This window comes from Nyctereutes procyonoides, unplaced genomic scaffold (assembly GCF_905146905.1).
Source record: "Nyctereutes procyonoides isolate TBG_1078 unplaced genomic scaffold, NYPRO_anot_genome, whole genome shotgun sequence".
In the NCBI taxonomy this organism is placed as follows: Eukaryota; Metazoa; Chordata; class Mammalia; order Carnivora; family Canidae; genus Nyctereutes; species Nyctereutes procyonoides.
This window is the reverse complement of record NW_026575159.1, coordinates 9,601,805-9,673,893: the sequence shown is the minus strand read 5'-3', so window position 1 is coordinate 9,673,893 and position 72,089 is coordinate 9,601,805. Positions and strand designations below refer to the sequence as shown.

The 72,089-nt window shown below is 35.3% G+C and overlaps 2 pseudogenes; both read right to left on the bottom strand.

The window, feature by feature from the left end:
- Positions 1–3,623: 3,623 nt before the first annotated feature.
- LOC129502583 (peptidyl-prolyl cis-trans isomerase A-like) lies at positions 3,624–3,985 on the bottom strand (annotated as a pseudogene).
- Positions 3,986–19,264: 15,279 nt separating this feature from the next.
- Positions 19,265–71,581, bottom strand: LOC129502384 (elongation factor 1-alpha 1-like; annotated as a pseudogene).
- Positions 71,582–72,089: the final 508 nt, after the last annotated feature.

Sequence of the window (72,089 nt, the reverse complement as noted above, 5' to 3'; positions counted from 1 at the left end):
TCTTTTAGCATCTTATAACCTTGACACATAAATTCTCTTTTCCTCAGTGGTTCAAATTAGTGGATAAATGGCAAGCTACTCGAAATTGTAATGAGACATTACTATTTATAAAATGTTAATGTACATTAAATGCTAAATAAGAATCAATAGTATGTGGCTATTATCCATGTAACTGAAGGATATGGGATATGAAGTGAATATTAAACTTTTAAATTAGCACATATACATATATACACATATGTACTTAAGATAAATGCCTTAGAAACAAAAACTTTGTTAGTTTTTTTGTTGTTCCCAAAACCTTGTGATTTACATAGGGCACATATATATATATATATCTTACATAGGGCACATGGCAAGGAGAATCTTATTAATGTTAGAAGAGTGGGTCAGTATAAGTGTTTCTGAAGAAGTGGGATATGAATTATAATCTGAATTGTGAATAGAACTTAATCAAGATAAAAATATTTAAGGAAGGAAAAAAAGAGTATTTGTAGAGATCTTGAGAGGAATGCCTGGGTGGCTCAGTGGTTGAGCGTCTGCCTTTGGTTCAGGGCGTGATCCTGGAGTTCCGGGATTGAGGCCCTCATCAGGCTCCTGCGGGGAGTCTGCTTCTCCCTCTGCCAATTTCTCTGCCTTCTCTCTGTGTCTCTCATGAATAAATAAATAAAATCTTTTTAAAAAGAAAAAAAAGAAGAGATCTTGAGAGGAGAGGTACATTTAAAAACATGAGAGACAGCCAGTGTAGCTTGGATAGAGATTATGCAAGATGATGTTGGAGAAGACTTCTAGGGGGTTTTATAAATACAGAATGACAAAATAAAGGGAATGTGAAATTTTTGTGTATTTATTTAATCATTCATTTAACATCTGCAGGACAGTTACTATGTTTTGTATTGTGACAGTAATAAATAAATAAAGCATGGTCCATTACTTCAAAGAAATCATGAACCTAGTTGAAAAGGCACAAACAGCATGGATATGAGCAAGAAAGTCACTCTAAAGGACAAGTATTACATCAGCCTCATTGGTAAAGATCTTTATATACCATTTCCAATGTAAGCACAAATTTGATTGAAGTATATTCAGAGATGCAACTTCTAGAATGGTGGAGTAAGGATCTCTCAAAATCTGCTCCCTATAAAAATAATCAACCTTGCACGTACCATCAAATTCACCTTTTTCTGAAATCTTAAAATTAATGGAAAGCTTCAAGAAATGCAATGAGTATTTATTTTTAAAAAGAGAGAAAAAGCAAAATCTCTGCAAGAACAAGTCTTTTACCTTGCCCTGGCCATATCTCCCCCACCCCCAGCTCTGTGGTAACCTTGAAAGCCAACATTCTCCACAACCACAGAAACTAGGAAAACCAGGAACCTGGTAGCCATTGGAGGAGGCAGGACAGATATATTTGAGGGTCACCAAAAGCATCATCCCAGAGAATTATCACTATTTGAATTGTCTGAAAATTTCCTGGAATCTCAATTGTTCGGGTTTGTTTATATTAAGCCTGATTGAGAACTTTCTCTGTATGAATAGCCTTACCTACAGAGCATTTGTAAAAAATAATCAGCAACAACTGTTTAAGATCCCAGCTGCCTGAGGTGGCATTATCAACTGGAGTTAACAAAGGCTAAAAAAAAGAAATTCCAAGAGGAAAAAAATTGAGGAATCAAATGGTCATAGAGACCTTTGAAAACTCTTACATAGGGATCCCTAGGTGGAGCAGCGGTTTGGCGCCTGCCTTTGGCCCAGGGCGTGATCCTGGAGACCCGGGATCGAGTCCCACGTCAGGCTCCCGGTGCATGGAGCCTGCTTCTCCCTCTGCCTGTGTCTCTGCCTCTCTCTCTCTCTCTCTCTCTCTCTCTCTCTCTCTCTCACTGTATGACTATCATAAATAAATAAAAAAAATTAAAAAAAAAAGAAAACTCTTACATATATCTGGAAACCTAGAAGGACATGAACATATCCATGAAAGATTTAAAAAGTCCCTAACTCTTACCTCTGGCTGATTTTGAGGCTCTGTACAAGCAGAAGATGACGCCTAAGGCAGCCTGTAGAATGTTAAAGTTTAAAGGAACAAACACTCTGCGCCCTTCAGCAAAGGTTGGGAAACTTATGAGTTCAAAGAATATAAGAATATATCAGTGAACTTATTCGATGACCAAGATAATCAAGCATGGAATCCAGTGCCCACATAGGACAGAGAATTTAGACTTTGCAGAATTAGTTCAGGAAAGTCACTAACAAGCCAACAAACAGCAGCAACGATAAATCCTGATGGGTGGGAAGGACTCTGGTTTCCAGAGCTGCCAATATGTATTATTTAAAGCTTGAACATAGGTCAGTTGAGATGGTCTTCAACCGAGGATCCAAAAGAAGAAAAAAAGGATATATACATGAAGCCTTACAGACTTGCAGGACACTATCAAGCATAAAAATATGTATACATGAAGAGGAAGAAGAAGAAGAAGAAGAAGAAGAAGAAGAAGAAGAAGAAGAAGAAGAAGAAGAAAAAGAAGAAGAAGGAGGAGGAGGAGGAGGAGAAGAAGAGGAGGAGGAGGAGGGAGAATGAGGAGAAGGAGGATGAGGAGGGAGAGGAGAGGGAGGAGGGAGAAGAGGGGCAAGAGGGGGGGAGAAAGAGGAAGAAGAAGAGGAGGGAGAGAAACAGGAGCAATATTTGAAGACATCACGGCCAAAGTTTGCTAGATTTGATGAAAAATATTAGTCTGCATATTCATGAAGCTAAAAAACTCCAAGCAGGAAAGCTCAAAGAAATTCACACCAAGACATACAGTCAAATTATCTAAAGCCAAAGACAGAAGGAGAATTTTGCAACCAAAAAGAAAGAAGCAATTCACAAAATCTGTGTAACTTTTTCCATTTTCAATGAGAGATTTTATATGTTTCTCTAAAAATATGTCAAGTGGTATAAAGTTCCTTGAAATTCTCATTAAAGTACTAGACACAAAGGATTTGAAGACCAATAATTTAGGATACAAGCAAGTCATGATTAATTTTGCTTGAGTGGGAAAAGAAAACAACTGTGTGAAGGATATTTTTAATCATTATTAATTGAAAAGTAATATATGAATACAGTAAAATAATATATGAAATGTTTCCATCTTACCTCAGATTCAAGTACTATTAATGCTTTCTTTAGTATTCTACATTAAAAAAATGTAGATACGTACTTAAAAAAATATTTACATGGGGCACCTGAGAGGTTCAATCAATTAAATATCTGCCTTCAGCTCAGGTCATGGTCTCAGGGGCCTGGGATTGAGGCTTGCTTCTTGCTCCACTGGTCGGGAGGGGGGGGTCTGCTTCTCGCTTTCCCTCTGTTCCCCCTCCCCTCTTGCTTCTGCTCTCTTTCTCTCAAATTAAACGATTAAATAAATATTAGCATAATTTACATTTTTGTCCAGTTTTTTGTTTCATAATCATAAACAACTCTGCAATCCAGTTAAACTTGGAGGAGAGCAAGGAAAATATGGAAATCATAGAACTGCAGCCAGAGCATAAGATTACAGGCTATTTTCAGCAGATGGAGGTGGAGGGGTGCTCTCCTGAGCTACAGAAGGAATGGTCTGGTAGTTAAGATAAAACACAAGTCAAATTTATTAGATTTTTCCACAGTCAGCAATGGTGATCTATTTGCTGGTCTTGCCATTTTTGGACCCAAAGTGCTCCATGGCTTCCACAATATTCATACTCTCTTTCACCTTGCCAAAGACCACATGTTTGCCACCCAACCACTCAGGCTTGGCGGTGCAGATGAAAAAATGGGAACCACTTGTGTTAGGTCCAGGATTTGCCATGGACAATATGCCAGGACCCATATGCTTCAGGATGAAATTCTCATCATCAAATTTCTCTCCACAGATGGACTTGCTGCAGTGCCATTATGGCTTGTGAAGTCACCACTCTGGCACATAAATCCTGGAATAATCCTGTAAAAGCAGGAACCTTTGTAACCAATCCCTTCTCCCCAGTGCACAAAACCCAAACATTTTCTGTTGTCTGAGGAACATTGTCTGCAAATAGCTCAAAGGAGATGCGGCTCAAGGACTCTCCATCTATCAGGATGTGGAGGAACATGGTGGGGGCAGGTATCTGCAAGCCATAATTTGCTTTAAAAAAAAAAGATTTCATTTATTATTCATGCGAGACACAGAAAGAGAGAGAGAGAGAGGCAGAGACACAGGCAGAGGGAGAAGCAGGCTCCATGCAGGGAGCCTGACGTGGGACTCGATCCTGGGACTCCAGGATCACGCCCTGGGCTGAAGGCAGGCACTAAACCGATGAGCCACCCGGGCTGCCCCCATAATTTGCTTTTTATGACATAATCTGCTTATTTCCCTTATCATTACTTATATACGTTCCTGCCTCTAATTCTTTACAATTCCATAATGTTTTATCGTAATATGCCAAACTACTTAGATGGTTTTCAGTATTTGACTATGAAAATTAGATTTAACATTAACCTTCAAGGTAGTAGTTTTCTAGATGGACTTCATGTAAAAGGCATCAAAGACAGAAGAAACAATCATGTGTGAGACAGAAAAATGTGAAACAATGAAGTGCATTGCAAAGAGTGAATGTAGAATGCTGCACCTGACTCCCCACACGTTGGACGTGGTAGTACAACATGAGGATGTGCTGAGAGGCAGCCCTTCTGGTTAAACTATATGTGTTACTTTCCTCTTAAAGATATACACAAGAGCCAACAAATCAGGTGACAAGCAAGCCAAATTCCTCCCATCTTTCTAAAACATAGGTTCTGTAAACAAAACATTTTAATAAGCTTATTTTGGGTACTTATAAAGTCTGCAAAAGTTTGTGCAAATAAAAAAATAGTATCCTCTAGAAATCATGCAAATTGAAAGCATCTTTGTACCAGCGTTGATATATTTTAAGTAATCACAAATTAATGAATGTGGTCCTTGTTATAAGACTACAACAGATTATTGTCTAAAATATTTTGTAATTGTACAGGTAATGTTAAAACTACTTATCTTAGAAATAAACTGAGTATCAAAAAGAGGAAACCAAAATTTTATTGGAACTCTAAGGGCATGGAATTACTCACCAAAATAGCAATAAAAAATTTTAGAACAACAAATACATGTAAATTAAGAACTGTTAGAACTGGGTAATATACACCATTGAATGCTAGATTTTGTGGCTAGAATTATATACATATAATTGAGCTACATCAAGCACTTTGAGAAGTCACTGAAAATGCTCCCTTCCTCAGATGTTAGATACAAACACAACAGTAGCAGCATTGCCAGACAACATCATGGCAGGAACCTTATTTTAAAATCTTCATACTACCACAAACATCTTGCTAAAATATGTATTAGAGCAGCTTCTACAAGCCCATCTGTATACTAATGTAGGATTGGAGAATTTCTTCTTTGCCTACACAAACTGAAGTGAGTGGCAGGATGCTTCTCCCTGCCCCCACACAACACTCCAGTCCTTGTAGTTCCCAGGGGACCATAGCATCATGAAATTTTAAACCATAGGAATATGAATCCTAAAACCCTCCTATGACAGATAAAGAAATGATTCTTAAGAAGATTAGGCTACTCACCTAAGGGTCATAGAGTGAGTTGACATCAAATTTGAGGCTACGATCCAAGACCCATCCACAATTGAGACCTCTGGAAAACAGTAATTCTGTTACTTTTATTAAAAATTACATAGACCACATGGATTTCCCAATACATCTAAAATGTGGATAAATAAATACTTGTATACTCCGAATACATCAGTATTTAATCTTAGACACTGGATGCTTTAAGCTGCATAGATAGTAGCTTCTTCGAGCAGTAGATACATAAATAAACAGCCTAGAAGGAATCCTCCACCTGCTTTTCAGAAAATGAGTATTTATGTATTTTAAGGGAAGGGAGGGCAGGAATTAACTCAACTGTATGTGGTACTAGGATTGTTCAAATAACGAAAAACCAGTTTGTGAGTCACAGCTCTAAACTCCTGAGTAATCTTCCCCCAGAGTGTATGGGGGGCAGGGGAACTAGAACATCACACAATAAACAAGTGGTCCCTTTAGATTAATGTACTCAAAGGAAATGAGTACAAACAGGGACCACTCTCTAAAGCGATGAGGGATGAGGAGTTCTGCATGTGTGGCTGGAGGGAAGTAGGTAAGGGTCATAGTAACAGGGAAGAGGCAGTGTGTACTGGTGTTCTCAAAATACTAAGGTATTGAAGACTCAGAACTACAGGGATGATGCAGATGCAGTAAGAAGACATTTTACAAAGCATGGAGCAGGAGCTCCCTACCTGTAAGGGATGGAGAAGGCCAGTACTTCTCTGGTGCATCTTTCCTCGCAGAAGAACGTCATGGGTGGATAGCTGCATATGTCTGGGAAAGAGGGGAGAGCAGGAGGGACATAGTAGATTTTCCTGGTAATCACTGTGCCACTGTGGAGACTGTACCTTTGAGACAATCAACTGATTTTGTCTGAGGACAAGTCCCAACACAGAAATTCAAAATCTCTCATGTTTCATAATATCCTAGCATAGCTACGTTCTATGATGAAAAGAAAATCATGCACAGAATTTAATAAGAAAATTTGACTTGAAATAATATCTAGTTTCTCAAGGCACAAGACAGACCTGTATTTCTTATTGACATAGAAAATTGCCATTTTCTCTAAATCAGATGAGAGAATATTTAATCAAAGGTCATCTGTGTTTTTTTTTTTTTATTTTACTTATGATAGTCACAGAGAGAGAGAGAGAGAGAGGCAGAGACACAGGCAGAGGGAGAAGCAGGCTCCATGCACCGGGAGCCCGATGTGGGATTCGATCCTGGGTCTCCAGGATCGCGGCCCGGGCCAAAGGCAAGCGCCAAACCGCTGCGCCACCCAGGGATCCCTCATCTGTGTTTTATAAAGAATTTCTATATTATTTAATGGCAACTCTCATAGAAGATGTAAAAAACTGTTCTTATAGACAGTTATAATGCCATGGGCATTAACTACATATATAATTAATCTTATATTTATTTTTTCTGTATTCTATAAATTTGATATACTTCCATTTATGAGCAGTGGTGATAGATGAAATTAATTTTTATGACTATAAAAAGTTGTCTATTTCCTCTAGGCTAATGAACCCCAGGATCCCCTGATGCCTTAAATAATATATATATATTTTTTCAGAGAAATATATACACAATCAGATAAGTGCATACGATGCTAAAGAAAGTACAAAAATGGATAAAAAGGATGCAGGCCCTATAAATTCAGATAAGCATTTTAATATATTATCATGGGGAAAACTAATGGGAAGTTAACTATTTTTTTCTGATATTAGTCTCTTATGGCTACAACATGCTGCCAGCACCACCTCCTTTTTCTAGGGGAAGGAACTTCCCAGGGCAAGTTAGAATACTACATTATACACAATCTGATATTTGGTTCTCTCCTGTGTAGCATCTTGTCTTCTGTTTGAATTCTAGGTCAAGGCAGACTTGTTAAAGGATTTCTTTAACCCTGAATCAGAAGGAATCAATAATAAAGTTGCTGTACTTTTTGAAGGTATTAAATACACACAGCACATTAGTCTTTTAGGCTTTTCTAGGAGGCAGAAATCACAGTAAAATTGACAATTGCAATTTTCCAGCTAAGTTAAATTCCAAAAACATGTTGTTGTTTTTTTTTTTTTCAAAATAAAAAGAATTGTATTCTTAATTTTCAGAAGCAAACTGTTACAACTCAGATTTTAAGGGGGCACAGTACGTAGCAAAACTTGCTTATGAATATTGTCCTGAAATTACTTTGAAAAACAGTAAAGCAAGTCAAACTTAGGGTCAAACAGTAGAGCAAATCAAACTTGACCACTTGTTAGGAAAATGTTTTATAGCAAAATAGTTTATCTGTAATTTCCTGATAATGAAGAGATTCTTATTAATATATCTGACTTTTTTTTTTAAGATTTTCAATTTATTTATTTATTTATTTGTGAGAGACACAGAGAGAGGAGGCAAAGACATAGGCAGAGGGAGAAGCAGGCTCCCTGTGGGGAGCCTAATGCAGGACTTGACCCCAGGACACAGGATCATGGGGGTGATCTGAAGGCAGATGCCCAACCACTGAGCCACCCAGGTGCCGTCTAATATATCTGATTGAAAAAAAAAAATCTTCCATTTCCTCTCAACTTTTGTCAAAGTTGAGTAAATAGATGTAATAGCCAAAGGCATAAGTAATAATAGGAAGGAATGACTCAAGAGTAAAATCAGTCCCTGAGGGGAAATGCTTTTCCCTTCAACCATCCGCATTCCCACTATTAATTCTGATGTGTTGTTTCCATATAGGAAACAAATGCACTGGTCAGAAACCTTTCCTCTAACAAGAAGAATTAGAAATGAACATTTTGAGAAAGTATTTCACAGAGGATATGTTTTTGTATGAAGAAAATGCCATCCAGAGATGAATGTTCGAGATGTTGTCAAATGTTTGAGATAAAAGTGTCAAACCCATTTTCCACGGTAACAATTCTTCAAACGAAGGCTAAAGAAAGTTAGCCGATAAAATGAGGGGCTGAACAAAATTATGTCTACTGTTGTAACCAGCTATTAGCAAATAGCTTAATTAAAGAAGCCTGGTTAAGATTCTTTTTAAGCAGATTTTCTATATGATCATAGAGGGCTGGTTACATGAATGAGCTTTGAAATCAGACAGACTGAAATTTGTTTTCCAGCCCAATCACCTACTAGCTTTATGGCTTGATCAGATTAATAGCCTTTTATTTTGCTGAAGTTACTTTTGAACCCTTTCAAATATAAAATTGAGAGGTCATTAATGCAGAGGTTTTGTTCAGAAACCCCTGTGTCTTGGCGATCTGTCTTGGTTTATTTTTAGATGCTCCTACTAGAACATGATGTAAGAGGTGAGGAAGACATAGAGAGGAATTGTTCTTCCTGAAATGGGATGTAAGAAATTAATAGCAGGTGCTCTGGCATATGAACAAACAGCCCCTGGAGGCTCAGTGTGAAACAGCCTTTTTACAAAAAGACTAACTTACCCGTTATTGAATTCCTCCTAGGGAGTTAACAAATTTTCACTCCACAGGTTTTCTCTTGTTCATGTTGCTGTTATTTTCTTATCTATTTTTAATTTATTTTCTTATGATAAAATTGAGAGAATTGAGCGTCCCCTCGCTCAGTAGTAGCTCCTGTAGTGAAGTGAAAAGCTTTCTGCAGCCCTAAACATCAAATGCTCTCTCACTATGACATTGTTTATTACTAGATAAAAGTTTGCAGATTATCTCTCCCTAACACAACACAGAGGACCACTGCTTTTCCTTATCCCATCCCATTCTTATTCTATGACCATACAAATTGCATCCTTTTTAAATGGAAATATTGAAGTATACGTTAACATCCCCCAGTCATTTTGCAAGTAGTCAGCTTCCTAACTCTATTGTATCTTAAAAGCATAGTTATCAGATGCTATTTATTAAAGGCAGCTATCCTTCAACTTCATGAGCAATTATTACGTAGGACAAATAACATGTTGAAACACATTCTTAGCATTTCTGTGGAGGTTTCTCAATGGAGACATGTACTTATATTTCCTCCTATGCCTTAACTGCTGCTGCTAGGGATGTTGCCAGAATTCTAGAGAAAAATAAACATAATGTTTCAATTATTATCATTAATGTTTCAATTGGTTAATGTTGCAATTATATGCCACCAATTGAAATGTTGCTAATCACCATGGTTTATGGATTCTTTTTATAAAAAAGTAGGAGCACAATGTAATACATTTTTCATTATTCAAGATCATACTCCAAGTGCAGTAGCCAATCCAAATAGAAGCAATTTTTGAATTTGGGGAGGAGCTTAAATCTTAGCAATTTTATTTGTCTAATCAAGAGCAATTATTCAGTTCTTTGCTTTAAGGAATTCAGGCACTTTTATTTTAAAAAAAGGAAATAAGGAAAAAAGAAAAAAGAAAGAAAGAAGAAAGAAAAAGAAAGAAAGAAAGGAAAAGAAGAAAGACAGAAAGAAGAAAGAAAGAAAGAAAGAAAGAAAGAAGAAAGAAAGAAAGAAAGAAAGAAAGAAAGAAAGAAAGAAAGAAAGAAGAAAGAAAGAAAGAAAGAGTTTCGTTTTCTGATCCTATTTCATAGACTGGATTTTTTTAACCACTTCAGTGTTTCTTCATTTTGTTGTATTTGTTCAGCCTGAACAAAATACACATGAATGAGTATGAAACTTTCAGAAATTGAGAAAATTACATTGAAATATTGTTTTTGAAACATAATTTTGATAAAATACGGCTAGTGAGTCATTCTAAATTAGATGTCCATATGGCAAGGAGGGACTTCAGTATGGGAAGCTTTATTTTAATAAGAGATAATTAACAATGCTGCCAGGACAACTCTGTTTAGATGGCTGGTTTTATAATTTACTTCTTTATTTGATATTTTAATCTGAATTTTCTGTTATAAAATATGTTAAATAATATAATTATATCATTCTAATCAAAGGTGGTTTTATTTTTTTTATTTTTTATTTTTTATGATAGTCACACAGAGAGAGAGAGAGTGAGAGGCAGAGACACAGGCAGAGGGAGAAGCAGGCTCCACGCACCGGGAGCCCGACGTGGGATTCGATCCCGGGTCTCCAGGATCGCGCCCTGGGCCAAAGGCAGGCGCTAAACCGCTGCGCCACCCAGGGATCCCTCAAAGGTGGTTTTAAAGCAGTCTTTGCAAATCTTTTTTTAGTCTAAAACAATGTCACTACAAAATTGTATTGACACCTGGGTGGCTCAGCGGTTGATTGTCTGCTTTTGGCTGAGGGCATGATCTTGGGGTCCAGAGTCGAGTCCCACGTTGGGCTCCTTGCAGGAAGGATGCTTCTCCCTCTGCCTGTGTCTCTGCCTCTCTCTCTGTGTGTCTGTATCTCTCATGAATTAAAAAAAAAAAATCTTGGGGATCCCTGGATGGCTCAGAGGTTTAGCGCCGCCTTAGGCCCAGGGCGTGGTCCTGGAGTCTCGCGTAGGGCCCCCTGCATGGGGCCTGCTTCTCTCTCTGCCTGTGTCCCTGCCTCTCTGTGTGTGTGTCTCTCATGAATAAATAAAATAAAATCTTAAAAAAAAAAAAAAAAACCTTAGGAACTATTATAGAAATTTCAGAGTAATTTTATGTTTACAGAATCTAAAAAATCTACACTTGTATTTTGTATATCCTTTTCATTATTATTTTTTCTAGCAATTCATTTTGTTAAATTTTACTAAAATATTGCTCCATGATAGATAGATGATGGTGGAAATAAACTTGGTCTCTTTCCACAAACAGTTTAAGAAATTCTGTTCCAGAAGATCTTTGAAATTTGAGCCAAAGTGGGCTTAATTTCATTATCTTTTTTTGTTGCCTGCTCTTCTGAGTTTATAAGAAAATACCCGAACAGGCCCAGTTCGTCTGGAAGGTAACAGAATCCCGTGCTCTCTGCCTTCAAGCAGGTTACCACCAAAAATGAGATTAAAAAGCCCAAATCCTAGAGCAGAATAAGCAGTTCCCAGATTCCAAGCCCCTGGATCACCCTTAGGCAACAACAAAGTGTGAATTTCCGTAATGCTGATAGCTGCTTGTAGAGGTCCCTGCGCAGTCTGCAGACTTGTGTTGAAAGTGAAATGCAAAACTGACACATGCAGTGTGATGCCAAGGCAGCTGCAGAAGCAGAGACAGACCTCTGGGAGCTCAGGCTTTGCACCTCCTGCCCGGCGGCCCCCCATTGTTGATGCTGATACAATGTTTCTTATATCTCTCTCTGAACTTTATCACATAGACATTCCCAGGCAACTGATCTGGCAAAAACCTAAAGGAAAGTATTTTATCAGGAGGTTTTGTTGGAGGACAGTCATTTCCCTAATTTACTGAAAAAAGCTTCTAAGGATCAGAAGTAACTCAGAATCCATATTTTGGGACTGAGTTACCCTAGCCACCTTAAGGAGATTGAAGAATATTAGTGATTAACAAATAAACGAAGAAATGTCCAGAGCAAGGGGGCAGGTATTTGGGAGAAGCGGTGGTCAAAGGGACCAGAACCTGGAAAACCCCCACAGAATAAAATTGTTACAAAGTCTTTTATTTAGTTTCTGTTTCCAGTCTCATTTCCCCCTTCAATCTGTTTACTGCAACACGAGTTTCACATCTAAAAATCTAACCTGAGGGATGCCTGGGTGTCTCAGGGGTTGAGCATTTGCCTTTGGTTCCTGATGCTCGTGATCCCAGGGTTCGCGGGATTGAGTCCCACATCAGGCTTCCCATAGGGAGCCTGCTTCTCCCTCTGCCTAGGTCTCTGCCTCTGTGTGTGAGTGTCTCTCCAGACTAAATAAACAAAATCTTTAAAAAAATAAAAAATAAAAATCTAACCTGATCGTATGTGACTCCTTCTTTCAATGACTATACTATAGCTTATTTATTCATTTATCATTTATTTATTTATTTATTCGTTCATTTATGTGAGAGAGAATGGGGGGAGGAGCAGAGAGAGAGAGGAACAAGCAGACTCTGCTGCAGTGGGAGCCCTAAGTGGGCTCCATCTCAGGACCCTGAGATCATGACCTGAGTGGAAATCAAGAGTCAGGTGCTTAATTGACTGAACCACCAAGTGCCCCCAGTAACTTACAGCTTTTAGAATAAAAGCCTCTTTGACCTGAGGCATAAGTTAATCAGTTTCCTGCCAACCCCCTTCTGTTCCCCCCCACCCACCCAAAAACACCTATCTTCACCTCCTCTTCCATTTCTCACCATTTGCACACATTTGCATTGAACTTTCAGATCTAAAGTAAACCATGTCTTCTTAGTGGCTGGTCTTAGTAGCCTAACAATGTTTATTTTTCTCTCACGGGCATGTCCATCGTGGGTAGGCTGAGGTCATTTCATGTACTCTATGTTTTGGAATTTAGGCTTGAGAAGTGGCTTTTCTCTAGGACACTGTGGGGTTTGTGATAGAAGAAAAAAAAAAGAAAGGCGAGATTGTAGTGGCTTATAAAACTTCTGCTTGTCACTTTCATCTACATTTTATTGCAGAAACAAGTCACATAGCCAAGGCTAATGGGTAAAGGAGGGGGTCTCAGGAAAGGGCCAGTTGAGGAGACAAAGGCCATTTGTAAACAATATTACAGTCTGTCATACCATCCTTCAAGATTTAATGCTCTACCAAAACACCGTCTGCTTACCACTATCATACCCCCTGGGTCTGTAATCAAAACATCTGTGTCTGTTTCTTTCCTATTAGCCTGGAGATGATTACAAATCTGTACTATGTACTTTGATAATTGTCATATATTTGGCACTCAAAATATGTGTGCATGGAAAGATGGAAAAAAGAAGGGAGGAAGGTTGGAGGAAGGAAGAAAAACAGGTTAGGACTAGAAATAGCTGTATTATTCTCATGGCATCGAATCCATTTAATAGAAAAGAAAAACTTGCACAAGTCAATAATTTATTGATTATTTGGGCTATCAGAACATATAAATATCTGAAAATAGATATTTGATTCAAATGGCAAAATTATGATGTTTTCATTATGTAATTTATAAGAAGCTTAACTCCCTTTGAGGTGTAATGTATTCTTTTATCTTTTATTTTTCCTTTTCTTTTTTTTTCTTTCTCTCTTCTCTTGTTCTCTTTACAAGAAAATTATTCCTGTGAGTGCCTCCATAAGCTATTTGCATCTTTTCCAACTGCTTCAGTTTATCAACAATCTCCTGTCCTATTGACTCCTCCTTTAATTTGTGTCTGATGGTTATCAGTTTTATCATTAATTGATCCCTTATTACCCAAAACACTCTTTCTAATACTTCTCTGTATGGAACTTTCAGTCTCTAGTATTAAGACAATTAGCAGAAAATTTTGCATTTTACTTTCTGAAATTCTGTGGCTATTTCAATGAATTTCTTCATTTTTTCCCTCTTCATTTCTGAACCTGAAATTGCTTACTATGTCCAAGCTTTCTTTTTCATCTCCTGTTTCAAAGACACATCTTTTTGCTTTGAAAGCTTACTTCTCCACTAGGTCAATTGACGAAACAATTCTTCCTCTACTACGTCCTGTCACCAATCACTTTATTTTCTATCTTTAATGTTATCCTTTCTATTCTTTGATCTACAAACATATACACACTTCTCCACTTAAATAACAAACAAACCAAGCTGTCTCAAACTGTGCATCCTTCAAAACTAAACTTTTCTTTCATCTAATATATTGTGAAAACAAGATATATGTGAATCTCCTGCAATCTGAAATATCCACCTATTTATATGGTTCTTCTCTCAACAACTAGGTAATTTTTTTCTATTCTTTTTAGCCTACTAGCCAAATCATCAAATTTATTAATAATTAAGTGGCTTTATTTCAATCTTTAACCTCCTTAAATGTTAGAGCATGACACTAAATTTCTTCTTATCCTCCATATGTAAAATTTCATATCATGCGAATAATTATATAATAATTGTAAATCATATATATTATTTTTAAGACTTTAAAGAATCCTTAAAAATATAAGAATTGGAAAACTGACTTGGCATCTCCTTTATGTTTCAGTAGTGATCCTCTATTGACAGCTTTTTTCTCCAATAAGAATATTTAATATAAATATGAATACCTCAGTATATGCCTATAATTCCTGCACTTCTATGTTAGTTCATGTAATGGTAAAAGTTAATAGAGCTTATAATATAAATATCATCATTCTAGTATTCCAAGAGTAACTTATTAAACATAATGGAATGTTTTAATTTTTATTTCTCATGTATTAAGGAAAAATAAGTAGTAAATATGTGAATAAATAAATTCAAGCATATTTAAGTCATGCTTATTTCAAATTTCATTTCTTCATTTGAATTAAGATTTAGTACTAAGTAGTTAGTGAGCTTGTTTTGAGCCTTTAGTTTTGCTTAGCATCTTCTAAATACTCCTTTTTTTTCTGTGCATATAACTACATACATGTAAAGCTTGCTACATACGTAGATAGAGGAAAAGATAGACTGGAAAATAGAGATTATTAACAGATACATAGAATTGGAATGATGATTGAGTGAATAAATGAATGGATTTACAATTAATGATGGACATTTGTTGATACATATCCATATCCCATACTTTCTCATTACAACAACACCAAGGTTTTAATTTGGAGAACTAAGTCATACTGTCTATGTTTCAGAAAGCTATTAGGATGTCATTCCATCCTAAATTCCATGGGATACTCTTGGTTGGATTAAGCTAATCATAGTAATTCTATTATTGCTGTTGCTTTTGATATTTATCAGGGTGATTATTCTAGAATTGGCCAGGTTTAAAACTAAGATAAACCAACACATGGTGTTCCTCTGACCTTAGTGATCGGTTTGGGAGACCTAAATTAGTTCAATTGGAGGGAAGCCCATATCTTCTCTTAAATAATTATAAACTTGATATGATGCTCTCATTTTAAATGTAAATACATAAATAAATGCATACATGTAGCCCAAATAGATAGCCATCTGACAACCCCGAGGAAAAACAAGCTGAGGATAAAGCGACATGACAAGGAAGAGAGAATTGAAAGAATTACAAACAAATGGATATGCACCCTTAAAGATCAATCTGTGAATTAGGCAGAGTACTCTGCTCTAGACTTTTCAGCTTGTGAGCCAATAAAGTCCCTTTATTATTCAAATGAAGTGAATTTTCTTTATTGGCTCTGATCCATATTCTAAGTAACATATAGATAGGTCAATAGAGAGAGAAGAGACAGAGCAAGAGAGAGCATACAAGCATCACAATACAGGATAAAGAAATAAGAGGATGGGGGATGCCTGGGTGGCTCAGTGGTTGAGCATCTGCCTTCGGCTCAGGGCATGATCCTGGAGTACAGGGATGGAGTCCCACATCCGTTTCCCTGCATGGAGCCTGCTTCTCCTCACTCTGCCTGTCTCTGCCTCTCTCTCTGTGTCTCTCATGAATAAATAAATAAAATCTTAAAAAAAAAAGAATTAGATGTATTTGCTCTTAGAATAATGGGATAGCTTACTAAAATTAATACTTATCTGTGTGATCTATGAAAAAATCCGTCTGATTTACTCATTGCTAAAACACTTCAGTTTTCTAAATTTTATAGCCAAGCATTTTATATATGACCATCTTGATCATCAAATCAGTTCATGTGGGTGACAGTTGGTGATCAATCTTCTAATGCAATGTTCAAAATATACAATGACCATATGCTAGTTGATCTGGTTGAGTTGCATATAAATGCTTGCATTTATTCTAATACTTTAATATTTATGAAGCAAAAAACATTTTTTTTATTTTGCAATCTCTAAAAGAAGAGCAAAAGGAATTGTTTAGCTTTTAGAGTGTGAACTAATACAAGTCTCCTAATGCAGTGTGAAGCCAGCAAAGTTTCATCTATTGGAGCATTTTACAAAACAAAATTAAATATCTAAAATTTTCCAAACAAAATCTGAATGTATCTTTTATTTTTTTCTCCCAATATTATAATGGCATTATTTATGATGTAATAAAAAGAACTATGTAGATCCAGAAGTATAGGGCTTGAATTCTAGCTCTGCCGTTTAACCACTGGTAAGTTGAAACAAGCTAATAAATCTTGGTAAATTCCATATAGAATCTATGTAAGTTCTAAATAAATGAGAATTATTATTGTTAACCAGTATTAAAACTGACATATATTGAATGTTGATATACATGTGTGCGTGTGTGTGTGTGTGCACCTGTATATGTGTATCTTTGTGAAAGACTTATTGTTAACCAGCAATGAGTCCTGGTATGTGTGTGTACATATATAATAAAAAAGTACATATTATATAAAGCAAGTTAAATTGACAAATACACCTTTCATTGATTACATAAATTTGATTTGATTTAATAACTATCTTGCCAAAGTTTTTAGTTTGAAACTTTTGGGACTTGTGATTTCATTTCTACAAGTGACATTCCTAAAGTCGGCCATCCACCTTGCAACTGGATTCATTGGTAAAAAGTAAAACTTTATGAGACAGAAAAAGAAAATCACTGGACTTGAGTGAAATATTTAGTTTAGTCCTGGCTTAATTCACACACGGCCTATGTTATGCTAGTCAAACTGTGTAACCTTATGGAGATTCATTTATCTTACCTATAAAAGAAGGATAATAAAACCTAATTTAGAGATGTTTGCAATAAGTTATATTGCCTATGTTTTAGAAGCACTTTTGAATTTCAAAGGCAGCACATAAAAGATTATTACCAGGAGCTAAGTACATCTGTGATGGAAGAGCAACTGGCATATTCTAGCTAGTCGTGGTACATATTAGTTTAAATTGAGATAGTATATATATATATATATATATATATATATATATATATATATAGTATAGTATATTTTCTTTTCTTTTCTTTTCTTTTTTTCTTTTCTTTCTTTTCTTTTCTTTTTTATATAGAGAGAATCTCTTTCATTCCTTACCTATTTTCCTTCTCCAGTCTTCTCTTTAGCTCTCTGGTCCTATTCTCACTAAAGTGGTCTCCTAAATTGTAAATCTTAACCTATCCTTCACCTGCTCCTCATTAGCTCCTATTGTCCAAAAAAAGTACAAGCTCTTTTCTCACATGGTTTGTGAGGAGCTTCATAATCATGTCTCACTTATCTCTCCAGTCTTTGTCTTCTGTTGCTCCCCAGCCATTGTTGAACAAAATTACTTCAGTTTACTTCCTCTCATATCCTGGGATACTGCCATGCTGCTTTGTATTGCTCATTGGACCATAATTCAGCTGACCTGCTCCATTCATCATGAAGGTCACTCAGCCTGCGTACTTCATACTGGCAGCCTTTCCTGACAACTCAAAATTTAGCTTAGGAATTTTTCTTCCATGAACAGCTTATCCCGCTGTGTTATCATTTGATGCCTGTAATCCCCAACAACCCATGAGCTTCATGAACATAAGGACCATACAGATCTGTTCACATATCACCTAGAGTGGTGCCTAGAGCATACACATCAGATTCTCCAAAGCACATTTGGTGAAATCATGACCTTTACAGTTTTAATATATTTAATGTGACTACCTAAACCTTCTTGGAGAAAGTGTTGTATGTTAGCCAAATAATATCACACTCTCTTTTCTTCACTTATGTTGAGTTGAAACTCACACTGAATGAATTTCTTATAGCTCAGAAGAAATGTTGTGACTTGAGTCCTAGCAAGGCTGCCTCCTGACTCTGATAGGAGTTGGCTTCTAATACCTACATCTTTGGTTTCCAAAACAAAGTTGTTATCTTGCAGCAAAACTTACGAGGAGGTAAGAACTGAGTTGGGCATGTTTCCTGAAATTCGGTTGGAGAAGCACATGTGAAAGGAATCTTCCCTGGAAATTCCTCTGAGCTTCTGCTTCTGAACCATGGTGATATTTTATTTAGGAGTTCTGACTAGACAGGCTATTTAGTGACAAAAGAGTGTTAGGAACAAGTCATGAAGGCTCCATTTGCTATGTATCTATGTGGGGGAACCTGAGAGCATTAAGTGTTCTAGAAAAAGAATAGGAAACAAACAAGGTACTAACTAGAATGAGGTATTAAGCTGCTATTACCTAAAACAGCATTTAACAAAAAAAAATCTCATTTTTTTCTCATTAATCTTTTGTTTTAATGGGTCTCAAAATCCTGTAACATATTCTTGGTCAAATTGTTTCTATGAAAAAGTACTGATTTTAAAAGATAATAACTCAAAACTACCACACACACCCACAAAAACCAACGGTCCACAAAACCTCCTCCTTTCCTTCTGAGGTTTTGTGATGCATCATTATAGTTAATCAGTCTTTTATTCTTAAATTTAAAAGGCCAGTTGACACAAACAGTCCTGAGACCACTCTCTCAACACTGACTAAGACTGGGATGGCAGGAATTGGGGATAATATTTATTTAGCCCTCTGAGCTTTCTGAGCAGACTTAGTGACCTTGCCAGCTCCATCTGCCTTTTTGTCTATTGCTCTGATGACAATCACAGCAAATGCCTGTCTCGTGTCATGAACAGCAAAATGGCCCAGAGGAGAGAAGCTCTCAACACACATAAGCTTGCTAGGACCTGTATCAACAATGGCAGCAGCATCACCAGATTTTAAGTACTTAGGGCCACCTTCCAGCCTTTTCCCAGAATGACAATCAATCTTTTCCTTCAACTCAGCAAACTTGCAAGCAATGTGAGCTGTGTGACAGTCAAGCACAGGTGCATATTCAGCACTGATTTGGATGGTTCAGGATAATCACCTGAGCCATCAAGCCAGCTACTTCCATTGTTGGGTCATTTTTGCTGTCACCAGCCACATTGCCATGACAAATATCTTTGACAGCTATGTTCTTGACATTGAAGCTCATATCGCCTTCAGGAAGAACTTCATTCAAAGCTTCATGGTGCATTTTGAGAGATTTTTCTTCAGTTGTAACATTGACTGGAACAAAGGTGACCATCATGCCAAGTTTGAAAACCCTAGTCTTTACCGGGCCCATAGGAATAGTACCAGTACCACAAATTTTGTAGATGCCATGGAGGGGCAAACACAAGGGCTTGTCAGTTGGATGCAGTAGTGGCATAATGCAATCCAGACCTTCAAGCAGTGTGGCTCCACTGGCACTGCCATCTTTGTAAGTAGTTACCTTGAACCAAGTCATGTTTGCACTTGGCTCCACTATGTTGTCACCATTCCAATCAGAAATTGGCACAAATGCTACTGTGCTGGAGTTGTAGCCAATTTTTTTTAATGTAGGTGCTGACTCTTCCTTAACAATTTCCTCCTATCTCTTCTGTCTGTAGAGTGGCTCGGTGGAATCCATTCTGTTAACACTGACAATCAGTTGTTTCATACCCAGAGTGCAAGACAGATGGACATGCTCATTGGTCTGCCTATTCTTGAAAATACCTTCTTCAAATTCATCAACACCAGCAAGTAACAATCAGGACAACACGACCAGCCTGAGATGTGCCTGTAATCATATTTTTGATAAAGTCTCTGTGTCCTGGGGCATCAGTCTCTGTGTCCATGGGTCACATAATACTTGCTGGCTTCAAATTTCCACAGGGAGATATCAGTGGTGACACCACATTCACATTCAGCTTTCAGTTTATCCAAGACTCGGGCATCCTTGAAGGAGCCCTTGCTCATCTGAGCAGCCTCCTTCTCAAATTTGTTGATAGTTCCTATGTTGATCCCTCCTCATTTGTAGATCAGATGATCAGTAGTGATAGACTTGCCTGAATCTATGTGTCAATGACAAAACTGTTGATATGAGTCTTTTCTTTTCCCATTTTGGTTAATGTTTAGTGGTGGTTTTCATGATACCTGGGTTTTGGCAACAAACCTGTTGTGAAAAAACTCATTTTATTATTTTAAAAAATGTAAATAGATCCCTGTGAAACATGCATAAATAACAATTACATTCTGTTCACATTTATGAAATTTGAACCAGATTTTTCTTTCCCTAAAAAGAAAAGCATGTTTATTATGTATGTCACTTTATTTTTAATATCTTTCACAGAGATTGGTTGAAGACCAGAAGAAATCCTAAGAAGAGGTTTTAGGGGTGTCGGGGTGGCTCAGTCAGTTAAGCATCCAACTCTTGGTTTTGGCTCAGGTCATGATCTCACAGGTGATGGGATGGAGACCCGCGTCAAGCCCCACACTCAGCCAGGAGTTGGCTTGAAGATTCTCTCCCTCTGCCTCTCCCTCTATTCACACAGACACTCTCTCATTCTCTCTCTCTCTCTCTCTCAAATAAATAGATAAATCATCATAAGAAGAGCTTTTAGGAAATAGGTTATTAAAAGAAAAGATTAGTGATCTAGCATGGACATATTCTCTGTTAAAATTAAATTTTGCATTTAAAAATGTTGAAAAATCTTCAGGATTGGTAGGCCACACCAAAAAAAAAAAAAAAAAAAAAGAGACCAGAAGAATAGAAAAATCAGAAGTATTAATCAGAGCTACTCTGAATCTATGAAAGAAATGCAGTTTGGTTCAGATAATAGAGAAGAAAAATGTCTCAAATTGATTTTTATCCACCCCCCACCTCCGCCTCAGTCCTCTGAACTTTGATACTTAATTCTGAAAGGATGGCCTGGCAATTGTTCTGTATACTGGATACAGTACTATTGATGGAGTATCTTTTTCCCTCATCCCCCCCACCCCCTTAAGAAATACATTCCCACAACATGCACAAGGAAAATAATTTACCCTCTCCCCATTTCTTCCTGTGCTCTCCAGGTGGTATAGTCTATATAGTACAGTGCCTGATAGTAACACAAGTCACAGAATGAAAGGCTAGTGTTTTTGTCATTTTTTTCCCTATCTTCTTTGCTACAGACTATAGAAGACTAACTTTGCTAAAAATAATACTTAGCCCAATGATCTCATTACATACTGGTAACAGAAGGTAACTCTGTGGCCAGCCTGTGCAAAGTGAGTCTTAAAATATATACATCCTCTGAGTGATATGTATTTTGAGTAACTGCAATTGTATTGCTTCGGGCAAAGAATTTGCAGACCTAAGACAGACTAACAGTCAGAATGTGATGAACAATTAACTTTTGTATTAAATTAAAACTACTTTCTTTTAATTTCAGTTGATCATTAAGGCATAAAAGATAAAGAAGAAATAGCTGAAGGGTGTATGACAGAAAAAAAAATCTTCACTGTTTCAAATTTACTAGTAATTAAGACAGCTGTGTGAATAATGAAACATGCACAAGTCAATTTTCCCTACCATCATCTACTCAGTGAATGTTGACCTGGGTTTATAAAAAAATCATAAATTCACACAAGGAGGTTTGAATATTTTTTATTAACTTAAGGAAAATATCGTAAGTTCTTGCTTCTATCATATTTGTTAATTTCAGACAAGTTAAGCGATACCATATTTTTGTAAGAAGAAAAGTAAAGTTGCTCAAGTCCACCAATTACTATTTGAAAGTTTGGATCTCATTATATACAAACTTATTCAAAATTATATTCTATATAAATGCAGTAAAATTAAAAATGGGATAATGATATATGTACTATAGTCTCAAATACAAATACAACAAATACAAATACAACATGAGCATTTGCACATTAAAAACAGTGAGTCTCAAGTCATGAATTTAAGGTTTTACAATATTCCATATTGTGAATCCTTATTATTGAAACTTTTAATTACTGTAAATGTTTTATTATTCTAAATAATACTGTTTTTAAGTATCCTTACTCATAAATCTATGATTATTGCTTTTGAATGCATTCCTAAAGTACACATAATTAAACTATATATTACTTAAATTAAATATAAACTTAAAATCATATACATTTCAAAAATTACACCTACAACTGTAACTGAACCAATATGACTTCACTCCTTGGTTAGTCACAGATACACTAGGTGAGTTGTCACACAAAGTAAACTTTATTTGCAGCAAATAAGGATATCACTGGAAATAACTTCAAAGCCATGACTCCCTGAGCAAAGGTAAATGGGTTCCTTTTATTTAGAATTAGGATGAATATTTAGATAGGGAGACCTTGTCATTGTATGTAAGGCGGGCATAAGGCTACACATACACACACACCTTAAGAAAACATGCCTGTTCATACATTGCATGTTTTGTAGATGAGGCTTGTACTCCTCCTTGGCAAAAATTTTAGTATTATAATGAGGTAAAGGTAGTTGTCAGTCATTCTAGAGGTCACTTCATGGTCCATCTGCAAGGTCGTGAATTAGGGGAATCCTCAAAGTGGTATAGGTGATCTGGGCCAGTGGAGGGTCTTGTTAGGGCAGTTGCTACCACTAAGGGGTGGTTTCTGTTTCCACTTGTCTGAATTAAGAGATAAGCTGAAAAGAAGAACTTAAGGAAAAATGTGGGACAGGGCAGCCCAGGTGGCTCAACGGTTTACTGCTGCCTTTAGCCCAGTGTGTGGTCCTGGAGTCCCGGGATTGAGTCACACTTTGGGCTCCCTGCATGGAGCCTGCTTCTTCCTTTGCCTGTGTCTCTGCCTCTTTCTCTCTCTCTCTCTCTCTCTGTGTGTGTCTCTCATGAATAAATAAATAAAATCTTAAAAAAAATGTGGAACAAAGGTCAGTGACTATAAGCAGGTGGGCAGTAGAGGTCAGGCTTTTGGGGTCTAACTGGTGACAAAACTATATATATTTAAAACGGTATATATAATATTATATATAAAAATGATATATAAGAATTTATATCTGAAAAAGGAAGAGAAAGAATTTATGATTGCAAGCTTTCTAAAGCAAATGTTCTAAGAAAAGAGAAGGTGAGGCCTATAATCAGGAAGAAATCTGTCCAGAATTTAGTCAGGCTGAGGAGAACATTAAGGCCATCTTGGAATATAAATAAACAAATCAATAAATCAAGACTTTGCTGATACAACTTATATTTTCATGTACTGTGTCACCATCATCACTAGCTCAGTTACTTTCTTCCATCCCTCACACTTCAAACTTTAGGAATTTTAGTATTATAATTTGAGAACTAAGTTTATTTTTTCTCATGCAATACATATTTGTAATATACATCATCTGCTCTATCATCACATTTATATGATAAAACGGCCATCTTTCTGGCTTCAAATATGAAATTTTAAAAATCTGTATGTAACTGATAACTAATGGATACATCTTTATGAACTCTTTGATGTAATTCTTTTTTAAAAAATTGTATTTATTTATTCATAAGAGACATAGACAGAGGGAGAAGTAGGCTCCTCACAGGGAGCGCAATGAGAGACTCAGTCCCTGAACCAGGGATCATTCCCTGAGCCCAAGACAGATGCTCAACTTCTGAGCCACCCAGGCATCCCTGATGTAACTTCTTATAAAGAATTGAAGATAAATATTTTGTGTGAAGTAGAAATGTAAGCCCCTTTAGGGAAATTAAGCAACAGACCTGTTTTTATCAGATTGCATAACAAATAGCAGCCCTTAGGTAGCTCAATATAAGGTACAGATTAGTTTTCATGCAAGAAAGATTGACAACAAATATGAAATTAATACAAACGCATTTACATGACATTAATATGACTGAATCTAAATTCATTTAGAGTGGCTGGTATCCAGAAGTTACTGTTCTTCATACTGTAGTTACGGTTCTCATCAAAGAAAAGTTGCCAAGTACTTTGTGTAAATTCCTACAAATTCATGTTTCTGGGTACATATTTCTGCTATCGTCTCTGACCTCAGATGAGCTAATTAATCTTTACTCTTGCCTTAGCCTTTTCATCCATTAAATGTGCCCAGAGGGAGATTTTTCAGGCTAAAACATAGTAGTTCCATCAAAGTGTCACATTTCAAGCCAGAAGAAGGATACAAAGTAACAGTGGTGCCCAACAGTTCTTGCTTTTAGGGCCACTTTTATTTCTAACAACTGCACTGCACAACCAATTGCAAAGTACAGTTGCCTTTGGGAATCTCTAGAGAATGTAAGTGTTAATGCCAACTCTTCAGCATTTTTGGAGCATGATGTGAACAAAATAAATCGTAATTTCGTAATTATTGTTGTAATGCAACATTAAATAGGCATGCTCAAACAAGTTGTCATTTGTGGGTGGAGCATGGGGACTACTATGGAAAATACCCCTTGGAGGGGTGCAAACACATAAATAAGGAAGAACAGTCCTAAAGCAAGATGGATGCAATTCTCTGCTTAAAAAAGAAAGAAAAGAGAAAGAGAAGAAAATATACAGAGGAAAGAAATACTGGCATGCATAAAAATCAAGTTATTTGTTAGACTATACCCTCTAATTCTATGAGATGTGACTGCCAGATTTCAAATGATCTTATTGAGACAAACACATAGATGAGGACACTTTACAGAACTGTGATGATCAACAGGATAGCTGTTAACTCCTTATGTCCACTTTGCACTTGAACTATGGCTAATCTGAATTTAAATGTGGTGTAAGTATGAAATACACACTAAATTCAAAGCTTTGAAAACAAAGTAAAAAGTCTGCCCTTGTCTGTTGGGCTGTTAGAATACTATAGACTTGGGTGACTTCTAAACAACAGAAATTGCTTTCTCACAATTCTCACAGGCTGGGAAATTGAAGATAAGGCACTGATAGAGTGTTTGGTGAGAGCTTCAATCCTGTTCATAGACTGTCTTCTTGCTCTGTCCTCACACTGCAGCAGGGGTGAGGGAAAGTTTTAGGGTCTCCATTATAGAGGCCCTAATTCTATTCATGAGTGCTTCATCTTTATGACTCAATCACGTCCCAAAGGTCCTACCTCCAAATATCATTACATAGGTTTCAGTATATAAATTTTGGGAGAACACAAATGTTCAATCTGTAGCAAGATCTTATTCATAATTTTTTATATTGATTACATATTGCAATGCTATTTTAGGTATACTGGTTTAAAATACTATTAAAATTTATTTTGTGTATTCCATTTCTTATATGGCTGTTGGGAAATTTAAAAAGATATGTGTAGTTCTCATTGCTTTTATACTGTGTAGTGGTGTTATCAAAAGCAGAGGTAACTGTGGGTGCTACCCAGAGGGCGTTTCTTTAGAGAGATGTTGAAGAAAAGGACTGTGAAGGTGAAGGTGTCACAGAAGGCAAGAGATCCCTTCTCCCTCTCCACACATTGGTGAAAGTCATCCATGGGCTGAAATATCATGGCTATGAAAAGGCCAGCTCCAATATTACTCCTACTAGTTTAAATTTCTGTTGAGATAAAAAAATTGAGATATAATTGACATGTAACATTGTGTAAGATTAAAATTAGAGCATATTGATTTGGATACGTTTATAAATTGCAATATGATTACTACCTAGTATTAGCTAGCTTCTGTATCAAGTCATATAATTATCATTTCTTTTTCATGGTAAGAACATTTAAGATTTAGTCTCATAGCTACTTTGAAATATATAATATAGTATTTTTGATTACAATCATTATGCTGTGCATTAGATCTCTAGAACTCCTTCACCTTATGACTGCAAGTTTGAATCCTTTGATCAACAGTTCTCCAATTGCCCCACCCCCCAGCCCCTGATATGTACAACTTGATTCTATTTCCATGAGTTTGGCTTTTTTAGATGCCACACATAAGAGAGAGCATGCAGTATGTGTCCGTCTGATTTGTCTCACTCAGCATAATGCCTTCAAGTTCTTCCCATGTTCTTGCAAATGTCAGGATTTTCTTCTTTCTTAGGGCTGGCTGGCTGGAACATTCAGTCTTCATTCTTACGTCTCATTAACCTTTCCTCCTCATACCTGATAGTTTTCTTAAAAGTGAAACTCTAAGCATATTATCTCTTTCCAAAACGTATCTCAATATTTCTTCATTGTCTACCAGATAACTTCCGAAATTCCTGGTTTTATATTCAGTCTTCTCTGACCTGGTCTCAGTTGTCTTTCCACATATTTATATGTTATATTACTTTTCTACATTGATCAGTTATTAATTTTAAATCAGTTCACATTATCTCTTCAAGAATCATCACCAATTTCTGACTAACCAGTTAAATAATGGTCAGAAAACAAAATTCATGTCCCACCCTGTGAAATCAACGAATGTGACATTGCAGGATCTTTGTAAAACATGTATTTAAGTGAAGAATATTGGTTTAAAATTATTCTGGGTGGACCCTATAACCAGTGGCAATGTCCTTATAAAAGCCAGAAGAAGAGGAGGTAGCTATAGATAAGGTCACATAAGGACAAAGGCAGAGATTACATTTTCACAGCCACAAGCCAAGAACACCTGGAACCACCAGAAGTTGGAAGAGGCAAGGAAGGATGCTTCCTTAGGGCCTTCAGAAAGAGTGTGGACCAGTCCAAGACATTGGACTTCTGGCCTCTGCAACCATGAAGGAGTAAATTTCTGTTGTTTTAAGCAACCAAATTTGTAGACATTTGTTATAGCAGCCATAAAAACCTCAAACACTGATCAAATTTTCAAATTCTATTCATCTTGTAGTGGTTTATTCTCACCCTCAAAAAGTAACATTACCTCCCCCCATAGTATTTTTTTACACATTTCGTATCTATCACTTTCTGTTGTATCTAGTAAGTACTCAGTAATCTATTTTACATCCTAGTGTGCATTGAGGAAAGTGATAATACTTTACAGACATCTCTATTCCTATCGTACCTATCTACCATAGTGTCTCAAATATGGTACAAAAAATTCTAATAAATATTGTGCAGATCATTGCTTTGATTTTTCTAAGTCTTTTGTGGTTCAACAGGAGGTTCTATTGGGTTTTTACTTTCATACTAAGGATATCTTTGAAATGCAGCTTTGAAATACACATAAATAATCATCTTCCAGATGCAGTACTTTGAAAATTTCATTTGAGGGACACCTGGGAGGCTCAGTAAGTGAAGTGTCTGCCTTGGGCTCAGGTCATGATCCTGGGGTCTGAGATAAAGCCCCAGGTAGAGCTCTTTGTTCTGTGGGGAGTCTGCTTCCTCCTCTCCCTCTGCCTGCCAGTCCCCCTGCTTATGCTCTCTTTCTCCCGTCAAATGAATAAATAACATCTTTAAAAATTCATTTGATAGTTTATTTTTTTAAATATATTTTTTTGTTTTTTCCATTTAATTTTTTCATCATAAGTGTAGTTATTATTATTATTATTTTAAATCTTGGTTCTTTACAGTACAATAATGATTTCAAACCCAGTAAGGGCTTTGAATTAAAACACCGTATTTTGAAATGTAATCATGAGTTATATACACAATCTATCTGAAATATGATTTGTTGAAATAATCCTTTTCTTAAGGATTTAAAATTTAAAATTTATCTTGTACAATTTAAGTGAAGTATATTTTGTAAGACTAAAGGAAAGTTGTGGGGTGTATTTTCTCTTAATAATATGCTGTTAGCTTTTTACAAAGTGCGTAAGTAAGATTTCTCTTTTATGATTGTGGGGAGAATAATTACTAAAGGGAGATTGGTGACAGTATAATCATATAATGTATCAGAAGACATCTTAAAAAACAGTTGTTTATACAATGGCTGATTTCCGCAATAAAAAATAACAAAATGAAAAATAGGACTGAGTTTTACCTTATTTCAAAAAATAAATGTCCACATATTTGAATGTAATTTCTACAATTTCAGATTATATAGCTTAAAATGATATCATTATAGAAGTGCGAACTGTCATTCTCCATTAACATAGTTTGATATTTTTCCCAAATAAAGTGTTTTGATCTTATCCTCAAACTAAATATATTTTCTTAGAAAGTCTCTGCACAATTTTCCCACCTCAGTGAATTAAATATTATTCAAGAAGAACTAGCACTAGAGTATAAAAAAAGATAGAAATCAAATTATCAGCCATTTTATCTTTATTCAATTAACATTTTATTGAATATCTGGCATACAGTAGGGTCCTTTGTAAATACTGACTAAATAAATTGATCTTGCATATGGTAGTTTCTTTTCTTTACAGTTGACTTTAATTTTAGTAGAAAAGGTTTATTTTTTTTTTTAAAGATAATTTTAAGAACTTTTTGTAAAATAAATCTGCAAGGACATTAGTCTTATACTAAGTACCTTCCATGACAATGTCTGAGTGACTAAATATCTTTAAATATAATTCAGTAGCACAAATATGTTATTGCTCATTATATTTATTGATACTCTTGCCTCTTCTCTCACAAAGGAAGTTTGCTTTCTTGTTTTCTGGTTCCCTCTCCTCCCACTCAAAGAGGACTATCACCTCATTATTGCATCCTAACTCACCTACTTAGCTGTTCCCCATTTTTAACACAATTTCTCTGTCTTTATATAGGTTGAAGTCAATTCTGTATTCATACTCCTTCCTTGACTTAACATTTTATTTTAGTTACCACCTTTTGTCACAGTCTATTCCATTTTTGAGATGGATTTCTATTCCTTTCATGGTTTCTACAGATAATTACTTTTGAGCAATTACCTTGATATGTTGTTAAGTTTCCTCTCTCTTTTTCTCTCTCTATCAGGTTTGTGGATTGAGTTTTACTAGCTCTTTTTTCATGATGGCATAACCTCTCAAAACTCCTCATTTTCTTCAGGAAGACCAACTCCAGCTCCTTCTAAATATGTGGCTTACTGCCTCAACTCTTCTTGAATAACAATCAAAACCTCAGACCTGATGCTCCAGCCTGGTCTGGTTGTCCTCCCACTCTGTTTCAAATTTGCTGTCTGCATTTTCATCCTCTATTCTCATGAGATATCTATTCATTTATCTATTGTGGACCTTCTACAGCTTGGCTCTTCTTCCTTGGTTTACTATTATAGTAATGTACATTCTGTACTTGCTTCTAAAGAAAGGAAGAAAAGGTGAATAAAAGATGAATTTTTGAGACCTTAGATACCTCCCAATGTCCTTATTCAATATGAAAGCTTGGTGGAAGATTTATCTTGGGATAGAATATTAGATTGGACATTTACCCAAAAATATTTAAGGTTTTTCTCCATTTTCTTCTACTTCAGAGGTGTCTACAAAAGATTGTTCTATCATTCTTATTTATGAACTTTTTAAAAAGGATTTTATTTATTTATTCATGATATATGCACAGAGAGAAGTAGGCACATAGGCAGAGGGAGAAGCAGGCTCCCCACTGGGAGCCTGATGTGGTACTTGATCCCAGGACTCCAGGATCATGGCCTGAGCTGAAAGCAGACAACCACTGTGCCACCCAGCCACCCCTTATTTGTGAACTTTGGTTCTACTTGTCTCTCTTTCCTTCTGTGTAAGCTGTAAAATTGTTTCTTTATCCACAATATTTTGAATATTTTGTTCTTGGTATGAGGGTTTTTTAACATACTGGGATGATTATTGATGGGTTGATCCTTTCAATTTGAAAATAATGATTTTTGGTTATGGTAACTTATTTGTATTATTTATTTCATTACATAGTTTAAGAAACTACTTTGTTGCAGGGTGGATACTTGGAGCCCAAGAGAGAATAAAAATAGAAAATCTGTGCCTCTAAGTAGTTTATATTCTAATGGAAATAGATTTATTTTAAGAATGTTAAAAGATGATCAATGACGAAGGAAAAAATAGGACGGCAAAAGGAAAATTGGAAGTCTCAGGTTACAGAGGCAATTTTCAATTTTAAATAGGCTGGTTAGGATGGGCTCTCCTGGGAAGGAGAAATTTGAAAAAAAAAAAGAGAGATGAAACTAAATGAAGGAAATAGTTCTTTGATTATGTGGCTGTAGTTTTCCAGGGGAAAGGGACAGTCACCACAAAGATCCCATATAGCAACGTGCTACATCGTTCAGAAGAGTAAGCATGGATGGATAATGATTAAGAGAAAAATCAAAGGTAAGTAATCAAACAAGCAGAATGTAGGAGATGCAGTCAGAGGTGAAATAATGAAAGGTAAATTTTATAAGGGATTAACGATAGGCAATAATAATATAGTTAATTGCATAAATTAAGACCCTTTTAAGAATGAAATTTCCTTGAGCAAACTTAAGACAAATGTTTACCATAATTGTACATAATTTTAATACATTTCATGTTACTTTGAGTGAAGTGGGGAGATATTCCTTTTTGTGTGTGTATGTGTGTGTGCGCACACACACAGGTGAGTGACATGATCTGAATTATTTTTTAGAGGGGTGACCATTGTTACTGTGTTGAGCCCAGATGGTAGAAAAACCAGGGTGAGAACAAGGAGACAAATTTGAAGTCTTCTGTCGTAATCTGGGTGAGAAAAGATGGTGCCTCTGAACAGGGTGATGGCAGTGAAGGTGTTGAAAAGTAATTGGATTCTGAATACATTTTAAAGGTGTAAGTGCAAGTTATCCTGCTAGATAGGAAGGCAATCCTAGGCAGGGAACTGGAATTCTTTTTCTTCCATTTGAGTTCAAGGAAGCATAGAAAGAACAAGAGAGGCCACCTGGGGGGCTCTGATGGTTAAGCATCTGCCTTTGGTTCAGGTCATGATCCCAGGGTCCTGGGGTAGAGTCCTCCATCTGCTCCCTACTCAGTGGGGAGTCTACTTCACCCTCTGTCTCTCACCCCTGCTCATGTTCTCTGTCTGATGTTCACATTCTCTCTTTCAAATAAATAAAGTAAAAAAAAAAAAAGAAAGAACAAGAGAGTTAAGAATGTATTCAAGGAAACTATAATGATTGATTGTTGGGCTGGATAAATAGGGAAGAAAGACATCAAGGGGGAAAGGCTCATTGAAAAGTGAAAGTATGCTGGAGTAAGATCCTAAAGGGTCCTAGGGATTTGTCAGAGATGGACTAACAAATTGAGGAAGCAAGCTAAAAAATAAAGGTGTTTTTGCTGTTTTTTAAAAAATGGGAAAGGAAAAAAATGAGGAGTTGACATTCCTGGTACTGACAAGTTCCAGGAGGACATGGCATTTGAAAGTGAATGGTTGAGATTGAATCATTAAAGAGAAGTTAAGTAACTGAGAGCTAGAATTTCAGAATCCTCTCATCTATATTGAAATAACCAGTCATTAAAATATGAATGATGCTGGAGATAATTATAAAGAGCCAGGCACTAAATGAGTTTAGAAGTAAAAGAGAATGGCCTGAAAACTGGTGAATGAACACAAATGTGTTGTATTAGTAAGTAACATAATTTGATCACATGATAGTCAGTGCTGGGCTTTTATGGAGAAGAGAATACACATAGACTAGAATCAGCATTGAGACCAGTTGTCTTGAAGCCATTTATCAAACTTGATAAATTTAAGTAACACTGTTCATGGTCTTGCGGAGCTTGAGAAACCAAAGATAAAGGAAAGATCAGCTCATGGAGGGGAGGTTAATGGATGGGTCTATATCAGGATAAGCTTTATAGCATCATAACAAAAACAAAAATGAGCTAATAATAAATCCATCACCCATTACTACAGCTGAACACACCTCTATTCATTTCTCCTTCACTATTGCTGAGCAAAGGGAGAAAAAAAAAATCCCCTGAGCATTTGTAAATTATCAAGCCTAGAGATGCCTGGGTGGCTCAGTGGTTGAGTGTCTGCCATAGGCTCAGGGCATGATCCTGGGGTCCTGCATCAGGGTCTCCAGAGGGAGCCTGCTCCTCCCTCTGCCTATGTCTCTGCCTTTCTATCTGAGTCTGTCATGAATACAAAATAAATTAATGCGTACATACATACATACATTATCAAGCCTATTTGAAGGCAAAACTCATAAGACTTGCATGGTTTAATGAAAAAAAAAAGACAAGTTTTTTTTTGTTTTTTTGTTTTTTTTTTTTAGAACAAAACATTTTTGTCTCAGGTGGCTCCTGTCTGGTGGTAAAGTGAAGAACTTCACTGAAACAAAAGCAAAATTCTCTCTGAAGGAATCATTTATATTCCAGATCTTAATTTTCTATAGAAAAAAAAATCCATGGAAAATTGGCAACCAAAAAAACCAAAATTTTTTGAACCCACAAAAAAGACCAAATTGCTTGAAAGCCAAATGATTAAAAAGGTTAAAACCCAACAAATGACAACAAAGTTCTATCCTCAAAACGATCATATATTGGAACCACCAGAGGAAGAAAACGAATGAAAAATTATTATTATGTTTTATGTATTTATTTATTTATTTATTTTTATTATTATGTTTTATAGAACAATCAAGGTATTTGAATATTTGTGTGGAGACAAAGCAAATTGCCATAAAAAAACCCAAAAAACTTCAACAATAAGATTTAAAATTACAATTTGAAAATGAAGAATGAGATATCTGTAAGAGAGAAGCACAGAAGAGGGAGTATGTGGCTAGGAGACAACCAGCAAATCAACCTCAAGTCTCTTTTATTTCTTTTTATTTTTTCAGTATGTAACTTTAAAACATCTCCAATGATTTCGTTTCCTGAAAGTCAATCTTCTATTGCATTTAGATTATTTTATCTCATAACTTATAACATGCATCTTTTAAAAAAGAGATGAGTAGATTTCTTCCTAAAATATGAAATGTAAGGTATTTACCATATTATATTCAAACTTCAGTAACTAGTTTGGATAATATTCTTTCACCTTCTAATAGAATCTATTTTATAAAGTAAATATTCTTTCTGTTGTTGTAATACTATATGGCTTGTTTCCTTATTTATTTGAGTATAGTTGACACAGCATGTTATTTAGTTGCACATGTACAATGCAGTGATTTGAAATGTACCACTAAAAAAATGCTAGAACTCATACAGGGATTCAGCAAATTCACAGGATATAAAAGCAATGTGCAGAAGTCTGTTGCATTTCTATACACCAATAACAAAGTGGCAGAAAAAGAAATCAAGGAATTTGGCACCTGGGTGGCTCAGTTGGTTGTCTGCCTTCTGTTCGGTCCTGGGGTCCTGGGATCCAGCCCCATGTTGGGCTCAATGCTCAGCAAGGAGTCTGCTTCTCTCTCTCCCTCTGCTGCTCCCCCTGCTTGTATTCTCCTGTTCTCTCTCAAATAAATAAATAAAATCCTTTTAAAAATTAAGGAATCAATCTCATTTGCCAATAAGATACCTAGGAATAAATCTGACTAAAGAAATAAAAGATCTATATTCTGAAAACTATAAACACTTTTGAAAGAAATACCTAGGAATAAATCTAACTAAATAAGTAAAAGATCTATATTCTGAAAACTATAAACACTTTTGAAAGAAATTAAAGAAATGAGAAAGCATTCCATGCTCATGGATTGAAAGAACAAACATTGTTAAAATGCCCATACTACACAAAGCAATCTACACATTTAATGCAATTCCTATTAAAATACCACCAGAGTTTTTCACAGAGCTAGAACAAATAATATTAAAATTTGTAAGGAAACACAAAAGACCCCAAATAGCCAAAGCAATTTTGAAAAAGAAAAACAAAACTTGAGGCATCACGATTCCGGATTTCAAGCTATATTACAAAGCTATAATCATCAAGACTGGTATGGTACTGGCACAAAAACAGACACATAGCTCAATGGACAGAATAGATAATCCAGAAATGGACCTATGGCTATATGGTCAACTAATCTTTGACAAAGCAGGAAACAATAGCCAATGGAAAAAGGACAGTCTCTTCAACAAAGGTGTTGGGAAAACTAGACAGCAATGTGCAGAAGACTGAAATTAGACAACTTTCTTAACACCATACACAAAAATAAATTCGAGATGGATGAAAGACCTTAAGGTGATACAGGAAACCATCAAAATCCTAGAGCAGAATATAGACAGAAACCTCTTTGACCTTGGCTGTAGCAACTTCTTACAGACATGTCACACAGGCAACGGAAACAAGAAAAATGATATTGGGATTTGATCAAGATAAAAAGCTTCTGCACAGCAAAGGAAACAATCAACAAAACTAAAAGGCAGCCTATGACTTATCTATACGTTATGCTCTGCTCACCACTGGTGTAGCTACCATCCATCTGTCACAGGCAATGCTATTACACTATCATTTACTACATTCCTTATGCCTTTTACTCCCATGACTTATTCACTCCATAACTGAAAGCCTATATCTCCCACCCTCCTTCACCCACTTTGCCCATCCTCCCACCCTGTCCCTCTGGCAGCCATCAGTTTGTTCCCTGTATTCTGCTTTTTATTTATTCATTTGTTTTGTTTTTTTAGATTCCACATATGAGTGAAATCATGATATGTGTCTTACTCAGTCTGATTTATTTCAGTTAGCCTAATACCCTCTAGATTCATCTGTATTGTCACAAATGGCACAACCTCATCCTTTTTATGGTTGTATAATATTTCATTATATCACATTCTTTATATATATCCCATTTTCCTTACCCATTCATCTATCAGTGGACACAGGTTTCTCTCATATCCTTGCTGTTGTAAATAATACTGCAATAAGTATAAGGGCACATGTATCGTATCTTTTTTATTTTGTTTTCTTTGGGTAAATAGGCAGCAGTGAATGTACTGGGGCATATGTTATTTCTATTTTTAATTTTTTGAGGAATCTCTATATTGTTTTCCACTCTGGCTATACCAATTTACATTCCCACCAATAATGTATGTAGGTTCTATTTTTTCCCCATCTGTTTTAACACTTGTTACTTTTTCTTTAGTTTAGCTATTCTGACAAGTGAAAGGTGGAGTAAGCATATTTAGGTTGCTATTTCAACACACTGTGATAGGTTTTGTCATTAAGTGTGAATGGTCACCTGAATAGAATCATGGTATATTAGAGTTTTTAGTCACTAGAAATTATCTAGTCTAATCCATTATTCTATTATTAAGCATACCAATAAAAACATGAAGAAAAAAACATAGTTATGTAATTTTGAACCAATAGTAACTTCATTATGGATATTAGTTGTTTAGGTTAAATATTCTTTTTTTTAATATTTTATTTATTTATTCATGAGAGACAGAGAGAGAGAGAGGCAGAGACACAGGCAGAGGGAGAAGCAGGCTCCATGCAGGAAGCCCGACGTGGGACTCGATCCTGGGTCTCCAGGATCACGCCCTGAGCCAAAGGCAGGCACCAAACCGCTGAGCCACTCAGGGATCCCTAGGTTAAATATTCTTAATTGCTATAAAAAACAGAATTTTGAATTCAAAGTATGCCAATTCAACTTCTAACATAATTGTTTACCATCTTTGTGACCTTATGTAAGTTAATTAATATTTATGAGCATTAGTCTCTTCATATGAAAAATGACAACACTGCTAGCTACTATGGGATTTGTAATTAGGAGAATATAAAATATATGAAAGCCATAAATATTATTCAAAGCTCATAAATATGACTTTTACCATTAGTACTATTACTAACCAAAATTAAAGCAAAATAGTTAAATTTGTAAGCATTCATAAAATGAGTTTCCTTAAAACTCTGAATCATTATGTGAATTGAGAAATGAATTTCAGCATTTCCTTTTTTATTTCATTTCTGAGAAGGTTGAAGCATATAGCTATGAACTCCAGGAATTAATTTTCAAAAGTCAGCATAGACACAAATAAGAACACATGATATAATTAAAAAGAAAGCATCATGCTGCTACATCAGAAGCAGAGTATGAAAAAAGAAGTAGGAATGTCATTTCATAGTGGGAAACAGGAGGAAACAAGTTAAACTTATTTTAAGAAAAAAAAAAGACATGTTGAAATAGCATTCAGCCTTCAAAGTCAGTGAAGGTTAAAAATATTTATGTTACTATTGATACAGCAGAGAGAAGTCACCACAAGGCATCCATAGGCTTTAGTGACAATATTTTCCATAGTTCACATTTGAAAAACATACATTTCTTAATACCTAGAATTTAAATTTCTGTGCAATAATTAATAGGAATCAAAATAACCAGAGTAATTTTATGACAACTCAAGATTGTTATCACTACCTTTGAAGTTGTAGCATCAGTAGTAAATACTCATATAAACAATATTTATATCATTTTATATGCATTTGTAGATAAATACATAGATACATTAATTAGCTTTTGTTGTATAAGAAATCATCCCCAAATGCAGTGGCTTAAAACAACAGTCTAGTATCTCACAGTTTCTGTTGCTCAAGAATTCAGCCACATCTTGGCTAGGTTCTCTGGTTCCCAGTCTTTTGCAAGACTGCAATCAAGGTAATGGTCAAGAACGTGATCTTAATTGAAGGCTCAACAGGCCGGATGGCTTGGAGGCAGGGAAGACTGCTTCCCAGCTCAGTCATTAATATTAACAGGATTTATTTCCTTAGGGTTAGTTGAAGTGAGGGACTCAGTTACTCATTGGCTGTTGGCCAGGGGCCTGGCTCAGCTACTTGCCACGTGAGTGTCTCTACAGAGTACTTCACATTATGAAAGCTGGCTTCCATCAAAGCAAGTGAGAAAGCAAGAGAAGGTGAACAAGGAAGAAGCCAAGGTCTTCCTGTTGCCTAATCTTTGGGCTTTTCGCTATATTCTATCTGTTAGAAGTAAGTTACTAGGTTCAGCCCACACTAAGGAGTATGCATGATGTATAATATTAAAATACTAGAAAGTGAGGGTCATTGGGAGCCATCTTAGCAGCGACTGCCGCAGGGCTCCGGGGTGGCTCAGTGGGTTGAGCATTAGACTTCAGCACAGGTCCTAATCTTGACGTTATAGGATCAAGTGTAGGGCTCCATGCTCAGTGCAAGTGGACTTCAGATTCTTTCTCCCCCTCTTCCTCTGCCCCTTTCCACTCACTCTCTCTCCTAAATAAATAAGATCTTTAAAAAAAAAAAAAAAGAAACTAACTGGCACAACAGATCAAATTTAAATATATAAATATTTATATTATAATATTAATTGTGTATACTTATACACATAATCATCCTATATACATTATTTACATATATATTTGTATACAAATAGATATTTACATAAAATATAAAATGCATATACACAATACATATATAATAAATATAGAATGTACATATTTATATATAAATGCACATATACAAGAATATACAAATAGAAATATATGTTTACATTAAATATTTAGTAAACAATACATTTTTAAATTTAGATTTATTCATTCTAAATTAATCCTTTTGGTTGCACTTAAAATGTTCAGAGTATAGATAACTTCAAATATTGCTAGAGAGTTCTTGAAAATGTATAGTTTCAAATTTCACCTTTGATCAAGACTATCATTTATAGAATTTATAGCGCAAATGAAGAATAGTGCTCTTTTCAGTAATGGTGGCAAGCGTAACTCAATTTTGGTTGGCTGTAGATCTTTAAAACATTTATTTGCAGTTATTTATGTTTTCCTGAAAAGACTATTTTCACTTTTTTCAAATATTTTTGCCAAAATCTTTTAAGACATTAATTTCTTTACATTTTCTCCAAGGATTATTTTCACTTTGTGAAGCTAGTGACAGACTAAGTGACAGCTAATTAATGATAATTAGTTAATTTCTAAATAACTACATGCAAGACTTTGTTTCTTATAAATATGAAAGTAGGAAAAATCAGTAACTAGTTAAATTATTATCAAAGGCAATATAGAGAGAAAAATATTAATAAAACGAGTATATTGGCTATCTTGCAGGAAAAAAAAAAGCCCTAAGATAAACACTAATGTGATTAATAGATTTCAAAAAAAAATCTTACATTTTAATATTGAAAATAGCTTGCTGCCAGAAAAATGTTGAATTATCTCATACTCCTCTGGGGGAGTTCTAGTAGCAACGGTATTATATGTTCTTCTAGTAATGGAATTCACATTTTCTGGCTCATGGCTAATGCTACCTATAATAATAGCAACTTTCCAATGAATAGCTTGCTACATTTACAGAGGCACTTTGGAAGAGCTAGCTAGGGAGCCTCATAGTGAGTTCATTTGCAGAAATTCTCTTTTGGGTTCTGATTAGTCAACTATTAAATAAAGTAATTATTCAAAACCTGAGGTGAAATTCAAAATGCTGTATTTAAACAAGCACTGTTGCACTGTCAGTCATCAGGGAGAACAGAGCTGACTCTTAAGTATAACCAGAAATACTCTTTAAATGACAACGTTGAATAAGAGAACAGACTATAGCAGTTATAGGTGTTCTACAAATTACCTTCCCATCAATGGCTGCGTGGGCATACTAACTTTTGTATTGTAATTCATAGGGAAATGTACTGTGGTAGAGAAGGAAGTTCATAAAAAATAAATGCAATTTAAAGATAGAGATAAAACTGGATAAATGTGAAAAAATGTCTGCTAGCCCTGTTTTCTATAATTTATGATCTATACAACACATACTAGAAAGTAACTTCAAATTAATTTCACTTAGGATATGGAACTTCAGAAGCACAGAATAGAGTTCTTTAACAATGAGGGTCTCTCTCTTTGTTTCTGAATAAGGCCACTAAGGTCTTTTTCATTTATTATCATTTATTTACTAAAATGTTTAGAGCTGTGAGTCATCATCACAACTAAATCCAGAGTTAACAGCACTATTCTTTTTAGCCCTTGATTTTCCATTTTTGATCAGATTTCCACATGTTATTTTGCTACTGTATGGATTACAAAGATGTAAGATAAATGGCACTTGATATAAAAAGTGTACAAAGTATAATAATACAAAAAATATGCAATAATAATTCTGTAATGAAAAACTTGTTTATTTTCTGTCATTTGCAATCCTGGGAGGCCTCTTTATAATATGGGGCAAAGACTTTTAGCCTATGTCTACAAACTAATAGTTCTACTTCTATAAATCCCATTTTACCTAGACCTTCTATCATGTATTTTCTTCTTTTAAAAAAATATTTTTTCCATTTCTCTTATTATATTATATCCTTGCCTTCAACTGAATTCCCTTCTACTTAAAACTAACCAAATTAACAGCTTCCTCAATATTACACATTCTTTTATAGGTGAGATTTCTGACATGGTAGCCTACACATGTTATAGCTTACACTCCCTTACCTCTCATTTATCTGTTTTACCTACTGAAATTTGGTGTCAATCTTCCCTGCTCTGGGAACTCCTGTGGAAATTCCCCAGTTTCTCAAATGGGCTTGCTTCTCAAAGGGATTACATATTTATTCTGAGCAAAGTTCTACTGTCTATTCCCCTTTTGCTCTTGGTGTGCCCTGGTCCCTCAATGATTATAATTGGTGACAGGAGTTGGAAGAGCAGGAAAACAAAAGCACATCTCTTCAGGAAGCAGGACAATGCAACTGGAGAATAATGGTGGTGGTAGCTGCTCAGGATTCTAATTCTAATTCTAATTGGCTTTATATATCCAATGTAGATGCAGAGTAGAGGGCCATTTCTTTCTGACTTACTTCCCATTATGGGTTGAATTTTGTGTCTCAAAAAAATGCTGAATTCTAACCATCAGTTCCTGTAAATGTCACTTTATTTGGAAACAGGTATTTACAGTTGACCAAGTTCAGCTGAGGTTGTTAGGGCAGCCCTAATCCAGTACAGATATGTCCTTATGAGTGTGGGACAGGCAGGGCTAGGCAGGGAGAGATAGGTTAGGGGTTATGGAATCAGACTCACCGAAATCCCAACGGTGCTCTGATATAAAAATCAGAGATAAGAAATGAGACCAGACCAACTGGTCTTGGGTATTAGGGAGTATCTTTCTTTGATGGCTACAATGTAATTACAGAAACTCACCAGACCGAGAGAGAAGTAGTCATTCATCCAAGACTGCACAAGAATCTCAAGGCCACAAACTTCCCAATCAGTTCTCAATAAAAGACTGCCACTACACCCCCCCACCCGTGGCAACCCTGTCGGGACCCCTCTCACTTCTGAGTACTTTTTTTTATATCCTTGCTTAATAAACTTCTATCACTTTGCTCACTTTCCTTTGTCCAGGGATTCATCCTTCAACTCCATGAGACAAGAACCTAGCTCTCAGGACACCTGGGTGGCTCAGTGACTGAGCATCTCCCTTCTGCTCAAGGTGTGATCCCAGGGTCTGGCATCAAGTCCTGCATCGGGTTCCTTGTGGGGAGCTTGATTCTCCCTCTGCCTATGGCTCTCTCTCTCTCTCTTTCTATCATGAATAAATAAATAAAATCTTAAACACACACACACACACAAAACCTAGCTCTCCCTCATCACTTATAGAAAGGTAAAATTTGTACAAGGAGAATATCATATGAAGTTGAAGGTAGACCAGAATGATGCACCCTTTGCCATGAAATGCCAAAGATTGTCCAAAACAACCAAAAACTAAGTCATGGAACAGATTCTCCCTCATAGCTTCTCAGGTGCCAATCCACTAATATCTTGACCTTGGACTTGCCTGCAGAGCTGTGGGTTGATACATTTCTATTGTTTAAGCCACCCAATTCATGATATTTAGTAATAGCAACTCTAACTAACTGTGAAAATAAAGGAAACCTCATTAAATATGGAGCTAGAGGAGCGCCTAGGTGGCTTAATCGGTTCAGCATCTGCCTTAGCTTCAGCTCATGATCCAGCCCCTCCAGCTTCCATCTCAGCTGTATTAAAACAAGTCTATCTGCTCTGTCCTCCAGAATCGCCTATGGTTCACTGTAGTTCACTTTTCCAGAATTATAATTCTCCGCTCTTCCTGAATAAAATCATTTTTCTAGTAAAATAGCTGGCGCTTTTGTGTTTTTAAAGTCAACATAATATGCTCAAGTTGGTCATGTATTCTGTTTCAGCAAATGAAGTGTTAACAGGTCATCATATTCAGCTTTGGTCGATTTTATTAGACATGCACTTGTAGGAAAATTCCTTTTTTTTTAAAAGGATATATTTTGCTTCCAATGATGAAAAAGTTCCTATAATTATAAACATTTATGAATTTTTTAAAATAAGAAATTAGAAGAGAAAAGAAAAAGAAATTAGAAGAGACTTTATCAGGTGCTCCAGAATGTTACCATTTTAGATCACAAAACTAAAAATATCAGATGTTTGAATAGCATTTATTGCTGTAATTTATTGTTGTAAAAACAGATGTTCTCTGTAAAAACTTGAAACAAAATGAAGATGTGGATGTCACAGCGAGAAGCATTGTGCCCCAGCTCTTGTCAGTGATGCAATAAAGAATTAGAGATCAGTGCCCCAAGTGAAAACAGAAGATAGTACGCTTAAGGCAACAGGACACTCTCTAGGGAAGAGTGGGCAGGTTCCCCCAGGTGGAACCTGCTGCTAGGTTATTTTGGAATTGAATTTTTATTAGGTCTTTCTAGGCTGGGAGGAGCTGTCATGTCCAGTAGGTTGGTCTTTAATGAAGGCTGCCTCCATCACTTGGGGGACTCCTCCCGTAGGTTGAAAGGGGGAGGTTTTGACCAGCTTGGTACCAGGCTGGTCACAGGAGCCTTTTCTCTTTGCTGGGTTGGGGAGGGTGACAGTAACTGCACTGTGAATGCATTATAATGACTTATAGGTAGAGAGGAGGGCCATGCCCTGTGCCTGTGGCTCTTGGTCTGTTAGCCCCAGGATCTCAGAAACCACAAGGTCAGTATGTCGTGCCCTTGGGCTTCTAAAATATAACCTATTTATCACCATCCTTGTCTCCAAGTCGTGTCTAACTGCCTACTCTATCATGCTCCCCCACCAAGGACTTGGGACTCTGAAATCTTTCAGGTGAGGGGATGAAGGCTCCTCGGGGTTCCTTCCTTACATCTAGCTTCTACTTAACATACATATGAAAACACAATAAAAAATGTCTCATGATATCAGTTCTGAGAGATAAATACTATTCCCATCCAGCCATTTTTTTTCTATTTTTAGGTATACTTCTATAATCTTATTTGGAATATATTATCAATATTTCTACATGTTGTTAAATAACAATAGCAAAAACGTTAGCCAATATAAACAATATTAATTGAGCACCCATTCTCTGCCAGAATATTATGGATTCAGCCTATACTTTGACTGACATAAGCATTATATTTGTTTTCATTTTTAGCTCTTACACTGAAAACTTAGAGATTTTAATTATATAAACATTTTTATGCTTATTTGAATATTTCTTTTGTGTAAATTCCTGGGTCTTTATAAAACCATTTAAAATGCTTTTGGCAAATATTACAAAGCTGCACTTCAACAATATTATGTGAAATTGCAGTGCATTTAGAAAATTATGAGTGTTCATTTGGCCCAACTCTATGAATACTGGATATTATATTAAAAAAACAAAGCATAAAACAAAATTTGCAATTTGACAGTTATATTGTTAGTTGAATCTAACTGTTAATTTACATTTTTTAAACATTAAATAAATTTATGGAGGTAATTAATATTTGCTTTTTTAAAGGAGCGTTTGCAGTATACATTGAGCTATTTCTTTCTGAGATTGTTCCTAATGAAGGGTCATATCCTGGTTATATTTATATTATATAAACTACCAGTTCCTTTGCTTCAATTGATTAGATAAAATTCAGCTACTAGACCCAACTGAAGCCATCAAATTGTCTTCCTCAGTGATTTAGAATTGGAAAACCATTGAATTCAGTCCCCATTGGTATTTTTAACTAGAGACAACTATAAAGTTGGGTTTGAGCACCCATCTCTGGATATGTTCATGATGAAGTAGATGATGGAGTGTTAATATGTAACATATTGGGGATCCCTGGGTCGCTCAGTGGTTTAGCTCCACCTTCAGCCCAGGGCCTGATCCTAAAGACCTGGGATCAAGTCCCATGTCGGGCTCCCTGCATGGAGCCTGGTTCTCCCTCTGCCTGTCTCTGCCTCTCTCTCTCTCTCTCTGTGTCTCTCATAAAAATGTATTTAAAAAATATGTAACATATTCAAAATGTGCTACATCTGCATTGTTCAGATGGCTTCTATCTACGAGTGGCTCTTGATTATTTGAAATTGACTAGTGTGACTAAGGAATTGAATAATTTCATTTCAATTAATTTAAGCTTAAATAAGTAAGCACATTACTGAAAACTATTTATTATATTATATTATATTAATTATACAGTACAGCTATAGACAGAAAAGGATGAAGCTTGTGTGTTGAGAAAAGAGAAATGAAAAAGTCTGTGGCATTGGAGAAATGGAGGGAATAATGCATAATCTCTGAGAGCTTTTGAGCTTCAAGGTTTTTTGCTCCAGCTCCAGAGCTGTACATTTCTTGCTCTGAATTCAGTGATACCAAAAGATGGCATTATAAATAATATCCCAGGGTTTTCTCAGGTTATTCTTCCATTCATGTTTTCTATTTGACTCAAATTGTGAAACACATTTTCCTAGAAGGTTGTTTATCTCACTGGGAATTTAACAATTGTAAGAATTCACTATTTTCTTAAAAAACATTTTCTTCATATGATAGAATATCTCTATTTTCTTGGTAAGAATAATCCAAATTCCTTAATTATTTTTTTGTTTGTTAGCTGAACAATTTCTACTTTTTAGGTCTTTCGTTGCCCTCTTTTTATTATTGTAATTTGAACAATGTCTTAATGACATATAAAGAAATAATTCTTATAAACACAGGCCAGGTGTTCTCTATCAAAAATATTCTACCTAAATTTTGAAAAAACAAAATATTTCAAACTTACTTAAACTCTTTCAGGATATATAGAAACCTTATCAAATCACAATTCATGTTTACATTATAATACTTATCCTTGATACCAAAACTAGGGGAAAAGTATGAGAAAAAAATTATAGGCCCATCTCATTCTTAGATGCATAAAAATCTTAAGCAAAATAGTAGCAGATCTCAGGAAAGTATAAAGAATATAGCATGATATAATTGGGTTAATCTCAGGTGAACAAAACAAGATTTATTGAAAAAAAATTTTTTTATATTGTTAAATAATGAGAGATATATGTTAAAACAACAGAGAGGAGTGTTTTTACAGGACAACACTGTCAATAGTCCTAAAATTGATGAAAACAATATAATGTAATTATAATGAAAAACCTCCAAAAATCCTCATAGCAGTGGATGAAATTTGATTACTTTATATAAAATTTCTACATCAACAAAAGGCCAAATAGAGCAAAGATACTCTTGAAAAATAATTATAAGCTTATAGGACATATTCTATCAATTGTCAAGAATTATTATAAAGCGGGATCCCTGGGTGGCGCAGCGGTTTAGCGCCTGCCTTTGGCCCAGGGCGCGATCCTGGAGACCCAGGATCGAGTCCCACGTCGGGCTCCCGGTGCATGGAGCCTGCTTCTTCTCCCTCTGCCTGTGTCTCTGCCTCTCTCTCTCTCTCACTGTGTGTCTATCATAAATAAAATAAAATAAAAATTAAAAAAAATAAAAAAGAAATTTATTTTAAAAAAAGAATTATTATAAAGCTATGTCATTCAAGCCCACATAATACTGGTGTTAAAAAGTTGAATTGGCTGTAGGAACAGATTAGAGAGTCCAGATGTAGTCCCATACATATCAAAACTGTAATTCTGAGATAGGTGATATTCCAGACCCCAGAGGAAAGAGACACTGGTCAATGTATGATGCAGAGAAAAGGGTTTATCCATATAGGGAAAGAAGTCTTACCACTCACACACTCTACTCAGTTATAGCAATGTGAAAGATCAAGCTTTAAAAACTCACAGGAAATTATAAACAAATATTTTTATGACCTTAGCATAAGAAGGGATATTATGAACAAGATAAATTTGACTACATTGAAATGAAGAACTTTGGTTTATTCATCTGTACTGTGAAAATGTCAAAAGGGCAAGTCACAAGGTGGGAGAAATGTTTGCAACACAAATGATTGACAAAGAATTTGTATTCGTGCTGAGGATACTAAATGCTTCTACAAATTAGCAATCATAATAGCAACAAAACAATAGAAAAACGAACAAAGGCACACAAAGGAAACTTGTTTCTTTACTCATTCACTACATATTTACTTAGTACCAATATATACTTAACAGAGTCATGAATATATTGTATGTTGTTACAGAAAAAGCACAGAGATGCTTTGTCCTCCTGAAACATATATTCTAGTGGCAGCAGACAAAAATAAATGAAATAAATAACATATATAGTATGTTAGAAATAATAAGCGCAATGGAGAAAATAAAGCAGAAAAGATAAGGGAAGATAAGGTAAGGTAAAAGGGTAAGGATTATGGGTTGGGAGAGAAATTAAAGTTAAGACCAAGACCAATATTATTTTATGCCACCAGAATGGAAAAAACTGGTTCACAATTACAAATGTTGTGGGAATATGAATGAACACCAATTCTTGCTTGTAGAATTCTAAATTCTAGAACAATCTTGGAAAGCAATCCACTTACCCAGTATTTCATTTTCTAACCTGATAAGAAAACCTTGTATATTTGCTCAAGGAGATATATACTAGAGGATGTTCACAATAGTGCATTTACAGTATCAAAAATTGGAAGCAAGCAATCCAAGTGGCCTCCCAGTTAGTTATACAATGAAATGTTGTATAGCAGAGAAAATAAATGAACTAAAACTCTGGGAAAGATAGGTTTTATATATATAACGTTGCAAAATAATTGTGTTGCTGGAGACTATATTTAGAATGGTACCATTTTTAAATACTTATAAAGGGGTAAACATTTATTTTGTTTGTGGAAATATAAATATGGGATTAAGGAATACAAAAATACAAGAAATGATGAACACAAATTTCTTAATAATGACAACCTCTAGGGAGATGGTAGGGGAAAAAAATGGAGGAGGAGCCAGTCAAAATAAGCACTTGTCACTACTCTTCCAGTTCCAGTGTTGAGTACTGTAGGGCCCCAGAGCAGACTGCCCCAAGATGGGCCGCTTTGGCATAAATATTATTTTGAGTTATAAGTAATCAAAACCCAGTCAATGCAGGAAGAAGTTGTTGCCTGCCTCATAACTGCCTAAATTTACCTTGGAAAGGAGAGCCTGTAACAGGAAGAGAACTACTAACTAGAGACTTCTCTTTACCTAGGGAACTTATTGCATAAGTAAGCAACCTTGTTTTCCCAAACACCTCCTTGGGTTTTCTTGCCAGTGGTCTTTCTCCCCTTTGTATCCTCAGATCCCTACCCATCTCCTTAGCTCATATAAGTCTCATGTTGCTTCATTGTCTTTGGAATTTCATGCCTATGTGGATTCCCCCTAGGTATGCCTATTAAATTTTATTTTCTCCTGTTAATCTTTCTCATGTTAATCTGATTCTAGGTCCAGACAGAAAGACTACAGGGCAGAGGAAGGTTTTCCCCACCTCACCCAACAGTACTTTGTGCTAAGTATTGTAAAGTTTATATATATATATATATATATATATATATATATATATATATATATACACACATATACATATTATCTATCAAATATTGTTAAGTAGATCCTTTACATATAAGTAATAAGACAAGCATAACAAAATTTATATAAAGGAAAATGACCCTCTGTGATTGTCTCATAGTAATTTAGATTCAGATTTAACATTTTATTATAAAGCATGATATATTAGTTTCCTGTGATTTTTATAAAACATTACCACAACCTTCATGGCTTAAACTAATAGAAATTTATTCTCACAATGCTGGAGGCTAGATGTCCTAAATCTGTCAGGGCCTCACACTCTCTGGGGGGGGTTGGGGGAGAATCTATTTCTGGCCTCTTCCAGCTTCTGGTTGGTGCAGTATTCTTGGGTCTTCCTTGGCATTTGGCTGCATCCAATCTCTGTCTTGGTCTTCAGACTGCTTTCTGCCCTCTCTTCTATCCATCTCCAGTCTCCCTCTGTCTCTTAGAAGGACATTTGTCACGGGATTTAGAGCCCACCCTGATAATCCAGGATAATGTCTTCATTTCAAAATCCTTAATCACATCTGCTAAGACCCTTTCTCTAAATGAGATTAACGATCACAGATCCAGGGATTTGTTTGCGTATCTTTTGGGGGAACATTCTTCATCTGACCAGAAATAATTATGAAATTCAATGGTTATTATTTGATTACTAAGTCAGTTAACAAATTGAGATTAAGGCTTTTACAATTCATTAAAGTACATTCCTTAAATGTATTATATAACTTAGGCAATTTAATAAGTGTCTAACTGTGTGAGGGTCCACACTTCTCTGAAATCCTGCACACCCATTTCATAAATCATAGAGCTTAAAAGTATCTCCAGAAGTCCCTGTCTTTCCTTGCCTCTAGGCACAGCCACATTTAAACTAACACAGAAAGAGAGGTGTCTGTTCTGTTCTTAAAGATCTCCAGCGAAAGAGATTATATATCCTCTTCCAGCAACACATTTTGGCATTTCAAGCATTGAATATTTAAAATCTAACTTTTACATTCTGGAGGCATGGAAAATAGGAAACCTTTACAACTTGCACATTTACTGAGAAGTTCCAATGATTGTTGCAGAAGACTGCAAATATGAGACAAGTAAGAAAAACTAGAACAATGAGCAGATTGCATTTTTATATTACCACTGATATTACGAAAATCAAATACAGTTTGATGGAGGTATAAATTTTGACTTTGCTTTTTCTAGTCTGTTGAGAAGAAAAAAAGTTTTCCCTTAAAGAAAAAAACTTTAGCCTGAAGTGATTGAAAATATATGAAGAAAGGCTTTCCATTTCCTTTCAGTCCCACAATTTTCTAATACCAAGTCACACTGAGACAGAGAAGAAAGCATGACACTGGGTTGGGGAGAGGGGGATCAAAAATAAATATGGAAATGAAGACTAAACACAAAATGATCTGGGTTTCTACCTCTTAAACAGAAAAGTTGATAATTTCACTTGATAAGATATGATGGACATAGATAAGTTCCAAATCTCTGTTATTTTACAAAAGAGATTTAATACAGATGAAGTAGCAAAGGAAGCTTTGCTCATGAATTATTTTGAACATCTCCTGTACATTCTCAGATACATTTTTCCTGACAGCATTTCCACTGATACATAGTTGAAGTAACATTCCATGTTTTATAGAGGCAAGGAGAGCATCTAATTCATATCTTTAGAAATCAGTAATTTGGCAAGTAACTGCATTGCTATGTCATTCTAGAAATTATGCAGGATGTGGTGTGGGTATTCTGTGATCAGAAAAAAAGTGAGGAGGATCCCTGGGTGGCTCAGTGGTTTGGCGCCTGCCTTTGGCCCAGGGCGCGATCCTGGAGACCCGGGATCGAATCCCACGTCAGGCTCCCGGCATGGAGCCTGCTTCTCCCTCCTCCTGTGTCTCTGCCTCTCTCTCTCTCTATGTCTATCATAAACAAATAAATAAATCTTTTAAAAAAAGAAAATAAAAAGAAAAAAAGTGAAAGTGACAGTTTAGATGGATCTGGGCCACCACCTAAGTGAGGTATAAGTGAAAAACAGCTCTCCTACATATTCATACGACTGAGATTCCAATATCTACTGTGTAAATAAGGTAATATCATCTACTTCTCTGTAAAGCAAGGACCTAAGGGTTGATTCTTAAAAGTTTCCCTGAGGGGTGCCTGGGTAGTTCAGTTGGGTCCTGAGATTGAGCTCTGCATCGGGTTCTGTGCTCAACATGGAGTCTGTTGGAAATTCTCTCCCTCTTCTTCTGCACCTGCCCCTACTGGTTCTCTCTCTCTCTCTCTCTCTCTCTCTCTCTCCCTCTCTGTCTCTCTAAAAATAAAAATCAATAAAATCTTTAAAAAAAAAAAAGTGTCCCTCAGATTTTCTTTTGGGAAAGAATTGCTTTAATACCAAGTTCTTGATTAGTATTATAAATTATCTAGTATTTTACATATACATCTTGCTTACAATCACTGTGTTGAATGCAACAATTCTTGTTTTTTTTAAATGATAGTAGTTAGGCAATGTGCCTAATTTTTGGTGATATCGCTTAATCACTGCACTTTAAAGAATGGTTTATAGGTGACATGCATAATATCCCCTAGGAATTGTTAAGCATCTGATGCATTTAGGATTTAGTCAAATGTAAGTATGAAGTCTGAGATAATAAATTACCAAATGGAGAAATGATGTCAAACAAAGGGACTGCTGCAATCTAGCAGCTGCTAGAAAAGACTGATCTGCAGTAAAGGAATCAGGAATGGATAGAGCATTTTAAAATGTGGGCATTCTGATAAAGGTCACATTTTATTTTGATCTCCTTGAATGTATTTCAAGATGAATAATATCTCAAGAGGGTTGAGTGGTATGTGGTTTTTAGGAAACAGTGTCTTCCCTGATTCATAATTGTTAGATGATTACAAGTGTTCTTTCTTCAACTTTGAATTTATAAGAGCAACTGACAATTCACTCTTTGTGAGAGGTTTTGTCTTTTCTACTTATCTCTAGGGATTTCATGAACTTGTGTTTGCCAGAACTGGGAAATTTTCTTCAATCAGGTAATAGTGAATAATATCTTGTAGATTAGTATGGATGTGGAGGGGTAGGGAAGAAGAGTGAGGAGGGTAAGAAAGTGAACAATGGAATAGCTTTTTTATGATAATAACCCTAGGAAAATTGTACATTTCTACTTTAATGTTAGACATAGATTAAAATGTTTTGAATTGCAAACATAAACAAAATGCAGTCAATTCTTCAGTTGCAAAGTCTTTGCTTTAAAAGTTCTTCTGTAAATTTTGAGTTTAGGATAAAAGAGTATATTAAATTATGACAAAAATTTCCAGCAACATAGAAAAACTTATTTTAAGTGAAGGAAAATTGTTATTACTTAATAAAGACTCTGAAAATAGAATGTAGTCCAGGACAAATCTTTAGCCACAGTTCACAGTTTAACATCTTTCTTTTTAAAATCTTAATCTTGAGAAGCCAAAGATTAGTCAACCCGTTCCTCTTGTACTTTCCTTATTATGTTTGACCAGGGATGATTTCTTGACTCAGGTGTGCAGACAGAAGTAGAATAGTAGACATAGTCAAGGAAATTTAGATGCTTACATTGAGGGGCACCTGGGTGGCTCAGTCAGTTGGGCTCTGTGCTGGGCATGAGCCTGCTTTAGATTCTCTCTCCCTCTTTCCCTCTGCCCCCTCCCCACCCCATGCATTTATGGGCACTCTCTCTGGAAGAAAAAGAAAAAAAAGAAAGAAAGAAAGAAAGAAGAAAGAAAGAAAGAAAGAAAGAAAGAAAGAAAGAAAGAAAGAAAGAAAGAAAGAAAGAAAGAAAGAAAAGAAAGAGAAATTTACATTGAGGGAGAATTTGGGCGGGGGAATGATCATGAGTAACTGGGAAGGCTTTCCTATCTGTCTTCCCTTCATTTCCTTTCCAACACCACTGCTATGCACTGGACAACACAATTTTGGGCCATTTTTTAAATGTTGCTTTGCAAATGGGGATATCTGTATTAACAGGAAAAGAAGAGGAAAATTAAAAGAAAATCCCAAATGGTGTTTATGGGGAATAATGAAGATATAGATCCCGGCTTAATCAGTTACATCACTTAGGAAGTCATGTCTCAGAGTCACTTATGTGCAAGGACTATTTATTGGAGCAAAACTCCACAAACACAGCATAAGCAGTTCAATGTCTCAAATGCCAAGTTATTGGTTCAATATAAATTACTCTATATACAAAGTGTCAATATGAAAAGTGATAATAAATTACATAAATATGTAAAGTTTTTATTATAATATAGATTGTGATTTCTTTTAAAAATGAATGGAGCCCTTGTTTTGAGTTACTGTGATGGACCATTAGATAACAATAATGGCATCTAAATGCAGGTAATACAGGTTAAAATATTTATCATTACTGGGAGAATGGAAGTGGTTCACATGTTTGGATCATGTAATTAGGGGCCAGGAATGATTATATAAAGAATGAGTCTCTTAAACTCAGAGGAAAAACTGATTGAACAGGAAGAGTGTTTTTCACCTAGGGCAATTTCACAAACTGATGAAAATGGCAAGTGGTAGAAGTATCAGAAGGAAATATTGAAGGAACCAAACTAACTCTAATATATTCAGTCTTGGTTCCAGGACTCAAATATACAAATTATTGAACACATACCAATCTCATCTGGACAACTCGAATGTCTCAGTATAGGTCTCAGAATTGTTAGGTTTTGCAGTTATGTTGATCCACATGTTGAAATAATTTTCACTTTGGTATATTATGTTATTAAGAACTGTTTTAGGAAATAGGATTCATCCAAAAATGTAGAATGTGACCTGACATATATGGCAGTCACTCTGGTCCCTTCATTTTTAGGTTAAAGGTTAGCATTTGGCTAATTGCCTTTTCCTACAACCTATGGAATAGCAAGTATAAAATTCATATAACATACGTTAATTTAAGGTTTAAGATTTCATTTTAATGCCTCTTCTACTTGGTCACTTTCTGGAGAACTGAAGATTTGGGGACGAATCCAGGGCTACAATGTTGAGTTTGTAAGTAATATTCTAGGGGGCAATGGAATATTTAAATACAAATACAATGCTTACCAAAAAGCATAGTAAATGAAATGTTAGTCCATCCTCTCAGACTTGAGGAAGAAACTACTTTTTGAATGGATCTTTGCTTACCTCTTTTGATTACCAACAATAAGACGTGGGCATGAAGAGTCAGGGGAAAGAAGGCCCATGTTGAATTTAGGCCTATGGCAGATGAATAAAAAAATATTTTCAAGCTGATAGGGAAGTAAAGGAATTAACTCAACATATCTAGGTTTTTTGGATTGGGGCTGGGCTAAAGACTTATGGATATATTGAGGAATTGTGTGTAATATCATCTCTCTGCATTTTTCTTATTAAGCAATGGGGATAGTGAATGCCTGAAGAATATTCTTTTAGTATTCTCACAACTAAAGGAAACAAAAAAGAAAGAACTTTGTGCATGACATATGATGAGAAAACCTCCAATCACATGGTTGAAATAGTGCTAAGTCTTGAAGTTCCTGACAGTTTTGTTAGGTAGCCACTGCATTGTTCTAAGTGCTAAGGAAAAGTTCACCTTGCAGAGGGAATAGAGATAGCATGCAAGATACCAGACTCCTCATGGCCAGTCCCACTAATTAAATTCAGCTCAAAATGTAAAAGTTAATCCCAAGCAAATTCATAGTATTCTGAAATAGCTTATCTTATTCAGGGAAATCAATCATTTTGAAGGGACGTGGGCAGTGCCATTGAAGTAAGAAAGTGGCAAATACTTTTTTAAAATAACTAACTATAATTCATATTACCATTACTCCAAAAATATTTAAAATTTTGTTTTCTAGATTTAACAGTTAATGCTTCATCCTGAAGAAAATGCCTTGATACTTAACCAAGAAAAATAAGGGATAGATATCAATAAAGAAAATATGTTTTTGTCTTTGAGATACTTTGGAATATCTCGTCTAAAAGTCTAAAAAGTCTTTTGCCTGTCTTTTTTTCCCCCTTTAATACATAAGTAAAGTAAGGAATAGTAATTCAGTAAGATCTAAGTTGATTGTAAAATTATATTGCATGGGATGCTAAAACCAGATTATTCAAATGGAAAAAAATTTACACAGAAGTTTCTTAGCAAGATCCAGAGTGGCCATGCAAGTTATAATGAAGAAATCATAGCCACTTGGAACAAACTATTGTCACACAGAAGAAATATGTCAACAAGGGAAAAGCACACTAGTGGAAAATCTGGCAAAAATGGTATTTGATGTTACCATCACAAAGCCTACTAAGGACTTCCATGATCAAAGCAATAACCATCCATTATCTAGTGACTTGTTAGAGGTGATACTGTATTGTAGGAAAATTGATACATTTTAGAGATGAAAATATTTAAAAATGAAATAAATTTATAAATGTATTTTTTAGTTAAAAATATTCTTAGAAAGTAATATTGCCCAAACTTCATTGCACTTCAGATCTATCATTTTTAAAAAATACCTATTCTGAAGTTCCACCACCAGCCTAATGACTCAGAGTTTCCCTGGGTGAAAATCTGATTTTAAAAGTCTGTGATTTAAAACCAAACAACCAGCAAACAAATAAACAACAAAAGAACTCTCTAAGGACCCCCTTTTTTTTTTAAAGATTTTATTTATTTATTTATTCATGAGAGACACACAGAGAAAGAAAGAGAGACACACAGACAGAGGGAGAAGCAAGCTCTTGCAGGGAGCCCGATGTGGGTCTTGCTCCCAGGACTCCAGGATGATGCCCTGGGCCAAAGGCAGGCGTTAAACCACCGAGCCACTCAGGGATCCCCTGGACCACAGTTGTTAAGCCTCATTTCTTCTGTTGTTCTTTCTCTGTGTTCTCCTAAGTTTTATGTCTGTATATAGTGAGATTACCCTAGTTTCTTGAAATACCTTGTTCTGCATCCTATAAGTTTGCTTTGCAAAGTTGCAAAATACTTCTAGTATTTGCTTTTGCAATACTAGAAATTTAATATCATCTCAGTAAGTACACTGCTGCTATCCAAGCCAAAAAAGCAACAGTAAAAAACAAAACAAAAAAACCTAAAGGATAATTTGGTGTTAGAGACATTTGTTTCAATGTATCTTTTATTTTTGACAAAGGATCAAGAGTGTAGTTGCCATAGAAAGTGGTTTAGAAACCTTTCAAGTCCTTCAGGAATGTACTGTTTCAATTCATTTATCCACTTATTTATATTACAAGATATATTGATCTTCTGATGTATGACAGGTGGCTGTGATACGTGTTGGGAATAGGGCAATTGACACTCCTCTTGCAGAGTTTTCAATATAGCTCAGTGGTGGGAGTCTTTTGTGTGGAGATATGTTAAGATTTCTTTACAAATCTTAAGAATGCCATGGAGGTTTTTTTTATTTATTTATTTTTCCCTAAACTGGAGGTTTATTGAAGGAGCAATATGTAGTCAGCAGTATCCATTATATTAGTTATAAGGCCTGTGACCTGGCTGACAGCAAAGGCAGATCACACCAATAAATGCTGCTCTGTGTCACAGTTGGCAGAATTATGATTCCAGAACAAGAAGACAACTCTCACTACTTCAGACCAGTGTTATCTATTTAGCCAGTATTTTCTAGCCATTATGACAGTATACAGCTTCCAGTACAAGCATGTATACACTTGAACATATACATGCTATAGTGTGTGTGCGTAGCAGACATAAAATCTTATCTGTATATGGTTTGCTTTTGCTTTTTCTGTACTTAACTATTTTTTGTTTGTTTTACTTTTCTTATGATCAATTCAGTGGACTGCATCTGATAAATCAGCTTTGAAAATTTGCTCTGATGAAAGACTGCAACATCAAGGCCATAGGATATGGTATATCTACAATGGAATATTACTCAGAATTAAAAAAGAGGGAAACGGGATGCCTGGGTGGCTCAGTGGTTGAGCGTCTGCCTTCGGCTCAGGGAGTGATCCCAGGGTCCTGGGATCAAGTCCTCCATCAGGCTCCTTGCAGAGAACCTGCTTCTCATTCTGTCTATGTCTCTGCCTCTCTCTCTGTGTCTCTTATGAATAAATGAATAAAATATTTTTTTAAAAATTAAAGAAATAAAAATAAAAAAGAGGGAAATCCTGCCATTTACAACAACATGGATGTACCTACAGGGTTTAATACTAAGTGAAATAAGTCAGTCAGGGAGAGACAATAATATGTGATTTCACTCATATGTGGAATTTAAGAAGCAAAACAGATGAAGAAGAAGAAGAAGAAGAAGAAGAAGAAGAAGAAGAAGAAGAAGAAGAAGAAGAAGAAGAAGAAGAAAAGATAAACAAACTCAAATACAAAGAACAAACCGGTGGTTGCCAGAGAGGCAGTCATTGGGGGGAAGGGGTGAACTAGATAAAGGTAAATAAGAGTACACTTATCTTGAGGAGCACTGAAAAATTTATAGAATTGTTGAATCCTTATATCATACACCTGAAACTAATATAACACTTGAATATACTACATACTGTTCCTGGGTCTGGAGCTGACTTACACAGAAATTCTGTTGCAGAAGATACTTGGGGTTCTTCTGGATAGAACAATCTGGCTTGGTTTTGGTTTAGGTTGCTATTTCAGACTTGACATTTTGACTGTGATAACTTGACCTTGCCTCTGGAAAGGGTGAGATGGGGCGATATGCATATAAGCTACACTGTGACTACCTTATACAATGGTTTTGTTATTTTCAATTTTTTAAAAATATTTTGAATTATACTTGAATAATAAATGATACTTGAATAGTGAAGAAAGCTATTATACTTGAATAATTTTAAAAAAGCTATTTTAGAGGCTACAACATTAGATTGAACTATCTGTGTATAGTAGTGATGCTAGACCACTGGAGAAATTAATCAAGGAGGTGATGTGATCTGATTTGGTTTGAGATAAGTTTGGCATCTATAGAAAAAAAAAAATGGAGTAGAGAAGTAGGAAACTAAACTCAGGGAGATCATTTAGTCTCCATTTGATTGTCCAGGTAAGAAATAATGAAAATCTGTGGAGTTGGAGAGAAGGTTATCCAGAATATGTTTATGAAACAGAATTAACAGTTGTTTGGAAACAAAAATATGGGGTAGATGAAGTTTTACAGAGAGATATTGTTAATAGCAAGGAGGTTTTCAATTGTTTTTCTCTTCAGTGAATAGGCAGGTAGAGAAGCGGGTCACTGGGTAGAAACGAAAGAGTTGGTCTTGGGGAGAAACAGTCAAATTCAATGTTGAGTTTGCCAATTCTGTGACTTTTTACATGGCAACAATAGGATACGTTCAGTAAGCAGTGAATTAAATTAATCTCTGTCTCAGAAGAGAAGTCCGAGTGGGACATGCACATTTGGGAATTACCAGTGCACAGTAGAAATTAAAATCATAGGTGCAGCTGAAAGGTAATAGGGAAAATCATATATGCTAAAAATAAACAAAGCCAAGGACAGAACCTTGGAGAATGAGAATATGAACAAAGAGGAACCTGTGAGAAGTAACTGTCAGGAATGGGAACAGAAAACAAGAAAATCAGAAGGGAGAGAACCTGAGGCTCCTGTCAAAAATTATTTTCACATCACACATTTAAAGGTACTCTCTCTGCAAAGATCCCTAAGTAGAAGATGTACTTTGAAGTAACAATCAGACCAGAGGGTACAACTGATAATTTTGGCAGTTAATTAATTATGACAATTTGATTTCTACTGTCTATCATAAAGACATAGGTAATCTCTTAAGAAAAAGAATCTCTTAAAAATAAGACCAGAAACAAACAAAAAAGTAGGAGAAACAGGGTTTGTTTGTTTTTTCCATTTCTCATTCCTGCTTTCTTGCTCTGTGAGCATCTGCTTCACTCTTCTGACTGACTTGTTTGACTTCCAATTCCCTCAGTGATAAATCACACACAACTGGCATCTCTAGAGTTAATAGCTTCCTTTTTTTTTAAGGGCATCAAACCAGTTGAGAAAATTTTGTCCAAATAAAACAACAAATGGGCTTACTAATTCATCTGACAGCAGATGACTGGTGCAGCCTAATCAAAAATGCCAAAGGAAGGTCGTTGTTTTTTTTTTTTTTTTAAGATTTTATTTATTTATTCATGATAGACACAGAGAGAGAGAGAGAAAGAGAGAGAGAGAGAGAGAGGCAGAGACACAGGCTGCATGTAGGGAGCCCAATGTGGGACTTGATCCCAGGTCTCCAGGATGGTGCCCCAGGCCAAAGGCAGGCGCCAAACTGCTGTACCACCCAGGGATCTCAGGAAGGTCATTGTTGTGTATGAACACAGATACTCATTCTAAACAGGCCTCCCAATAGAACTGAATTGCAAAGCAATGTTCCTAGAGAACTTGAGTTTCCTGGGCAGACAAAACTATAGATGACCATGATCCTAAAATAGTGAAAAGATAATAGGGAAGGCAATGTTTTAAGACACAACTACTATTCATCACCAAATCCATTTTTTTCCCTTTCTTTCAGATAGCAAAGATTTGAAGACTGAGTATGGAGAGTAAAGACAATTGTGTCATCCAAATATATCTGATGTTCTAATTTTAGGTAAGAAATAGGAAGAAGTTAGGTAGTAAGGGATTTTGGAATTTACTAAAATTTAACCAGGTAGCATTTGGATAGCAAGGGTTTCCTATACATAAATACTGACGCTAAAATGGAAACCAGCACAAATATATGTCCTTTGAAAAAATGATCTATCGTGGGATATTTTTAAACTTATTGGTCTCAGGATCCAGTTAGAGCCTAAAAATTATTGCTAAGCACATAACAGAAGTGCTTTATATGTGCTTTTCATTTCATCACACAGCATTTTAAAAACACATATACAGAGAGATGGAGCTTTAATACAGTTAATTTTTACTGCTTTGAAGAGCTTTTTTTTTTCCTTTGGTATATCTACTGATATTAACCACATTACATATTAAAACAGTAGTTTTAAATATACTTCTTAATTCATTTAAAGCGACATAACAAACCTATGATACGGTAACCTAAATAATATTTTTGTACCATGCCTATTTGGGAAAATACAAACAAATAGTAAACACATTGGAATTATTTTGTTTTTTTTTTTCAAATTTCTTTAATGTTTGGCTTTTAGAAGATATCTGGCTAGTAATATCTGTGTCTACATTTGGTATGTGACTATATGTTGTGCTGGTTGAAGTTAATGTAGAAAAATGTAGTTGAAAGAGACTTATATTGTTGAGAAAAGATTGAAGGAGTACTTGAATGTCATTGAATGTCATTATTCAATGACATTCAAGTGAGAAATATTGATATATTACCATTTCAGGTAAGTGTGAATATTTTTTATTTGATATACTAACAAGTTATAGTAGAATCTTGTATCATATAGAAGGAGTATTATGTTAAATCTTTTGGTCTTTCTTGTTATACTCATGTGTTATTTGCCCTTGGTTGATTTGTTTACATCATCACTGATCATTTGGAAAGCAAAGGTGCATTGTTATGCATATCTTCCAATGTTCTCACAATTTACTATAGAATGTGGAAAATTACTTTTGTTGACATCACTACTAATGTTACCAGAAAATTCTTTAAGCATTGGCAAGTTTCAGAGTGGCAGATATGTTTTTCGAAACTCTATTTCATTTAAAAGATCAAATTCTACCAATAGCCATAAATTCTGTCACTTGCTTTCCTTAACATGACAGATTTGCTGTCTTCTTTTGTGAGAAAAGGCAGCCAAATACCCTAGTCTGAATAACCATTGATTGCTGGTCATTCTTTCATGTAAGAATGATTTACCATTACAAAAGAAGCAGCTAGTTCAGGTAGCAACTCAATGGCACCTGTGCTTTTCCTCAAGGCAACTCATATTTCAGTACATGACAGAAACACTTTACGTGTATTTTCCATTTCATCACAAAAAAAAATTTAAAAAGCACATAGGCAGGGATAGAGATTTAGTATAATTAATGTTCTACTGCTTCATAAGGACTTTCTTAAGTAAAGCATTTTTTTTTTCCATGTGAGTGTGGAAGTTAAAAAAAATAAAATAAAAAGACTCCAGGGCACCTGGGTGGCTCAGTGGTTGAATGTCTGCCTTCGGCTCTGGTGGTGATCCCGAGTCCCACATTGGGCTCCCCACAGAGACCCTGCTTCTCCCTCTGCCTATGTCTCTACCTCTCTGTGTCTCTCATGAATAAATAAAATATTTTAAAAAATGAAAGGACTCCTATAGTTTAGTAAAACAATTTCAATTCATGCTTTTTCCATGCAGTTCCTTTTCTACCATCAGTGCAACCAGTGGGGGTGGGGGGGAGCAATAACATCTTAGTATTGTGATGAAAATAGTTTTGACCTTATGGAACCCTGAATATTTCTCAAAGATGCACAGGAATCCACTGAATTCACTATGAAAACAATTGAAATATAATCTAGACAAGATGAAAATATGAAACACAGACAGAAGGAACTGAAGAAACATGTGAATGCCTTTTGCTCTTTATACACAGAATAAAATAAAGAGATTATGTCTAGGTGAAAATTTATCTGAAATCCCAGTACTAGAAAACATGACTTCACTAGGTGCCTTTCAAGACTGAGATTATTGTTTAAATGTAAAGATAAAAGCTAATGGCTTTTGGAAAGTGAAAATAAAACAGTTCAATGATGATATACTCTGTGTGTTCTTTATTCTGTCATCTTGCTTTTATGACATTCAGTAATTCCAAATGTTCCCAGGCTTCTCTGACTTCTCTATTCCTTTGAATGTACTGAGCATTCTTTACCTAGAACTAGTATTCTGTACCATTCATTACTGTCAAAGTTACATGGAAAACCTGTTTGTACATCTTTGCCACAGCTCTCTCATCATCTCTTCAATATTATCATTCTCTCGAGTCCTTTCAAAATGTGTCAGTTGTTGAACCTTCTCAACTCTATTCCTTATATTGACCAAAATACTCAATGGCATTAAAATGGGTTCAGAGAGCTCACAATGACCTCTAACATTAAGTAGAGTCTAGTTATAAAAAAGCAACTTGGATGTGTAGATGTGCATAGTCAGCACACTCACATAAGTGCTTGTGTGTGGAGACTAGTACACAGGTTTTCTGCCCACGTTATGTCTGTTTTGCTGTTATTTGTATATATAGTGCTTATAAATTTTTACTTATGGAATTAAGAAAGAGGATGTTTAGTGATTTCTTTTTACTCATTTACTTTTTTCTGGTTATAATATATAATTATTTGACATTTTAAGTAGCTACTTACATTGGTCATGGTTTTCCAGAGAAACGTAACCAATAGCAGATTGCACACATATGTATGTATGTACATATACACATACATATACAGAGATAGAGAAAAAGAGAGATTTAAAAAAATTGGTTCACATGATTGTGGCGGTTAGTGAGCCTAAAATTTATAGGGCCCATCAGGAAATTGGAAACTCAGCCGGTTTTTGATACTGTAGCATTGAGGCTGAATTTCTCCTCTTGAAAAATTCAGCTTTTGGCTCTTAAGACCTTCAACTGATTGTTTGAGGTCCACCCATGTTATTGAGGGTAATCTTAACTTAAAATGAACTGATTGCAGATGTTAATTAACCACAGCCACAAAATACTTTCACAGCCACATCACACTTAGATTAGTGTTTAATTAAATAACCGGTACTATTGTCTTTTCAAATTGACACCTGAAACTAATTATCACATCATCAATGGGATCCATGCTACGCTGGAGCTTCTCTTCAACTCTACTTCCTTTTCTTTTATTTTTTTTTAAGATTTTATTTATTTATTCATGAAAGACACACAGAGAGAGGCAGAAAAGCAGCTCACCCAGGGGGCCCGATACAGGACTCAATCCCGGGCCTCCGGGGTCATGCCCCGAGCCAAAGGCAAACGCTCAACCACTGAGCCACCCAGGCATCCCTCAAATCTACTTCTTGATTGCTAACAAGATCCAATTCCTTTTTTTTTTTTTTTCAATTTCACTCTTTAACCAAGGACTAAAACTGAACTTTGTGATAATTGCACCTCAAGGGGAATACAATAGGGAAAACTTTGGTTCATGGATTGGTTGGTTTATTTTGAGAAAGAGGGTTTCAGCTGTTGAAATTCCATCTCACCATAGGCTACAGAGACCATTCTAAAGATTAAATCATGAATTGCAGTCCTCATAGTACCTTGTACTGGGCAGATACAGTTATAATGAATATCCCCCACTCCAACCCCCAGGGTATTGGCATAATTTCATTGAACAACTGTTTTATTTTAGTAAATAGAGCGAAGGCAGCCCAGCTGGAGACATTCCTGGATAGGAAGAGTGGGGAGCCAAGCAAAACAGAACAGCAAAGAACTTTATGTTGTGTTACTAATAATCATTTATTCTCTATCCTTTTTCACTCTTGTAGGAGTTCTCTGACTAGTTTCTTTTTACTCTTAATCCCTGAAAGCGTCCCATTTCCGACTGACACACTTTTCTTCCCCTGGGAAACAAAATACCTCTTAAAAATCTGCCTGGAAATCTCACACTTGTTTCCTGGCTAGCCTTGGCTTTGTTTTGCATTTAGCTCTCTCCACTGACACTCAAATCTCATGAAGATCACAACTGCTGTAATTTGGAGCCACAAAAAGTTTGGAGGGTTTTTTTTTTTTTATTAGAAAGTGAATGATTTATGATGTGCAATATTAAAACTTTTTTTTTTTTGGTTACCAAGTAACAGAGAAAAACATTAATGACCCAATGCAAATTTCACATTAATTTGGATAAACCTCTCAGAAGTCATAAATCAGTACTTTGAACACAATATACTATAATGAAGTGTATAGCACTCTTAACATAAATGAAATTATTCTGATTGTATAAATTATTAAATCAAGCATACTAACTTTATTGTACCTGTAAAAATATTGAATTTTAATATCATGATATTGCTAAATTATGTTCTAACGGTAGCAATTATGGTTTAAGGCCCTAAGATACCATAATTTAAACCAATTGCAGTACAACCAGATAGTTTTTATAAAATAGAAAGGAGAGCATGTTAGTCACTCAAAATTTGCAGTAACTGCATTTTTAGGGTTCTGCATTTTTAGGTTGAAAATAATGTCATGATTTCATCTCTTCCAAATGTACTAAGGAGCAACGTTTTCTCAATTCATGCAGAGAACTATAAGGATTTTTTTTACTTAGTATGACAATGATCTTAACTGAAGAATTAAATTGGCAGCACAGATGTGTTTAGATTTTCACCAGTAGAATGCACAAAAATCAGCAATGGTACTTGGTATGAATGTAGACACAACAGCTCCACACAAGACATACAGAATCACAATCTCAGTTCAAACACTAGATCCATATTTTTTTCCCCATGAAGAAACAATGTGCTTCCATTTCACACCAATGATTATTTGCAGAGGTTTGTTAATATTGTTTAATCTATGTCATCAAACAGTAGTTTTCACTAGTTTGTTTATTAACTAAATGTCATAGTTTTCATCACATTGTCTAGAATATTTTATATCTTATTACATTCTATCCCATAATAAAACTACCTGAATATTTATCAAACCAATTTACATATACAAATTATTTTGTAATTTAAATAAATATGAGCTGATAAGTATTAAAATAAATATAAATTATACATGATCATATAAAGCAATATTAGGGAAAATAAAACTAAGTGGACAGGTTGGGCATATTTACTCTTATTTTCAGTGCTTCTTGCCTAAGTTTCACGTATTTTCCATTGTTGTTTAGGACCTCATTATCCTGCATGCAGATCAGAAAGGATATCTTCTGCTTTGGAATCTAAGAGTTTTTATCAAAGAATTGCAAAAACTTCATAATTTTTTTTCCCATTTTCAAGTTTGAAGGATAGTTAATTACATGATGGAATTATCAATTTAAGGAACAGATTTAGTTGTTTTAAAACTTAAAAATTACTTTTTGTCTGTATTTAATAATAACCTTTAAGTTACATTTTTTCAAAAAATTTGCTAAAATAATTAGATAAAGCCTGTTTATTGTTATACTATACTTATGAGCAACAAACAACAAATGCTCTGTGGACTTAAATTTCAATAAGTAAAACAGTAAGGAATATTTATTTATTTATTTATTTAAAGATTTTATTTATTTATTCATGAGAGACACAGAGAGAGACAGAGGCAGAGACGCAGGCAGAGGGAGAAGCAGTCTCCATGCAGGGAGCCTGATGCAAGACTTGATGCAGGGACTTGATTCCAGAACTCTAACATCACATCCTGGGCCAAAGGCAGGCGCTAAACTGCTAAGCCTCCAGGGATCCCCCAGTAAGGAACTTTTAAAGGGAGCCTCTAAATTCAGTTCATTTTACTGTCTTGGAAACAGATAATGAGACTAGGATTTGTATGTGTATGATTTATTAAAGAAGAACTCTCAGGAGCAAATCTAGAAATGAACAAAAGGAAGCAGGAAAAAGAAGGGGGCAAATCCTAGCAAGAACAAGATTTTGGGCAAAGTCCTAGCCACAGACTAATCCCTTAGGGAGCTCCAGAGTGAAAATTTTGCTTCCATGGTTGTCCCAATTCATGTCATGGAACCCTGGCTTTCTTTTTTTTTTTTTTTTTTCAGATTTTATTTATTTATTCATGAGAGACACACAGAGAGAGAGAGACAGAGAGAGAGAGAGAGAGAGGCACAGACACAGGCAGGGGGAGAAGCAGGCTCCATGCGGGGAGCCCGACGTGGGACTCGATCCCTAGTCTCCAGGATCACACCCTGGGCCGAAGGCAGTGCTAAACCGCTGAGCCACCCGGGTTGCCCTGGCTTTCATTTTTTTGTACCAATCATTCATTAGCTAATGTCCAGGGACCTTTCTTTTACCAAAATGCATTCAAGATTCATTCATGCTCTTGCATGAGTAAGTAATTTTTCTTTTTATTGCTGAATATTATTCTAAGGTATGGAGGTACCACAGTTTGGAAACAACCAAGAAAATGTAAAGCAAGGTAATGGAAAAACAAACTGTTTTTGACAATTATAAATAAAATAGGCTTTTGTTTGAACATAAAATTTTGGTTTATTTGAATAAATACAAGGAATTTCATGGCTGAGTCACACAATAACTGTATGTTTAATTTTATGATATATTGCTTTACTGTTTCCAAAATGGCTCTGCCATTTTGCATTTCCACCATTGATGAATGAGAATTTTTATTGTTTTGTATCAGTAGGATATATTGTCACTTAAAAATTTTTAATGATTTTAATAGGTAGGTAGTATTCCATCTTCATAGTCTTAATAATTACTGACATTTATCTAATATTGGGTATCTTTTCATATGTTTTTTTACTATCTCCATATTTTTTGGTAAAAGATCTTTTGGATCTTGATATCTTCTTTATAAAATATATTGTTTGTGTTCTTGATGTTGAGTTTTAAGTGTTATTTTTACATTTACTCTGGATAAGAAACTCTTTTATAGAATATATGAGTTGTAAATATTTTCTCCCAGTCTGTGCATTATCTTTTCATTTTCTTAACAGTAGCTTTTAAAGACCAAAAGTGTTACATTTTTATAATGTACTGTTTTATCACTTTTTGTCTTTTATGGATCACACATTTAATGTTATTTCTAAAACTCATTGCCAATGCTAAGTTACTGGAGATTTTTCTTCCATGTTTCATTCTAAAATTAAGGAGTTCTACATTTTATATTTAGGTTTATAATCCTTTATGAGTTAATTTTTTGTAGAAGGTGTATGTTGAAGTTCTACCCTCTCAAGTGATTGTTCCATTATTCTAGCACCATTTATGGTAAAGATAATTTTTTCTATGTTGAATTGCCTTTATGCCTTTGTCAAAATCAGTCGGCTACATTTGTATCAGTCAATTGTGACTTTAACACAAAGAGTATTAAAATTATTTATAGTTAGGAATAAATCTAAAGCCTAGTATCACCAGCTTTTCTTTTTCTCCCACGGTTTTTCAGCAAATTCATGCTGCTCACTAAATACACTGGTTTTGTTCATTTGAGTAAGTGAGTTCTGTGGGTCACCATCTCTAAGAATAATTAATAAGTGCTACACACATACATGAATTCCACGGTCAAGTAAGATCTTAAAACATGATTAGCAAACAGAAAGAGTTCTCATGAAAAGGAAATCTCATTAAAACATGCAACTTGCAAGACTTCAGCCATTTAAAGTAGATAAACAAGAAAGTAAAACAACAACCATAGCAGCAAATATAAGGAAAAAAGACATAAATATTGTAAGTGATTTTGTCTACTGTTCCTCTCTATTTATCCAGAATAAAATTGAGGTAGAAGATAGGATTTTGCTTTTGGCTGAACTGGTTTAAATTGCTACTCATTTTTCATGAGAGCATCTGGCCATGTTGCATATGAAACTAATGTTTAAAGATACATATTTTCAACACAATTTGGTTTCTAAATTCAAGCCAAACATTTCATGTGATCCTCTACCAAGAAAACAATGAAATAGAGTTAGACTACACATTTTTCTCCAACACGAGTTATAAATTTGGCCATATACGTTGTATCCCATAGAAGATTTAGGGGACTTCTAAGGATCATTTTGAGTATTCTTATTTTTGATTTTTAAAACTAACTCCTAAAGATGCTAATTCACATATCAGAAAATACACCTCAAGAGGGGAATAAGAGCAATAATTCCAAATTTATTTGATTATGGAACACTATATTCTCAAAATATTTGTCATTAATTTTTCTCAGAATTAGGTCTATTTAGAGCACAGGCTTAGAAATGCTCTTTTAAGCCATAATCTTGCAGATGGGGTGCAGTCTTTCCCATTATTTTATCTCTAGTGCCTAGTATAGTCCCTTTAACATATCTAATTATGTATTTCTTTATATAATGAATAAATAAATGCATTGTTTGCCAGTTATTTTTCAGCTCCAACTATAACAAAAAGCAAATGATATGTCAATATGGAAGGATATTTTGAAATTCTTTATTTCAGATTAAAGCTATTATTCCTTCTTATATTATTTCCACTTTAAATTTAATTGATTTTAGCCGAGCATTCGAGTTTATTTAGTTATAAGAAAATAACATGACTTTTTTTCTGATTAAAGAAAATTCATTTCTGTCTTTGTCTTTGGCTTTAACATCGACATTTAATACTCTCTGATTTTGTTCATTGTGGAGTATTACATTTTTTTGCACATGACTACAGTCTTTTTTTTTTTCACTTATTTGTTCCAACAGACATATTTCCCCTCAGAATAGTGTTTTAATTAAATCCGATTTTCAAGTTACCAATAATTGGAACAAATGTCTCAATTGTATTGGTTGCCAACACCAGAACTTCTATTCTTCCTTTTCTTTCCATTGAATGCCCATGAAAATATATTCCTCTTTACAGATATAAAATAAATTTTTTAAGAAGATTGATTTTATCTGAGCATTATGGTATAGTCTCTGGACAGTTTACTGTCTTATATTACATTTATATACCATGTATTACTTAGGGACAGTAATATTTGAATATGAGCCTCGCCTTCTAAAATAATAACAGATCTACATCCCTTCTACATTTTCAATGGGTACTGAGAAAATAGTCAGTTGTGATATTCAACAGATTCTAGACATAACAATTTGTTCTCTAAGAAGTGAATATATATAGGTAACAGTAAAAGATTCTAGACACAAAGATTTGTTCTCTAAGAAGTGAATATATAGAGGCACCTGGGTGGCTCAGTGGTTGAGTGTCTGCCTTCAGCTCAGGTCGTGATCCTAGAGTCCTGTGATAAAGTCCCACATCAGGCTCCCAGAAGGGAGCCTGCTTTTGTCTCTACTTATATGTCTCTGCCCCTCTCTCTGTGTCTCTCATGAGTAAATAAATAAAATCTTAAAAAAAAGTGAATATATATATATATATATATGTAACAATAACTTAGCTTTATTGCTCAAAGTTGGCAAATGAGAATCAACATTTCCTAGTTCACTACTCCTAGATTTAACAGCCATTCTTTCAATTGCTTCCCTTAAGCAATTATTTGAATGAAACAGGCTCTCCTATGAACAATTATATAGTCAGGAGAAAAACTTCAGTTAATAGTGCCCATATGATTCTGTCTTGACAAATATTTCTACTTAAAGGTTCACAACTGTGGTTTTCAGCTTGTATACCTCTCTGAATTAAAAATTGGGATTAGTGACTAGCCCAAGGCTAATTTTAGGAAGAAGAAAATTGTGCACTTTAGGGAAATAATACTATATATATTTTTTATTTGCTTTGTCATTTCTTTTAACAAAACTGCTCTTCTGTTCAGAGATCTAATACCTTCCATCTACACCGCTTCTACTAATTAAGCATCTCTCTTGTTCCCTAATATCCAAAACCACGTAGCTACTAACTCTGTCTCCTAGGTGACAATTCCCCTCACTTGTGACTGATATAAAGCCTCCTATCTGTTCTCAGGGCTGTGGGTCTTTCAGATGAGGACAGAGTAACCTACTGTCGTTCAATCATTCCCCTGTATTTTCCCATGTTACCTGCTCTTGCTGGGACATTTTGTATTGGGAAGCACATAGTAGGATAATATATCATGATAGTTAAAGCCTTCAGTCAGTACCAGGGCTAACTGGATTTAAATTCAGGATCTATCAGTTAAACATTGGATGAATTGGAGAGTTACATTTTTTTAAAACCTTAGTTTCCTCATCTGTATACCACCATATCTTTAGAGTGGTAACCAAAATGGTATCTTCCCAATAGAGTTGTGAGGATTAATTTTTTGGCACATATAAAGTACTTTGGATGGCAGCTGACACATAGTTAGTTTAATAATAATAATAATAATAATAATAATAATAATTTCATTGAGTGGGTTCCTAGATGTTGCTGATTTAGGTAGAAAAATCTCTAGTCATTCTATTGTATTATTCTACCAAAATGCTAGTTTGCCCACCTGGTCAACCTCAGAGCACTTGGAGCTTGGTTGTTCCACCAAAGTTGGCATGCTCTAAGTTTTTCTTAAATTTGAAACTGAGTTTTTTTTGTTTCATGGATAGAAAGTTGGTGAGAATTTTAAAAATATATAGTCAAAGTTTGTGTGTGTTTCTATGGAAAACATAGCTTTAATTATATTTTCATGAATCAAAAACTTTTAGGACCATTGACTAGAGATCCTAACTGAATGCACCAAATAGGTCTCATTCCTGCCCATTCTATACTCCCAAGTCGACTCACTTTAACTGTACTATCACTACAACTATTCTGAGATATGTTAGCTTATGCATATATATTAATGAAATCAAATATGCTTTCAGAAAAGGTGAAATACAACATTTATATCTTCCTTTTTTTTGAGTTTTATGTTCTTAAAAAGAAGAACAAAAGTTTGAAGAATTGACTTTATTATATGCACCTGACTAAGAATGTCACCATAATAGCTGAAAATAAGCTTATCCTTTTACCTATTTTAATTTGAGTCAGTTGAATGAAACAACACATTTTAATTTTGGTGAAATAATGATTTATTTAATATTTTTAATTAAAACTTTTTTTAAATTATATTTCTGAAATAAAAGAAAAGCAAACTCATTAGAAGAAATTTCTGTGGATGAGTATTCTTTTATGGTAAATGATATATTTCCAGAGATGATTCTACTTTTAGATGAATTCACCACTTTGAAATGGAAACTAGGGCACTTGGGTGGCTCAGTGGTTGAGTGATTGCCTGTGGCTCAGGTAGTGATCCCGGGGTCCTGGGATTGAGTCCTGCATCAGGCATCCCGCAGGGAGCCTGCTTCTCCCTCTGCCTATGTCTCTGCCTCTATTATGAATAAATAAATAAAATCATAAAAAAAAGAAATGGAAATGAGTGCTACTTTGTGTTTGAAAGAGTACTTCTTTCAACATATAGATACACAATAAGCACAGAATATAATCTTGCTGCAGAGGTCCTTTTGAGACTTCAAAATATGAAATAGTCCCAAATAAAATTTCATAAAATTCAAATATATATTTTTAAAGATTTTATCTATCTATCTATCTATCTATCTATCTATCTATCTATCTATGAAGGGGAGAGAGAGAGAGAGGGCGGGGGGAGAGATAGCGTGAGAGCACAAGAGCAGGGGGAAGGAGAAGCAGACTTCTTGCTGAGCATGGAGCTCCATGCGATGCAGAACTCAACCCAGAACACTGAGATCATGACCTGAGTCAATGGCAGATTAACTGAGGGAACCAACCAGTCACCCGGATCATGTGTTTTGTTTTGTTTTTTTTAAGAAATAAGTCTAAGCTAAATGTGAATGGTATAAAGGCATTACTGGCTACAAGAGTACAGGAGCAGATGACTGTAGAGAGCCATGTTTACATAAACCCTTAGGCTCATCATATCCAATTGCTTTGCTTTACATATAATGAACCTTAACTTGATACTTGTTTAATATTGTCATTCAGATAAACCTATGTCGCATCAGAAGTCTGTTGGCTTAAGAAGTTAAGAAGGAACAAGTTACAATGTTAGGTAGATAAGCTTGAACTTGCCATAAAGCATTCATTATTGTAATAGACAGATGCTGCTGGGCTAGGTGGGCTTCACTCAGACTAGTGTTTTGCCCCAGTACCCTAGACACTCATATCGTTAGAGAGTTATGAGAAAGGAAGAGAGGCAACTATAAAATATTTGCATGGGATTAAAATGGTGATTTCACCGACACTTTTGTAGTTACTAGACAACAAGATAGAGGCCTTAGGACCACTTTGAAGAGCATCTGAAGAACCGATTGAGAGGGTAATTGATCACTTTGCCCCAGGACATCCTATCATAAGGGCTTCTCAAGATTAGCAGGATTAGTAGGATTAGCAGTGGTGTTCAACAGGAGATGGTGATACCTGCTAGAAAGCAAAGATAATTGGATGAAGATAGTTCCTGGTAGAAAATCATGGGAGATGACAGGTAAAGGCAGGAGACAGTGTACTTCTCAGTGTGTGATGACAGTGTCTGAATGGTAGAACAATGGGGGACCCAGAAATGAGGGAAAATATCAAAGTAATATATCATCAGTCTTTTTTATGAAGTCTATGAGAATTCTTTAGAAACATCTTCAAAATGAGAACTTTGTAGGAGTTTGAGGTCCAGTGATTGTAAAGTTGAGATAAAATTCCAAAGGAGGCATGGGTTATATACATATGGCATACTAGAGCTTCAGAAAATATCCTGTCACTTTAAAAAAGGGTAGAAACACAGACCAGGTGTCTTGAGTCATCAGTGCCCTTTCCAATGGTTTGAATATTTATGATAATCTCCTGAGTTCTATCAATGATGTTAAAATTCATAGTAAAGTGACTTTCCCAGGTTGCTCATCAATTTGTTAAAAAGTTTCAATTTATAAAATAAATTGAATGAATGTCAACAGAAGCATATTGCAATTACAGTAGGAAGCTTGTCACCTGCCTCTTCAAACCCTATCCCAATTTGTAAAATTGAAGTACAAGTATTCAAAGTCAGAGCTAAGGGTATTATTATTTTATGATGCTGGGATGTGTCAAGGAACAACTTGGCAGGGTGAAGAGTTAGTTGAGAGTTAGTTTTCAGCCATTAAGAGAAGTTACAGATTTTCATATCCATTTGCCAAAATCTTGGGATTTCTTCAAGAAGTTTATTTTTTGAAGTCAGTTCTTTGGACTCTTCTTAAATCAATTTTTCTTTAAGCAGATTGGCTTCAAACTTGAGAGGCTAAACAAGAGGTGGAGGGGAACCTGTGGGAAAAGGATACCGGAGACCTAGGCTCATAGTTTATGAAAAAGGAGCTGTTGCAGTTCACACATGTACTATCTCAGGTGATCAGAAAGGGCTAATTGAGGAGCTCTAATGCATTTTTTTTTTTGGTCTTGTCTGATCTGCATGTGTCTTTCTTGAGTGTCTAGAGTGGGAAATCTGTGGCAATAATGGATTCAGAGTTTTCGATCTTGGTTATACATGTCATAGCTAATAAATAACTAATAGGTGACTGTAAGCCAAGCACTTTAACGTACATCCAAAGATTGATTCTAACTTGCCCTCGTACCAACCAACATAAAGTAATATTGATTCATTTTTTTCTAGTTCAGTTGTACTAGAACTGGACATTTTTAAGACTAGCTAACAAGACGTTCTGGGATACAATGGCATAAGAATATAAAGCACTAATTTAGTCAGTTGTTCTATGCAACAAAATACAAATAACTGACTCTGTCCTATCGGCTGTCACCCTTAATAGTGACTATTGTTTTGGCCCTTTCTGTCTCATTTTGAATGTTCTCTACCTCTTAATATTTTGTCATAAAACTTTGACTTTCTGTATGCTAAACTGAAATATATGATTTATAATTGGCTCCTTCAAAGAGAAAGAATACATATATTTAATCTTACAAAAATATCTCCAAACGGTATATCCACAAGAGTGCATTAGGCTTTCTGCATAACTCTGTTTTCAAATGTCTGCGACTAAAAATCTCCAAGATATCATGACTTTGCCACTTTGTGCCCATTGTAATAGCTTTTTCTCTCATTGTGGAGGAAGTAACAAAAAGGTGGTAACAACTTCCAAGCTGCATTATGTTTTTTTTTTTTTTCCAACAGATAATTACTACTGGTCATATTGACTTAAATGTATTGCTCAGAATTTATAAATTTTCTCTATACCAGTTTGTCTTCCCACATTTCCTACATCAATTATTAGTTTAACACCTCCTCCAAATCCCTGAGTTAAAATCCTTCTCAAATCCTTTGCTTTATACTCTATCTCCAAGAAATCACAATACCTCATCAATTTCCATCTTCCTGATTTCAGGATTTCAGCAGTTTTTAACTTGGGTATTGTGGTAAAAGTAATTTTTTTAACCATGGTCTACAATTCTAGACTTTTTGCTCCTCTGCCCATTCATCACTTTCTTATCATATGACCTTGCTGAAGTTAGACCTGGTCATACAATCTCCTACTCAACAGTTTTCCAACACTCTGATCCACAAACAAAAAACACAAAAGCCTCAGCAATGCTATTGAATTGGACAAATCCCAGGGTCTTTAAAAGGCATTTAAGCCTCTCAAGAGATTCTGATTGTCTTTGGACTCTGTGTATCTCATGTAACTGATAGAGTTAAAGTTTATTTGCTCACTTGAGCATACTGTGCCAGGTGTTCTCTGACATTTTTTATGTGTGTGTGAGAAAATATATACCTTAATATCCATTAAGTGGGTTTTAGAAACAAGTGATTTTAAAACAAGTGTTTTAAAACAAGAAAATTTTAACAAAATGAAACAAGTGTTGGATTAGAGTTTTAATGTGATATGTTTCTGAAGTGGTTTGCCAAAGGATGTGATTTTATGAATAAAAACAACACAAAAACAGGAG